Source organism: Apium graveolens, chromosome 3 (genome assembly GCF_009905375.1).
Source record: "Apium graveolens cultivar Ventura chromosome 3, ASM990537v1, whole genome shotgun sequence".
Taxonomy (NCBI): Eukaryota; Viridiplantae; Streptophyta; class Magnoliopsida; order Apiales; family Apiaceae; genus Apium; species Apium graveolens.
Genome location: NC_133649.1, coordinates 8,554,201 through 8,626,289, shown reverse-complemented (window position 1 = coordinate 8,626,289; position 72,089 = coordinate 8,554,201). Strand labels below are relative to the sequence as shown.

General features: G+C 34.5%; 5 protein-coding genes across 9 annotated transcripts; 1 reads left to right on the top strand and 4 right to left on the bottom strand.

Moving 5' to 3' along the window:
* Window positions 1-27,319: 27,319 nt before the first annotated feature.
* LOC141711599 (uncharacterized) lies at window positions 27,320-32,222 on the top strand. The gene is made up of 7 exons (XM_074514172.1): window positions 27,320-27,794; window positions 28,540-28,617; window positions 29,471-29,505; window positions 29,590-29,645; window positions 30,121-30,219; window positions 31,299-31,385; window positions 31,847-32,222. The coding sequence occupies exons 1-6, from the start codon at window positions 27,393-27,395 to the stop codon at window positions 31,352-31,354; spliced, it is 726 nt and encodes a 241-aa protein (XP_074370273.1). The 5' UTR covers window positions 27,320-27,392; the 3' UTR covers window positions 31,355-31,385; window positions 31,847-32,222.
* A 3,458-nt stretch (window positions 32,223-35,680) lies between these two features.
* Window positions 35,681-36,979, bottom strand: LOC141711598 (uncharacterized). The gene is made up of 2 exons (XM_074514171.1): window positions 36,817-36,979; window positions 35,681-36,155 (listed from the first exon to the last, which is right to left on the bottom strand). The coding sequence occupies exons 1-2, from the start codon at window positions 36,902-36,904 to the stop codon at window positions 35,872-35,874; spliced, it is 372 nt and encodes a 123-aa protein (XP_074370272.1). The 5' UTR covers window positions 36,905-36,979; the 3' UTR covers window positions 35,681-35,871.
* A 183-nt stretch (window positions 36,980-37,162) lies between these two features.
* LOC141711596 (protein FAR1-RELATED SEQUENCE 8-like) lies at window positions 37,163-42,031 on the bottom strand. 2 transcript variants are annotated; one of them, XM_074514167.1, is made up of 3 exons: window positions 41,896-42,031; window positions 39,074-41,340; window positions 37,163-37,899 (listed from the first exon to the last, which is right to left on the bottom strand). In XM_074514167.1, exon 2 carries the CDS (start codon window positions 41,338-41,340, stop codon window positions 39,082-39,084), a length of 2,259 nt encoding a protein of 752 aa, XP_074370268.1. In that variant the 5' UTR covers window positions 41,896-42,031; the 3' UTR covers window positions 37,163-37,899; window positions 39,074-39,081. The 2 variants fall into 2 exon arrangements, with proteins under 2 accessions (XP_074370268.1, XP_074370267.1); XM_074514166.1 differs by lacking the exon at window positions 37,163-37,899 and having other exon boundaries at window positions 38,887-41,340.
* Window positions 42,032-43,275: 1,244 nt separating this feature from the next.
* On the bottom strand, window positions 43,276-50,580 carry LOC141711597 (DNA repair protein XRCC2 homolog). Of its 3 annotated transcripts, none has more exons than XM_074514168.1 (10): window positions 50,306-50,578; window positions 49,496-49,643; window positions 48,695-48,861; window positions 47,079-47,149; window positions 45,996-46,058; window positions 44,884-45,021; window positions 44,620-44,722; window positions 43,887-43,923; window positions 43,687-43,772; window positions 43,276-43,606 (listed from the first exon to the last, which is right to left on the bottom strand). In XM_074514168.1, exons 1-10 carry the CDS (start codon window positions 50,480-50,482, stop codon window positions 43,562-43,564), a joined length of 1,035 nt encoding a protein of 344 aa, XP_074370269.1. In that variant the 5' UTR covers window positions 50,483-50,578; the 3' UTR covers window positions 43,276-43,561. The 3 variants fall into 3 exon arrangements, 2 of the variants coding, with proteins under 2 accessions (XP_074370269.1, XP_074370271.1); XR_012571414.1 differs by lacking the exon at window positions 43,276-43,606 and adding an exon at window positions 44,020-44,126 and having other exon boundaries at window positions 50,306-50,580; XM_074514170.1 differs by lacking the exon at window positions 45,996-46,058 and having other exon boundaries at window positions 50,306-50,579.
* A 726-nt stretch (window positions 50,581-51,306) lies between these two features.
* On the bottom strand, window positions 51,307-55,776 carry LOC141711594 (beta-1,3-galactosyltransferase 7-like). 2 transcript variants are annotated; one of them, XM_074514164.1, is made up of 11 exons: window positions 55,347-55,776; window positions 54,818-54,914; window positions 54,652-54,698; window positions 54,216-54,403; window positions 54,048-54,111; window positions 53,334-53,406; window positions 53,139-53,259; window positions 52,554-52,641; window positions 52,347-52,472; window positions 51,917-52,026; window positions 51,307-51,837 (listed from the first exon to the last, which is right to left on the bottom strand). In XM_074514164.1, exons 1-11 carry the CDS (start codon window positions 55,493-55,495, stop codon window positions 51,689-51,691), a joined length of 1,212 nt encoding a protein of 403 aa, XP_074370265.1. In that variant the 5' UTR covers window positions 55,496-55,776; the 3' UTR covers window positions 51,307-51,688. The 2 variants fall into 2 exon arrangements, with proteins under 2 accessions (XP_074370265.1, XP_074370266.1); XM_074514165.1 differs by lacking the exon at window positions 54,652-54,698.
* Window positions 55,777-72,089: the final 16,313 nt, after the last annotated feature.

Below are 72,089 nucleotides of genomic sequence, written 5' to 3'. Positions count from 1 at the left end.
AGTGTAAGTGAGTCACGACTGTTTATCAGAATTTATGCTATTATCAGAGTATTTCTCCAGTAATCATAGAGTGTGAAAAGTCACCAAGAAAATATTTTGCTTTTCTAATGCATATTTACTTAATACCAGCAATGCACTTGGGTCGTCCCTTTCACATTTTTACTCTAGATCTCAAAGGAGTACCTGATATTATTCTTTGATTATTGTTCTTCTTCTTTTGATAAGTGAGGTTTATCAGCACTTAGTACATTCAGCAGTTTTACTAGAATCAGAACTTAAACAGATGAGTAGCATTATTCTAATTTGTGACTTAGTAATAAGATATACAAAGTAAACTTAACTAAGCTCAGTTATCAGAATTTGCTTGTGTCATAAGATTTCCACAGAAATAATTACTTCTTTCATGGGATCATTTGTTTATTGAAGACTAGTAGGTCAGTATCTAGCACAGTTATCCTCATAGGATTGAATAGTTACTGAAACAGACATATCACTTATCAGAGTTTAGAAACATATATCAGACAACAGTCAGTACTTAAAGACATTTATCAATTAATGCACAGAATATACAAAGAGATTAATTCTGTAAATACTGATCATAAAGTCTGATAACATAGAACAAGTTTAAGCAGATTTAGAGAAAGAACCTGAAATCATTCCAAGTTCATTTACCAATTTTGAAAAGGTAGCTTCACACAGTGGTTTTGTGAAGATATCTGCTACTTGTTGATCTGTGGGAACAAAATGCAATTCCACTGTACCTTCATCCACATGTTCCCTGATGAAATGGTACCTGATGCTGATGTGCTTTGTCATAGAGTGTTGAACTGGATTACCTGTCATAGCAATAGCACTTTGATTATCACAGTAAATAGGGATTTTGAAATACGTTAACCCATAATCTAGTAACTGATTCTTCATCCAGAGAATCTGTGCACAGCAGCTTCCTGCAGCAATATACTCTGCTTCTGCAGTTGATGTGGAAATTGACTTTTGTTTCTTGCTATACCAAGAAACCAACCTGCCTCCAAGAAATTGGCAGCTACCACTTGTGCTTTTCCTGTCAATTTTGCAACCTGCAAAATCTGCATCTGAGTAACCTATTAATTTAAAATCTGATTCTCTAGGATACCATAATCCTAGATCAGCTGTTCCTTTAAGATACTTAAAGATTCTTTTTACAGCTGTTAAGTGAGGTTCTCTTGGATCTGCTTGAAATCTTGCACAAAGACAGGTAGCAAACATGATATCTGGTCTACTAGCAGTTAGATAGAGAAGTGAGCCAATCATACCTCTGTAATCAGTAATATCTACTGAATTACCAGTATCCTTATCCAGTTTTGTTGCAGTGGCCATGGGAGTGGATGCACTTGAACAGTCTTGCATTCCAAATTTTTTCAGCAAGTTTCTGGTGTACTTAGATTGACAAATAAAAGTTCCTTCTTCACTCTGCTTGACTTGAAGGCCCAGAAAATAACTAAGTTCTCCCATCATACTCATCTGATATCTTGACTGCATTAGGTTGGCAAACTTTTTGCAAAGTTTGTCATTTGGAGACCCAAAAATAATATCATCAACATAAATCTGGATCAAAAGTAAGTCCTTGCCATGGTTGAGATAGAACAATGTTTTGTCAATAGTTCCTCTGTTGAATCCACTTTCCAGAAGAAACTGAGCTAAAGTCTCATACCATGCTCTAGGAGCTTGCTTAAGTCCATAAAGTGCTTTATCAAGCCTGTAGACATAATCTGGATGTTTGGAATCTACAAAGCCTGGAGGTTGTTCAACATATACTTCCTCTTCCAATTCTCCATTGAGAAAAGCACTTTTCACATCCATTTGAAAGACAGTAAACTTTTTGTGAGCAGCATAAGCCATGAATATCCTTATGGCTTCTAACCTAGCAACTGGAGCAAATGTTTCATCATAGTCAATTCCCTCCTGTTGAGAATATCCTTTTGCAACCAGCCTTGCCTTGTTCCTTATAATTATGCCATCACTGTCAGTTTTGTTTCTGAATACCCACTTTGTACCAACAACCGATCTATTCTTGGGTCTTGGCACTAAGGTCCAGACTTTGTTTCTTTCAAATTCATTCAACTCTTCCTGCATTGCTTGCACCCAATCAGCATCTTGAAGAGCTTCTTCCACTTTCTTTGGCTCAGACTGAGAGAGAAAAGAATTGTAAAGACATTCATTCGAAGTACCTGTTCTAGTTCTGACACCTGCCTCAGGATTTCCAATTATTAAATCAGGTGTATGTGATTTTGTCCACTTCCTTGCAGATGGAAGATTTTCTCTAGAACTGGATGCTTCCCCATGATTCATGCTGTCTTCGGTTTCATTTTCTGATGCTCCCCCTGAAACTATGCTCTCTGAGTTGGATCCTTCAGTATTTAGATTTTCAGCACTGTCAGTACTTGGCTTATCAGAACTTGACGAATCAGAATTTGAAGAGCCAGATGTATGTTCTGATGCTTCTTGAGATGTGATAATATCTTGAGTATGCTCCCCCTGCATTGGTGCATCTTCCTTTGACGTAGTCACCACAGTTTCAATAACATCAGAGTTTAATCCATCAGAATTTACAGTATCAGGACTTAGACTGTCAGGACTTGAGGTATCAGAATATGAATCTTCATTTTCAAATCTCAGCTTATCATGATCAATGCAATCTTCAAGTCCAGTGATCTTCTTGTCATCAAAAGAGACATTGATAGATTCCATGACCACTTTTGTTCTCAAATTATAGACTCTGAAGGCTTTTGTAGAAAGTGGATATCCTACAAAGATTCCCTCATCAGCTTTTAGATCAAACTTGGATAGCTGTTCAGGATGAGTCTTGAGAACAAAACACTTACATCCAAATACATGAAAGTATTTGAGATTTGGCTTTTTGTTCTTCACCATCTCATATGGTGTTTTTCCATGCTTGTTAATGAGTGTTGCATTTTGAGTAAAACAAGCAGTCTGCACAGCTTCAGCCCAGAAATAGGTTGGAAGCTTTGCTTCTTCAAGCATTGTTCGTGCAGCTTCAATTAGAGTTCTATTCTTCCTTTCAACAACTCCATTTTGCTGTGGAGTTCCATGAGCAGAAAATTCCTGCTTTATTCCATGATTTTTGCAGAACTCTTCCATTATCAAATTCTTGAATTCAGTGCCATTATCACTCCTCAAAATTTTCACAGAATCTTTGATCAATTTATCCAGATGTTTGACATGATCAATCAGGATAGATGCAGTTTCACTTTTTGTGTGCAAGAAATACACCCATGTGTATCTGGTGAACTCATCTACTATGACCAACGCATATTTCTTCTTTGCAATAGACATGACATTCACTGGACCAAATAGATCAACATGAAGTAGATAATAAGGCTCAAGAATTGATGATTCAGTCTTGCTCTTGAACGAAGATTTTCTTTGTTTAGCCTTCTGACATGAGTCACAAAGACCATCAGGAACAAACACTGATTTTGGCAGTCCTCTCACAAGATCTTTCTTGATCAGTTCATTTATCTTGTTGAAGTTTAAATGAGAGAGTTTCTTGTGCCAATTCCAGCTTTCTTCAGTTGAGGCTCTACTCACTAAACAGATTGCAGAACCATCAGAACTTGTTGAAAGCTTAGCTTCATAAATGTTACCACGCCTGAATCCCTTCAGAACAATTTTTCCTTTAGATTTACTAACTATTTCACAATGTTCTGCAAAGAAATCAACATGATAACCTCTGTCACAGATTTGACTTATACTCAGTAAGTTGTGTTTAAGTCCTGAGACCAGAGCTACATCTTTAATAATGACATTCCCAAGATTGATATTGCCATATCCCAAAGTTTTTCCAATGTTGCCATCTCCATAAGAAACACTTGGGCCAGCTTTCTCCACAAAGTCTGATAGCAGGGCCTTATTTCCAGTCATATGTCCTGAACATCCACTGTCCAGAACTAAAATATTTTTCCTGTTGCCCTGCAATCAAAAAGACCACTAATTATTAGTTTTAAGGACCCAGACTTGCTTGGATCCTTTGGCCTTTTTAGGTTTGTTAACATTTGCAGCGGATTTAACATCAGATTTTATGTTAACAGTTTTCTTATCAGAACTTATACTAGAAGGAACAACAGAAACTTTCTTTAAAGAAGGTTTTATTTGATAATAATCATAGTACAAACTATGATATTCCTTACAAGTATAAATGGAATGCCATAAACTACCACAATGAAAACAAGGATTTTGTGGTTTGTATCTAACAGACTGACTCTTAACTCCTGACTTTGTAGATAAGGAGTTAATATTCTTATTCTTCCTGTAAAAAGAAGCCAGATGGTTAAAACTTCCACAGTTATGACATGCTTTCCTAGGAGCATCAGGAACAGATTTATAGTTATTGCTTTTATTCACACCTTCCTTTCCATTCCTGTTTTTCCTAGGTGATTTTACCTTGTTTGTATTCTTAACATCTTTCAGCTTATGCTTAAGCTGCTTCTTTGTCATTAAGCCTATGTTAACTTCAGCTGTCTTTTCCTGTTTTAGTTTGTTAGAAGCTAATTCCTTTTTAACTTCTGATTTCTCATTTTCGGATTTTTCAGTTACAAACTTAACAGGTTTTAACTTCGGCTTTTGCTTATCAACAGGCTTAATTTCTACAGTTCCTTTTTTATTTTCTCCATAGCCTAAGCCCTCTTTCCAGTTTCCACTGCTTAGCAAATTTTGAGTTGTTTTGCCAGAGTTAGTCCAAGTTCTGATAATCTCTCTCTCCTTTTCTAACTCAGTTTTTAGAGATTCATTCATTTTTAGCACTTCATCCCTAACATAAAAAGCATCATCTCTATCCTGCTGAGTTTGATGAAACATGACTAACTCTTTTTCTAAGAAATCATTTCTTTTCCTAAAAGCAAGATTTTCAGAAGTTAATCTTTCACATGTTAAAGTTTGATCTCTATAACTAACAAACATGGTTTTAAGATATCTTCTCAACTCATTAATATCATCAGTATGAAAGGCATAAGTAGTCTGAGGTACCTTTGTTTCAGCAGCTTCAGAACTGCTCTCAGAACTTGATTTATCAGCATTTGCCATCAATGCATAGTTCTCCTCACTTTCAGAGTCTGAGGTGTCTGTCCAGCTTTTCTGCTTTGTGACAAGAGCTTTGCCTTTGTCATTCTTGGTCTTCTTGCAATCAGGAGATATGTGGCCTTTCTCACCACAATTATAACATTTAACATTAGCGTAATCTCCTCTGTCAGACTTTCCTCCTCTTCCTTCAGATCTTCTGAAATTCTTCTTATCAGAACTTATGCCTTTCCTGGAAAACTTCTTTCCCTTCCTGAACTTCCTGTATGCAATCTTTGTGATTCCTTTCACCATAAGAGCACACAGCTTCATCATCTCCTCATCAGCATCAGTTTCAGGCAAGCTTTCAGAATCTGAGTCATCATCACTCTCAGAACTTGATGACTCAGTATCAGATTTTATGATAAGAGCTTTACCCTTATCTTTCTTTGAGGAAGGTGGTTTGGGGGATTCCTCTTCAACCTTGAGAGCAACTGTCCTTGACTTTCCTCCTTTCCTCTTGCTTCTTTGTTCCATCTCAAGTTCATGAGTCTTGAGCATTCCATAGATTTCATCAAGAGTTGTTTCATCAAGATTGTAGTTGTCTCTTATTGTTGTTGCCTTCAAATCCCAACATTCAGGAAGAGCTAACAGGAATTTGAGGTTTGTATCTTCAAGATCATACTCCTTATTTACTAATGACAAGTCATTCAAGAGTTTGACAAATCTATCATATACATCAGTCAATGACTCATTAGTCCTAGAGTCAAAGTGTTCATACTCTTGAGTGAGTATTGTCTTCCTGTTCTTCTTAACTGTTTCAGTTCCTTGACACCTTGTCTCCAGTACATCCCATATCTCCTTAGCAGTCTTGCAGTTGATTACCCTGTTTGACATTACATTATCAATGGCACTATGCAATAAGTGACGTACCTTGGCATCCTTAGCAATAGATGCTATATCTTCAGCAGTGTAATCATTCTTTTCCTTTGGTATGGTCATTGCTGCTTCACCTGCAACTACAACAGCGAGCTTGGTAGGTTTGTGAGGCCCTTCCTTGATTCTATCAAGGTATTCTGGATCTGTTGCTTCCAGAAACATGGTCATCCTTACCTTCCATATGGGATATTCAGATGGTCTCAATATGGGAACTCTGATAGTCTCATATCGACTCTGAGTTGATGTCTTTGATGATTCCTCAGTTTTGGTAGGCTTAGTTGGAGTTTCTGTGTCAGACATGATTGTGTTTGGATCTTTAACTGTATGTGTGTTAACAGATAGCTCTGATACCACTTGTTAGGTCACACTTTCACTGTAGAGGGGGTGAATACAGTGTTTATTACAATCAAATCAAATTTCAAGAACTTATGTAACAGAAAACAAACTTTATTTAAACAATAAACTCTGTTACAATCTGGAACTGTTATCTCTCAGTGATGAACAAAATATCACGAGAGCTGCTAGGGTTATAATAAATAATATTCTCGATAATGATAACGCTTATAGTGTAAACCCTATGTCTGTGTTTATATACTACACAGTTACAAGATAATCGCTAATTGATATGGAATATAATTCTGCTTCCTAAAATATATCAATCAGATATCTTCTATTCCAAGTATTCCATTCTTCACGGAATTCCTTCTTCATGCATATCTCTTCTTATGTTTATCTTGATCTTCTTAACTTTAATCAGCTACTGTCCTTATCTGATCGTCCTTCAGCACTTAAGTTCTGATATCTATCTCCTGATAACATAAGTACTGATATCCCTTAAGTTCTGACTTCCAGTATAAGTACTGATCAGTTAAGTACTGATTTGTTCTGTTCAAATAAGATCTGAAATCTAAACATAAAACATATTAGCCATGACATTATCAAATATATCTAACAAAACAACAGATGGTGATATGGTCATTCCAACTCATTATGCTCCAAAAGACCCTTTTGAGTACTCTGATCCTGAAAAAGAGAAAGTTTCCCTGGATAGTGGCTTGCAACTGATATCGATAGAGTCACTTGACAATATAATGTACAACAACATTGTCAACTGTGACACTGCTAAGCAAATCTGGGAAAAGATTGAAATACTCTGTGAGGGGTCTGAGGAAGTTAGATCTAATCAAAGAATGATACTGATTTCACAATATGAGGGTTTCATGGCCAAGCCAAAAGAAAGTATAACTGATGTGTTTGAAAGGTTCAATATGCTGATAAATGATTTGCAGCTCCATGACAAATACTATGAAGCTGAAGAAGTGAACTTGAAGTTCTTGCTTACTTTCCCTGATCATCCCTGATCATTTGGAACAGAAAATCTCAGCAGTCAGGGAAGGAAGAGACTTGAGCAGAATAACTCTGGAAGTCTTGTATAGAATCTTGAAAACGTATGAACTAGAAATGATTCAAAGGAAATCATTAAGGTCTGGTCAAGGGCATGTTGTAGATGGTTCAAGTGCCCTAATTGTTAATGAAAGCCAGACCTCTAATGATGAGCCAAGATCCTAGACTCCAGCTACCTCAACAAGTGAGCAAAGAATAAATGATTCACAAGAACAGGTCATTCTGGAATTGGAAGAAGATGAGTTCTACACCTTGGATAAACTTGATGAGCTTGATCATTCAATGGCCTATCTGGCAAGAAAGTTCTCTAACGTTAGAGTAAAGAAGCCAAGATTCTTCAAGGGTAAATGACAGTCTTTCAACAAAGACAACAACTGGAAAGGAAAAGGGAATTACACATCTGATAGCAAAAATGGTTACAAAACTGGATCTGTTGATAGATCAAAGATAAAGTGCTTCAACTGTGATGAACTAGGCCATTTTGCTATAGAATGCAGGAAACCCAAGAAATCAAAGAAATACAAAGCTTATCTTGAACTGGAAGGAAAGTATGAAGCTCTTCTGAAGAAAAAGCAAAGCAAAGCTTATATTGCAGAGGGAAAAAGTTGGGATGATTCTGATAATGATGAAGATGAGGAAGTTGGAAATTATGCTTTAATGGCCTTGGAGCAAAGAGAATCATCCTCATCAAAATCACAGGTACCAACTCTCACTACCATTGATTTAAATGTGAGTCAATATAAGGAAACTATAGAGATTGACAAAGATAAATGAGAAGCTTGAAAGTGAGAAACAAGAAACTCAATTGTTGTTGGTAGAGCTTGAAACTGTAAGACAAAAAAATGCATATCTTAAGAACAAGCTCAAGTGTGCAAGTAAAATAGAAGCAGTGCTAAGGGAGAAGCTGGAAAAGAATGAAGTTAAATTGAAATCCTTCAAGAATGCAGCTGAGTTAATTGGACAGTACCATGAGAAAAAACAAGCCATGTGTAAACATTGCTATTGGTCTTGACTATGATGCCTTGAACAACAAAAAGAAAGACATAGGTGACAAAGGAAAAGCAACAGAAAGTGAAAATGTTCCATCAATGCTGAAAAAGGTTGTCTCACCTATGTTCAAGGCATGTGAAGTAAATTTCAGTGAGGAAGAGTTGATTATCAAGCAAGAAATTGTTGATGAAGATAAAAAGAAGAAAAATGCAGAAGCAACTTCATCTTCCAAAGCTGAAGAGAAGCTCATGGATAATTAAAGCTCCAAGACACCTGTCAAAGAAACCAAGACTGAAGATCCAGAGAAAAAGAAAAATAGAAATGGGAAAATTTGGATAAACAAAAGCAATAATTTTGCTTATGTGGCAGATGCTCCAAGAAAGAAGTATAAAAAATGTGGCTCTGTAAATCATCTAATTCACCTTCGTAAAAAGGTTGTTAGCAAGCCAGCTGGAGGAGCATGCAAATACAATGAAGCAGATGCAAATGATCCCTACTCATTTTGTTACAAGTTTGACTGTATCCCTTGTAACTTGAAAGTGATGAAGAGTTGCCACAAATTGAGAGTAGACCTTAAAGAAACACAAATTGGGTCTACATCAGATAGGGAAAATGCACAACAGTCATTGAATTCTATTTTATCTGAAACAACTCATTCTACTTCTGCTAAATCAGTTAACAAGAAGAAAGTACCCAACACTGCTTGGGTTGCTAAACACACTTAAAACTCATTGTGTGCAGGGCAAAGTGAAGGAAGTCATATGGATCATTGACAATGGGTGTTCCAGATATATGACAGGTGATAGGGCCCTGCTATCACAGTTTGAGGAGAAGGCTGGCCCTTTGGTGACCTTTGGAGACAACAGCAAAAGATTCACAATAGGCAAGATTGTTTCTGAAAATATTGTCATTGATGATGTAACACTGGTAGCTGGTCTTGAAGTGAATCTTCTCAGTGTTAGCCAATTTACAGACAAAGGTTTTGAAGTCTTACTCAACAAAGAAGAATGCACTTTTATTAGCAAGAAAACTGATGAAGTTGCTCTGAAAGAAGCAAGGAAAGGAAGCTTGTTTCTTGCAGACTTGGACTCAACAAATAAGGATGGAATTTGTTGCTTCTACACCAAGGCATCAGAAGAACAAAGCAAGTTATGGCATAAGAAATTGTCTCACTTGAATTTCAAGGCAATTAACACCTTGGTCAAACAGGAGTTAATAAGAGACATGCCTAAACTGGAGTTTTCTCAAGTTGAAGTTTGTGAAGCTTGTCAGAAAGGAAAAATGAAAAGATCAAGTCACAAGTCAAAAACTGTGAATTCTATAAATGCATCTTTACAACTTATTCACATGGACTTGTTTGGACCAGTAAATGTCTTATCAATTTCAAGGAACAAATATGCACTTGTGATGGTGGATGATTTCTCAAGATACACTTGGTAGAGTTCATGAACTCTAAAGATCAAACTCCACACATCATAATTGAGCACATCAAGAAGATAGAAAAATAGGTTGAAGATCGAAATTGTGTGAAAATATTGAGAAGTGATAATGGAACAGAATTCAGGAATGCAACATTGAGTGAATTCTGCAAAAAAAGGGATTGTTCAAGAATTCTCAGCAGCTAGAACACCTCAACAAAATGGAATAGTTGAAAGGAAGAATAGAATATTAGTTGAAGCTGCTAGGACAATGCTGCAAGATGCCAAGTTGCCAACAAGTTTCTGGGAAGAAGCTGTTAACACTGTATATTACACTCAGAACATATATCTCATTAACAAGGCACATGGCAAATCACCTTACTCAATCATATCTAAGAGAAATCCTATTGTAAAGCATCTTCATATATTTGGAAGTAAGTGTTATATTTTGAAAGACAACTCTGAATATGTGGGAAAATTTGACTCAAAAATTTTTGAACCAATTTTTCTGGGATATTCATTGGAGAGAACTGCCTACAAGGTCTATATGATAGATCAAAAGAAGATTATGGAGAGCACATATATGACTTCTGATGATGACAAGTGTCCAGGCTTGGAATGCCTTGATGAAAATGAAGTTGAAGCCCTTGCATTTGAAAACCTCAACGTTGATAGTGATTCTGATGGTGAAGATGAAGTCAATGCACAACAGATGTTGAATGAAGAGATTACTGAACAGGAAAATCATGGAAATGGAAGCTCATCTCAAGCACCTGAATTTGATAGCATAAACTCAGGGGGAGAAAGAGAAGAAGGATCTAGCAGTCATACAAATAATGAAGATAATGATGAAGGCACAAGTCAACAAACTCATACAAGAAAGTGGGATAGGAGTCACACTAGAAAAGCAATTATTGGTGATCCTACTGCTAGTGGGAGGACTAGGAGTGCAACCGCTAATGAGTATCTACATGCATGCTTTCTGTCTCAAATAGAACCCAAGAAAACTGAAGAAGCTCTGATGGATCCTGATTGAATATCTGCTATGCGAGAGGAGCTTAATCAGTTTGAAAGGAACAAAGTTTGGGAGTTAGTTCCTGCACCAAAGAATAAGAATTATTGGAACAAAATGGGTGTTCAGGAACAAGCTGGATGAAAATGGTATAGTTACCAGAAATAAAGTAAGGTTGGTTGCAAAAGGCTACTCACAAGAAGAAGGAATTGATTATGATAAAACTTTTGCTCCAGTTGCAAGACTTGAAGTAATAAAGATTTTTCTAGCATTTACTGCACATTCAAATTTTAAAGTATATCCAATGGATGTCAAGAATGCCTTCCTGAATGGTGAGTTAGAAGAAGAAGTTTATGTGCAACAGCCACATGGCTTTGAAGATCCAGAATTTCCAATTTTTGTGTATAAATTACTCGAAGCTCTATATGGACTAAAGCAGGCACCTAGAGCTTGGTATGATACATTGTCAGAATTCCTACTGAAACATGGTTTTACTAGAGGTACTATAGACAAGACTCTCTTCTACAAGAAACATGGGGAAGATATGATCCTAGTTTAGATCTATGTGGATGATATCATCTTTGGTTGTATAAATGAAAAGTTTTGCCAAAGATTTTCTAAGCTTATGCAAAGTGAATATGAAATGAGTATGATGGGGGAATTAAGTTACTTTATTGTACTAAGTCAAAGAAGTGATGGGATCTTCATTAGCCAAACTATGTATGTCACGGACTTATTGAAAAATTTTGGTATAGTTGATTGTTCACCTGCTTCTACACCTATGTCTACAGCAACAAAGTTGGATGAAGATAGAAAAGGCAAGAGTGTAGATATTTCAAGCTATAGAGGAATGATTGGATCATTGCTTTACTTAACTACAAGTAGACCAGACATCATGTTTGCAACATATCTATGTGCAAGATTTCAAGCTAATCCAAAAGAATCACATTTGATGGATGTGAAGAGGATTTTCAGATATTTGAAGGGGACTCCAAACTTGGGATTATGGTATCCTAAGCGAACTGGTTTTGAAGCTGTTGGCTACACAGATGCAGATTTTGCTGGATGCAGGGTTGATAGGAAGAGTACTAGTAAAAGCTGTCCATTTCTTGGACAAAGACTTGTATCCTGGTATAGCAAGAAACAACAATCTGTATCCACTTCTACAGCAGAGGCTGAATATGTAGCTACTGGAAGTTATTGTGCTCAAGTGCTTTGAATTAGAAATCAGCTTATGGATTATGGCCTAGTGTTACACAAAATTCCTATTAGGTGTGACAATACTAGTGCTATATCTATAGTGGCTAATCCAGTTAATCATTCTAGAACAAAGCACATTGATGTAAGGTACTATTTTATTGTAGAACATGCTACAAATGGTACCATTGAGCTCATTTTTGTTCCAACAGAAAAATAATTAGCTGACATTTTTACTAAAGCTTTGGATGAAGCAACTTTCACTAAACTTGTAGATGAAATTGGAATCTTAATTCTTCATCCTAAGGCAAGAACTCAGCTAATGTTTTGCAGCAGATTAATTTAGCAAATCAAAATTAATTTGATTTAATTGGAAATTAACTGAAATATAAATTATAAATATTTCAGAAATCTCTGCATATTTATTTTTCAGAATAAAATCCTTAACTTGGAATTTTTCAAATTCTAAGTAAACTGCTCAGTTGTTAATTTACATTCTTAATATGTGAAATTAACACAAGGCAGAATTAAAATGTTCAAAAGTATGTAGAGAACTGAGTTCTCGATAAGTTTAACTGACTTATCGACAAGTCATTTTAAGACTTCTCGAGTGAGTTCTCGATAAGATTTATTAGACTTATCGATAAGTCCTTATAGAGTTATCTAGTAGTGTTAATTCACAGAGTTCTCTACAAGTATAATTCTTAGAATTCTCAATAACTCAGAATTAAGATAATTTAACTTAATAAATTATTTTGGTAAAATACTTTTGGAAAATTTATTCTAATTTTATTTTGGATTTATTCAAATAAGAGTTGGAACTAATTTAGACCATTTTTGGACAAACTGGGTATTTATTTGACATCTCGATAAGTCAATTTTTAGTTCTCTATAAGAGTAATTTAAAATGACTTCTCGATATGCTTTTATTTTCTTAAAATGACTTCTCGATAGACTAATTATAAACGTCTATTTTTGAGTTCTCGACAAGTCATTTGCTTTTACTATAAATACCCAGACATCTCGATACATATACATACTTACAACTTTCGAGATCTCAAGTGACCTAGCCCTTTAAGTAAAAATCGATTTCTCTCTCGTTTTCACTCATTTCTCAAAAAAACATCTACCCATTCACTCTCATCAATCAAAAATGGCACTAAATGTTGTAAGAGCCTCTATTCCAAAGAAAGGAACAAACTATCTTGATTTTACTGATGCTAACCAAGCTCCTGACAGTTTCAAGGGGTTTATTAAACTTTTGGCTGAACCTTATCTTGCAGGAGCTTTGACTGTAAATCATGTTATGTATCTGGATGTTCTGCATGAATTCTGGACTAAAGCAGTAGTGAGGACTGATATGGATGACAACTCTCTTTCTCTATGGTGGTGACATGCACAATTGGAGGCCAGCTAATAGAGTTCAATGAACAAGATGTGAATAGAGCTTTGGGGCTGCCAACTGAAAATTTGGTGGATGTACCAACTCCTGATGAACTGGCTGAGTTTATGGACTTCATCAACTATGGTGGAAGAATCAACATGTCAAGCTTGAACAGAACAAATCTAAGGAAAGAGTGGTCCTTTATCTTTGATTCTGTGATGAGGGCCTTTACATGTAAGAAGACAGGGCATGACAACATTTCAAGTGTGGTGTACTCAATTGCCCACAACAGACACTTGAATGTTGGTCTATTGATCCTGGAAGAACTTGCAACCAGGCTAACAATGCCCCTGTCAGCTAGAGGTAAGGAAATTTTCTTTCCTAGATTTATTATGTTCATTTTAAATCATAAAGTAGTAGACATACATTTATTAAGTGGTATAGATAGCACAAAAATAGGCAATTATGAGAAAGTGTCCAAAATAATATTTGGTTCACTTACTACAAAGAATAATGTAAATGTAAGTCTGAAAATCACTCCATTCATGTTGGAGAGGTTTAGGACTTACCCTTACCCAATGCCTGACATGAGGTCAAATGTATAATCTAGCACAACTATGATCCCTGAACCTGTAGAAGTACAAACACGGGAACACCCACAAGGATCTTCCCAAGATGATACCATTCTTTCAAAACCTGTAGAAGCTAGGAAACCAACCACCTCATCTTCTCAAAAGGACGAGGTGAGTAAAAAGAAGAGAAAGGAGATCACCCTAACTGTTATAACTGAGAGTGGTGAGAATCAACATAAAACTGAGTCACCCTTGGTCAAGAGATCAAAGAGGAGTAAGAAATATGAGCTGACCACTCAAGCCACCTCGGTATCCTCCCAACAAGATACAGTTGTAAAAATGGGGACTAAACAGACTCTAGATACATCCTCTCAACATGTTGTGTCTATTGAAAAGAGCATTCACCCCAATGTACCTTGTACAAAGTCTGCACAGCCTGCACCTGAAGCAATTCAAATGTATGGTAGGAGAAATAAGAATGGCACACACTATGAGGGAACATCTTTGAAGCTCCCTCATTCATTCAGGGGGAGCCGCCAACACTCACATCTGAACAACAATCTCTCATATCTCAAATTTCTTCTCTACCAACAGCACTTGAATTCAATTCTCAAATGCAAGCTCACTCAAGTGACTTGGTTCAAGAAACCTTGCTCACTACCCAGATACTTTATTCAAATGGTGAGAGGCTACTAGATGGGGTAGACCTTGATGACACCATCAAAACCATGGGGGATTCATTAGTTTTTACTGAAGACCCCATGGAGATACTAAATACACCTTCATGTGCAAATCAGTCTTCACAGACTGTAAGGTTTGGGGGTAGTACTCCTAAGGGGGAGCTATCTAAACCCTCTTCAATTCAATTGGAGGTTCCTCATGTAGGAACAACTCCCCTCAAAACCCTAGCAAAAATTACTTTGGCAGTTGATGCTAGTAGTACAATTGCCAATGGTCCTGCTATGGGGGAGGTAAGTATAGCACATTCAGGTGACAGTGTGATGCAAGACACACAAGGGTTTGAGGATGGTGTACATGATAGTAACCCAGTCAAATTCCCTCCAATCCAATTGGAGGTTCCCACTACAAGTGGAGGACAAAACACTGTCATAAACACAAAGTAGTCTGTGAGTAGAACTGTGACTTCAGTCACAGGTGGTTCTGAATCTCAACCATCCACCTCTCAATCTCAACAACCACACATTGTCTCTAAATGGCTCCAAGAAGCTGCACCTTAATCAAATCTTGAAGAGTTCAGGGTAGACCAGCTTGCAGGCCTAGCACAAATCTCTCAAAAATTGCTGACTTCTGACATGTCTAACCAGGACTATCAAGCAATCATGCTCTCCTATCAATCAGATATCCAAGAACAACAAACCAAAATTATAAATGAAGCTGAACAGGATGGCAACTGTGATGTTTGGCTGAGCAAGGACTATAATCTGGAAATGGAGGATGTTTTAGCTAAGTTCAGGAAGATTATTTGACAATTTTGGGCAGTAATTCTAAGGCACTGACACCTAGTGAAGTCTATGATGCAGTCAATGAAGTTTCAAAGGTTCAACTCAAAGATTTCCATCTCCTTGGAAAAGCACTAGAACTAAGATTGACTGGTCATGAAGATAGGATTAGGAAGCTAGTGAAGGATAAAATGGATGAGATTATACCATCTCAAGTAAAAATCACTTCCAAGTTCAAGTATTTTGTTGATCAAATGTCCAGAATGGATATTGATACCATTGAAAGGGAAGTCAAAAATCTTAAATAATCCTTCTTCTCTCTTCATACAGTGCTCCAACAGCAAATTACTCATTCCAATGACACAAAGGTCAAGTTGGAGCAACTTCATCAAAGCAGATATGAGCATTCAGCCTTGCTCATGGATGGTATCAAACAGGCTGTGGAAGCAACCTTTGGTTCCTCAACATCTACTAGCTCTTATCAGCCTAGATCCACTTCCACAAATCTGCAAATCCAATCTCTTCAAACTCAAGTCTCAGAATTGTAGACCTCAAATGCTTCTCTCAGTGCACAAGTACAAGCCTTGACTTCTCTTGTCAAGAGTCAACAAACTGACATCCAGACCCTGGTGGACTCTCATAAGCACCTTCAAATGCAGAATTATTTTGCTTTGGGGGCCATCATGGGAAAACTCAACATACCACTACCTTCCCTACCTGAACAAGTAAGGCCATAAATTCCAACTCTCCTCCTCATGCCTGTCACCAAGACTAAGGGGGAGATTGAGGCTAGAATTCAATAATCTAAATCTAAGGCTAAAGAGACTGTTCTAATTGGTCAAAGCTCAAGTGCTCAAATTGATGTTGGCAAGGAAAGACTTCAAAAGACTGCAGAAGGACCAAATCAAGATCAGGAATTCAATGACCTTCTTGCATATAAATAACTATGTGACTTGCAAGAAAGCTTTGGCCAAGAACATCAACTTCTTGAGGGTAGTGGTAGTGAAGATTGATAACTTTCTGGAGAAAAGAATTGTCATGAACATCAATGATGGTGGTATAGACAGGTGCATTCAGGTGACTCTCACAAATCTCCAAACTCTAAGAGCATCTGAACTTGATGTGATGATTGACAGAGTAAATCCAGTCATTCAAGAAGATACTCAACTTCTCGAAGAGCTTTAAAAGGCACATATAGAAGCTTTTCCAGAAGCCTATCTATATCCAAACATCCAAACCAAGGAGTAGTTTACATATGCCCAATGACCAAACAAGCCATACATCTTCTTGTTTCCAAACATTGTGTCAGATCAAACATGAGGTTGATCATGACATTGCAGTCTGACTTGAAGCACAAAAAGAACAAGAAGCATGAAGATGTGGAGATGATAAACATTTTGGAGAGATATGTTGTGAACCCTGACACCATGCTGCCAAATACATAGTATAATCTAAGAAAAGATAAGGATGATGATGAGTAGAAGAAAGATGATCAAAATCCTTCTGGCTCAAATCCAAGTCAATTTACTAAGTCATCTGGCAGCAAGGGTGGAGAGAAGAAGAAGGAGGATGATAAAAAAGATGAGGAGAAGAAGAGAAAAAGTGAGAGGAGGAGTAAAAAGATTCATGATGGCTCAGAACCACAGCAAACCCTAAAAATCCAAACATCTTTAACTCAACCTCTAGCCAAAACTTCTGTATCAACAAATCACTCTCAACCTCTAAGCCAAAATTTATGTACAAACAAATAGCTAACTCTTCCCTTAAAATTCCAATCACCACAAGCCAAACAAGTCTCAAGAAAATCACAACCTTACCTTTAGGCAAGCCTTCACTAAAATTCAATCTCAAATCTGTTGGGAGAAAGCCTAAGAAAGCTAAGCTTACAAAGAAAGGAGAAGTCACTGAAAGGGCCATCTGGAACTGTTTCAAGCAATCTGACTTTCTACCTTTGAATTGGTGCATCTTAGATGAAGATCATTTTCAACAACTTGCTGAGGAAATAGTCAGAGTCTGGGTTGTATCTCTTAGGGAAGTTAGAATTTTCTATGAAGATGGGTCCTTCACCTTCCTTGGCAGTGATTTAATGGATTCTCTTTCTCTCACAGAAATTAAGAGAATAATAAGTTTGCTAAAGGACACGGATACTGCTACAAGGGCATGGAGATCAGTTATAGCTGAATGGTTGATTACTAGGGAAAAACAAGAAAAAAAATAAGGTTGAATCTGAAGAAATAGTGAGCAAGTATGATGAGGAAATTGAGATGTTCATAAAAGGATCAGAAGAGCTCAAGGCCAAAGGAATGAGTAGAATCTCTAAGGATGGAAAATTTCTAAACATCAAAGCTGGTGGATTCTCAATATTTAGGATTGATTTACTAGACAGTGGTTATCCAAAGGTAGCAAGACAAAAACTTGTAGAAGCTCTAAGTGGAACACCTATAATAGAAGAACTTGAGATTCTTGATCACTTAAAGGATGTTCTTAGAGAAGAAGCATAAACAAAAACTGTATTTACCTGATTGTAATCAAGCCTTATGTATTAATTTTATTTTCCATTTTCTTTAACTTGGGGTTAGTCTTGTTAACAGGCATGAATTTGTGTTAAACAATCTTCTCACAAATTGGGGGAGATTGTTGTGTAAGACATGCCTGTACTTTAACAAGACTAAGTCAAATTGACAACCCTAAGTAAGTTGTATTGTAATCTTAGTTTGCATTTGTACTTGTAACATTTAAAGTCTGTAAAAATGTAAAAGAACAGAATGGAGTCTTTTTATTTAAACAGTATCAAGCCTAAGGATTCTATCTGGAAGAAGATCAAGAAGATCATGCCTCAGAAGAATTATGAAGAAGCTTGGAGTTGAATAAACCTGTTTGGATAAAAATATTCTAAGTCAAAGATCTCTACAAGTCACGAATTTAGTGTTATAGAGAAGTCACTCGAGAACTCCAAATGACTTATCGAGAAGTCAGAAAAGCTTATAGAGAACTCACAGAGAGATATCGACAAACCAAATTGAAGACATGAAGATTGGAGATATCGACAAGTCATTTATCCACTAGAGAACTCAGAGTTATCGATAAGTCAATATTCATTAGAGAACTCTGAGTTATCGATAAGTCAAATTCCACTAGAGAACTCAGAGATATCAATAAGCCAAAATTCACTAGAGAAATTTGAGTTATCGACAAGTAAAATTTGACTAGAGAACTCTGAGTTATCGATAAGTCAATAAGCCACTAGAGAACTCAGAGATATCGATAAGTCAAAGTGAAGATATGAAGACTAGAGATCTCGACAAGCCAAATTCTCTTATAGAGAACTCAGAGACCTCTACAAGTCAAATTAACTATAGAGTACTAGGGATCTCGAGAAACCAATATACTTATCGAGATGTCAAGTTCTCTATAGACCAAATGGAGATCTGGAGGTAAAATCTCAAAGTACAAAGTTGCAGTCTAGTTGAATATCCAATATTTACAATCAACAAACCATCCAAACAGCTGGATTGACAAGTCTACAAAAAGCAGCTTGAAGGATGTGCAAGATCAATGGTGAAGATTAACTGACAAAGGAATATCAAAGTAAACACATGATGCTAAGATATGCCAATCCAGAATTAGAAGATACACTTTTCTTAAAATAGAAATGACAAGTGGCAGTTTACTAAAGTTAATAGCATGTCTTATTGTACACTGTGTAAACCAGCAGTTAACTAAATTATAAATTTAACACTGGTCCTTTAGTTAGTTGTAACAATTGAGATAGAAAATCTTATAACACTCTCAAGAAAAAGCTAAGCTCTTTATCAACAAAGAGCCTAAAATTTTTGTAGCAAAACATTCTTAATTTTAATATAAAATTAAGTGAGTTTTGAAAAGATCTGTGTTCTTTATTATTGCATGTTTAACTTCTGCAGTAACACATTTCACTACAAGATTTAATTTACTTTGTTCAACCATAAAAAGCTCAAGAAAAGCATAAAACAGTAAAAACATATTCACCCCTCCCCCTTGTGTGTTATTCATTTCCTAACATGCGGCTTGAGTTGTTATTTTGCAAATGAATGCAGAAAGCCTGATTCTGTAGAAAGAAGTTTGAGCCTGTGGATTACAAGAAGAAATATTTTGAGTTGCTCAAACAAAAGGAAAGGGTTTTTCTAACTCAGGTGAATGATTGGGCTGCCGATGGATTAGATGAGGATGAGAATACAAGCTATGTCAATCTAGCACTTATGGCCAAATCGGATGAAACAGAGGCCAGTTTATCCAGTAATCAGGTAATCACCACTAATCTAGCACATTTATCTAAAGCTGAGTGTAATGATGCTATAAATGACATGTCTACTGAATTATATCATCTGTGTGTTACACTCAAATCACTCACTAAAGAAAACACTAAGATTAAAGAGAACAATTTATTTTTGAGTAAAAGAAACAATGTGCTAGTGTTGAGTTTGAGAAACTTAAAATAGAATGCAAGATTGCAAAAGATGAACAAACTGGATCCTTAAAGAAAGAGGAGATTTTAAGAAAGCAGCTTGAACGTGAACAGGAAATAATTAAGGCATGGAAATCATCTAGAGATGTCCATGCTCAAATTACTAAAGTTCAAGGTATAGAGTCTTTTTGTGATGAAGCCCGGAAAAAGAGCAAAGAGAAACTAAATCCTAACTTGGAAAAAGGACTTTCAATGGATGTGGATTCGACGGATAATGAAGATTATCCGTCGAATGATCAAAAGAATTATCCGTCGAAAGACAAAGACCCACATCCGTGAGTGAAAGAAAGCCAGTTAGCAAAGCCAAGCTAGCTAAGTTAAATGAGAAATATGGATCATTTCCAAGAACTTTGTTACAGGAGAAACAAGTCAAGGGAAACAAGAGAGTAAATGTTGGACATCTGTCAATCAAGCAATTGAATGACAGATTGGAGAAGATTGAGGTTAAAACAGAATCTAAAAGGAAAAACAATAGGAATGGGAAAGTAGAAATTAACAAACATAACAACTACACACCTGATAAATATGCACCTAGAAAAATTTGTGTGAAGTGTGGTAGTGTTAATAATTTGTATGTTAATTGCAAACTTGCTATGCCTGCACCCATGTTTGCACCTTCATCATTTCCCAACTTGTCCACAATGCATGTAAATGCTATGCCTGCACATATTTAAATGCACAATTTGATAATATGTCATTTGCACAAAATCCTTACTATGCTGCATTTAGTATACCTCAAATGTCATTTAGCATGCCTTACTGGAATAACATGTTTGCATAGAATATGCCTTTCCATGTTAACCATCATGTGCATGATAATTCTGTTATGATAATTGGTTTTCAAAGCTCTACTCAAATGATCAAGGTTGAATCTCAATCACCTAAGTCAAATGAGGAAAAGCCTAAGAAACCTAAGAAAAAGGCTAACAAAGTAGGACCCAAGGAAACTTTGTAATATCTGGGATATATCGTGTAATTATTTTGTCAATAAATACTCCCTCAGTCCCTTTCAATTGTTTACATTTCTGAGTAAGTGTCCGACACGCATTTTAAGGTGCATAAAAAGTATAGTTATGTAACTTATTTTTACAATTTTCTTTTTCTGAATGAAAGTTGAATGTTTTAATTTTTATTTAGAAAAACAAAATTGTAAAAAAAATTACAGAACTATACTTTATATGCACCTTAAAATGCGTGTCCGACACTCTCTAAAAAATGTAAACAATTGAAAGGGACGGAGGGAGTATATATTTTGTGTTTATTATATGAATTTTGGTGAATTATCTGTCAAGTGATATTTGTGTTTGGATGTTTAAATATGATAAAATTTGAGTATTTTAATTTTTATATGTTCAAAATAAAGTATAGATAATTGTGATATTTTTCTATTAATTTTTATATTGTTATATGATTTTATAAATGATTTCTGAATTTAATAAATTATTTTTCTGAGTATTAATAAATTATTTTGTATGATCGGGAATCGACCAACTTCAATCATTTTTACGTTTTTACAACCCGGAAGTCTCGGGAAAACTCCTTTCTAACCTAATTGCAATATTCCGAGCATTTTCCATATTTTGACTTTTTCGATCCGAAGTACGGTTTTCCCTGTGCGGGTCCCGGTGCAAAATTTTTGATATAATATTCGTTTCGGTGAATCGATAAAACTCGTATTTTCGAGAAACGGAATATTTTGATTAAACTATTATATTATCTTCTCGTAATTCGTGTAACTAAAGCGCCGAGACCAAGTCTGTATTTACAAAAAGCCTGATTTTGATAATTATCCTAAAATCGGTACCGAATTGGATCTGTTTTATCAATTAAGTGTTATATTTTATATCCGATATGATCCAACGGGGTACCAATATTTTGTAAATATAAATAGCCCTTACCGTATTTTATTTTGTACAGATAATCATTTGCAAACAGTAAAATATATAAATTTTCAGAGAAAAACCCTAAATTCATAGTGGTCTTGAGAATCAAACCGAGATTTGAAGGTGTTATCGATATCCAATTTTGGAGTTCAAGTAACCAAAACGAAGGTATCGAAGAGTACTATCAAGTTCTGTAACCTGCAACATCAACTGGTAATTTTCTATAATTTTATTTAATTTCGAATTATTTTGGATTAAATTATGAATTTTTGATTTTGATGTTGTTTGTATGATTTAATGATTGCATGTTGTAGATAATTTGATTCTGATCATTTTGGTATATCATATGTTGAATTTGGAGTTCAATAACATATAGAAAAAGGTGTTTGATTTTCGAATTATTGAAATTAGGGCTTATATAGTATGAATGTTTTAATAGATTTTTAGGTGTTTTTGTGTTGGGGGTTATTAGGTTGAAATTGATTACATCAGATTATAGATCGTTGAAAAACAAATCGATTGGTATATATGTGATTAACAGAGGATTCCTGGAACGATATGGTCGGAAAAAGGTAGGACGGCGGCGTCAGATGTTTTGATCGAGTTTTCCAGGAGATTCAGTGATTGTTTGCTTGATTTGGCTACAGATAATTGTTCCTGGAAGCTTAGGGACCGTACCCTGTTAATTTGACTATGTTTTGGACTGTTTTTCAGTCAACGGAAAAGCTCGGGGTCGCCGTTAATGGCGACCGTCGGCAAGAGGGTGAACGGGGAAGAAGACAAATTGCCGTTTGACCCCCTATTTTCACAAAACTTGCATTCCAGTCCCTGTTATTTTAAAATATTACTAACATAGGAATTTTGTTTTACATATTTTCAAAGAGTTAATTTCACTTTACATCCCTTTGGTTTCAGCATAATGCGGATTTGGTCTATAACTTTAATTATATACAATATGCATCCCTTAGGTTTTAATACCCTTATAATGACCACCCTTCGGCCGATTTTTGTTAATTTTGACCGTTAAATGACGGTTGACTAGGGGTAAAATGGAGATATTAAGTATAAAATATTTAAAAAATATATTAAAAATTCGAAAAAACTACAAAATAATATGTAAAAAATATAGTTAATTTTTTATAGTGAAAGTATCTATATAAAAAATTTATAATGTGCGTAATAATTATAAATATATCAAAAAATATTATTTAACTTGGATATTTTAAAGATGAAATAGTTAAATTAAATAACTAAAAAAATATTATTATTATTTGAAAAAAGGCTTAAATCGATTTAACACTTGATTCAAATTTTTTATAAAAAAACATTATATTTGTACTATTTTTTCAATATTTTAAATTTATTAATGCTTTATTTAAATATTTTATATGTGTTATCTCCATTTTACCCCTAGTCAACAAAAACTTAACGGTCAAAATTGACAGAAAATTGGTTAAAGGGTGGTTATTGTAAGAGTATTAAAACCTAAGGGATGCATATTGCATATAATTAAAGTTATGGATCAAATTCGCATTAAGCTGAAACCGAAGGGATGCAAAGTGAAATTAACTCAGTTTCAAAAATAGTATATTTCTTTTTATATTATTTTCAGAAATTGTTTTTAATTATCTAAAATTTCCAAAAATTCATTATTTTTAATTGTAAAAATCATTTTATATTCGAAAATAAATCTAAATTATTTAGTTAATTAATTTTAATTGATAATTGATTATTTAATTAGTCAATTAATTCAAATATTAATTGATTAATTAATTTAATTAGTTATTAATTAATTTTAATTGATTTATTAATTAGATTTAATCATTTCTTTTGATTTAAAAATTCTGAAAAATAGTTCCGAGCTTTAAAATATTAATTTTAAATTGTTTTCAAGGCTCGATAATTATTATAAAATGATTTTAAAATCAGATTCGTATATTCGAACCCTGTTAATTACTTATGAATGATTCATCGACCCGTTTAAATTCCGAAAAATATTTAAAAATTCGTATTAAATACTAGGAAAATCGTTTTAACCTCAAATCTTCTTTGAAAAATTATTTTTATCCAATATCTTACGTGCTATGTGCTATATGTGATCTGATTGATGTACGATATGCTTATGTGTGTATTGTTTAATTGTTTTTGTCGTAACTTTCAATCTGTAAGTCAGATTTGGGTGAAACGAAGGATATATAGAAGCATATAATGAATAGAATAAAGTGAGAAAAAGTATTGATAGATACTTGTGATGTCTGAGCAGAGGAAGCGAAGCGTAGAAAGGGGAAGCAGATAGTCAATGATTAGGAGTTGGTGAACGAGAGCAAGTGAAGCATTAGCAAGTCGAGATAAGGCAAGTGTTCTAAACCTTCTCAAGATATGTTGCAAGTAATCGAATAGTTCTGTTTTATATTGTAAGTGCTTTGAAGTATTTAACCTTAAACCCTGATTCCAGTTATTTATTTTAAGTCGTAAGCCTTATTCTTTGTAAATCATTGATTGTTGAATAACCAGCTACGAACCGCAGATATACGATACTACTCCATAAATACATACAAACTATATACCGATCCCTGATCCGAAATTGTTTAACATACAAACCTTTATACCTTATATATCAGATGACTAATCCTTATAACCATTAAACCTTGATTCTTCTTTTATCTGATTCTTTTACCGGTTAATAGCCAATCTTTGTACGTACCCTTGTGATGATAACAAATCATCTTACGCTTGAAGACAAATGTTGTTTATGATTCAGTTTATTGATTTATATTATTTATTCTGTTATTATTATGGAATTGGATTGTTTTATAAATGTGGACCAAATTTGTGGTCAGATCAGATTCGTGGTCGTATTAGGCTAATGTGTGCCTTGGATCCGGTATATAGAGCAGAGTTATGTACCTTGCTCGGGGTTAGTGTGTGACTGTTCAACAACCTAACATTGGTTTCTAAAATAAAAATTGAATATCCAATTCAAATCATTACTTATAAAGAAACTTGATATCCTAAATCACTTTATTTGATCATTGTTTAATCTCAGTATTGTCATTGTGACTTGCTGAGCTAGTTAGCTCATTTGTGAGATTCTATTTATGTTCTTTTCCAGTTAAGAAGGAACCTGTTGGTAGCGAGGATCCCCAATCAAGTGTGGGAGCTAGGATTCCAGGTTGAGACGGAATAAGCTAGCTGAAGACTTTTGTAATAGTTTAAGTTTGAAAGTTTGTAAGAATATTTGTTATTCAGATGTAAGTTACTCTAGATGGGTTTTGTACGTTTGTAGTATACGTGTGATTGTGGTTTGTGTGCATACTTTAACCTGTTACGATCCGTGGTATATGGTAAGTAGGGTCACAACATATTATTATCATTATTTTCATAAACGGCTTTATAAATGGTGTGTGTGTGTTGTGAACCCCAAACTTCTGACCCGGGTTTGGAGGGCGTCACGGGTTTGATATCAGAGCTACAGGTTATAAGTCAATAACACAAGCGGGGAATGGGTAAAGGGTTAGGATTAGAAGTAAGAAGTAGAAAGATAGAACGTCGAGAGATTGAGTGCGACTATATAGTAGGTGTTAGTATGATTCATTTTATGATTCAAGATTCTTATTTTGCGATGTGATTTTCAGATAGCAGCGATGGAAGATTCTATCATTCCAGTACCATCTGATCATTCTGAGCCTTCAGTTGGAGGACCGTCATTTGATCCACGCCCTGCTCTTTCATCGGTGTTAGCTATATTACCTCCTGCTGTGACGGTTGTACCAGTGTGAGCTATTCCACCCCTAGTATGAGGCCACCTATTCGAGGACCCCCACCTGCTGGTTCTGACTCTACTAGGCATTCAGTCGCGGGTTCATCTTTTCAGTTTACTCTTCACCTTGTTCCATACCATCAGTTTGAGACTTGCCTTATGGAGCAGCAGCATCTACGGGGACAGATCCAGGAGTTACTGCATATCATGTGTACCAGAGATATCGGGAGAGGAAAGTTGGTTATGGAACAAGAAGCTGTCTCACCTTAACTTCAAGTCTATGAATGAACTAGTCAGGAAAGATTTGGTAAGAGGCATTCCTCAATTGGAATTCTCAAAGGATAGACTATGTGATGCCTGTCAGAATGGAAAACAAATCAAAACATCATTCAAAAAGAAGCTTGAATCTACAATTGAAGAACCTCGACAACTACTGCATATGGATTTGTTTGGACCAGTCAATGTGTTGTCAATATCAAAGAAAAGATAATGTCCGGTGATTGTTAATGATTTCTCAAAGTTCACTTGTACATATTTTCTTAAATCTAAAGATGAAACTAGTGAAATTATTATCAATCACATAAGACAAGTCAATAATCATCGTGATCTCAAAGTTAGAAGAATCAGGGGTGACAATAAAACTGAGTTCAAGAATTCGGTCACATAAAAATTTATTACATTATATATAAAAATAAAAAACAGTAGGCACGCATATTAGTTTAGTATATTTTTTTGGTTTAAAATTTTCGGACAAAATAATAATAATCATGAACACGAATAAAACTGTATTTTGTTTTTTTTTTAAATTCACGAGGTGTATCCAATTCAAATTTTAAAAGATCGTTAATAATTCATGTATTTTAATTAATTTTAACTGATATAACATTTCACGTACAATTTATTTAGAAATGATGTAATTCATGGAGAATTTGTAGAATTTAGAAGGAATTTTTTAAAAAAACTAACAAAAACTCTTAAAATTTGGTGAGATTTATAGTGTAAAATACTACAAAATTCAAGAAACATTAAAAATCAATCAAATATTAATAAATTTTTCATAAAAATTAAAATTCAAATCAAAACTTTACTTATTAATATTTATATTATCTAAAATAATTTATTTTATATATATGATACTCAGAATACATTGCAGAACATCATTTATTTTATTTAATTAAAAAAACAATTATTTATAATAAATTATTTTTTTTACATTCCCAACATTTAAATAATTTTACAATAATTTTTATTTTATGAATACATTTCAATTAAAATTTTATATTTTTAGTTTAGAAAATATAAATAAAATTTTTATCTTTTTTTATTGGAGGTGATGACCGAAATTAAGCATTTTTTAAAATTGATGACCTAATTATCAAATTTAAAATATGTGATTGAAAATATTAACAAGATAATTTCTCCGGCTCGACTATTTGAAATCTGCTATTTCAGACAGGATCTTATCTATTTTTTTTAAGCTGAAATACGCTTTTTCAGATCGGGTATATGCCTAAATACATGGTATTTTAACCAATTTTTTTTGTTGAATTCTTTGTAAATACAAATTTACATAAAAATAATTTTTTTGAGATAAAAATTAAATTGATAAAAATGATCAATATATTAAAATTATTTATACTTATCCTTTTTGTTGACAGGTGTATTCTTATCCATTAGTCTAAAAAAAGTGTTTTGTTTTTATCATATTTTTATATTGGATGCTCGGAAGGGCTACATACAAAAAGCACTCAATTTAAATGGATAAATAAACTAAACCCAATACTCCAGTCTTGAATTCTTAAAAATCAAATTTTCCCATGGCACTTCTCTATAGAATACCCTTAAGTCTCTTATCTTTAAACACCCTTCATGATTATTCCACCACAAAACCCACTTGTTATTCATTAAAATTAACACAACCCATCAATTATTACTTCAATTCCAGGCCAAAGATCAAATCTTTAATTCAAAATAAGCTTAAAAATGGAGTCTTTGAAGGTGAAAAATTGAGTTTCTTGGGAGATAAAGGTGGGATTTTTAAGGATGAAGCTAAGAAAAGAGTGGTGTTAGTGAGATCAAATGGAGGGCCAGGATTTAATGGTGGTGGGTTTAAAGTTGATAATAGGATTTTGGGTAATATAGCTTTAGCTGTTGGCTTGACTTATCTTTCTGTTACTGGTCAGCTTGGTTGGATTTTGGATACAATTCTCTCTCTTTCGGTAATTTTATGTTTATTTGTTGTGTTTTTGTTTAAATTAGTATGATTTTAATTACTTGTTTTATGATTTTGATTATGAGGATTGCGGTTTTTTGTTTTTGGCATTTAGTAAATGGAAATGTGAATTGTTTTAGTTTGCATAACTGAATTAGTTGTATAGTGTGGATTACTGCAAGGACTATTACTTTTTTCGATTTTAGAATAGATATGTTACATATTAATATTAGTTTTAGAATGAAAGTGATATTAAGTTTCTAGAGTGCCAATTAAAGCTACCGAGATGAGTTTTTTTGTCCATAATATTTCTTGACGGCATGAACTTAGATCCTCTTCATGATTGGAATTTCGTTTTGTGTATATTGTGTTAGTTGCTTACTAGGTGGTTTGCATTTAACATATTTCTCTGATTTTAACATGAGCCTCCTACTTCCAAAGTATTTAAGGTCGGACCAAAAATGAACTCATTTTCTGAAGTTTAATCACTCGTCATTTAGTCGTCATTAAATCCTCATTAACCAAAACTGCACTGTGCAGAACTTATTGCATTTGTATAAAATGGTAATTCATGTAGTGAACTTTCACTTCATTGCTTCGTTATGTATAAGAAAGAGACACCGTAATATAGAAATGTTCCAACAGTATGTGCTCTCTTCCCAAATACTGAATTATGGAAGCATCTTTTTCCTTTTATAGTGATATTTGCATACAAAATATTTTTACCTGTATCTTATGCTTCCTACAATCAGCTTCTTGTAGTGATTGTACCCGTTGTTGGAATTGGAGTTTTTATCTGGTGGGCTGGAAGGGATGTAATCCAAGACACTGTAAGATTACTCTTCTGTTGATTCTATATTAAGCTTGCCCTTGGACTGTAAGATAACTGTTCTGTTGATCCTATATTATGCTTTCCCCGAAAAGCTCAATTTGAAGGGCAAATTTGTTACCCAGAAAAACAATCATTTATATAATTGCCCGAAATTAAATATGTCATTTGGTATGATTATGTGGTATAGGTTTCTTTGAAAAGTTCATCTTATTCCCTGAAAACTATATTTGATGGATGCTAAACGTAGATAAGTAGCCACATTTTCCCTAAAAATAGCAGTAATATCATTTACGAAAGTTTGATCTCATTATTTATTATTTTTTAAAAGATTAATTTAGCAGGAAATCTAGCATAACGATCATGACTTTTTGGGTGAATCTAGGACTCACACAAAGCGAGGATATTAATATAATTTATATATTATGGAATCTCATGTAATTATTAATGACCGTACCAATCTAAAATAAAGTAAGCTATATTATAAATGAGGAAAGCATGGTTTAAACATAATCAAGAATTTAGATACGTTAAAATATCAGAGTATGTTCAAATTTATGTCTTTTTCTCGTTTCTACTCTCCTAGTTTAGTTAAAAGCATTTTCTATATCTTTGCACTTCAACTTTTGAGTTGCATAGATGCGCTTGCTCATAAATGTTAGATCTTTTTACATATTTATACAGGTTCTCTTACATTTTTAATGTTCAATTTACGGAAAACAGACGAAAATTAATGAACAAAACCTAATTTCCCTTTTTTTTTAAAAAAATAAAAATTTAATATTATGTTAGGAAATTCTTTAAGAAGTTTGCTTTATCTGCCTTTCTTAACTAGTTCTCCATCTTTTATGCAGTGCCCAAACTGTAAAAGTGAATTCCAAACTTTCAAGTAAGAACAAGTAGCAAACTTGGTACATTACATATAATTTTCTGGAGGAGTTATTGAGACAGCGAGTTTTTTATTTTGCTGCAGGTCTATGTTAGGTGATGATGCACAGCTCTGCCCCTACTGTGGTCAACCTTTCTCAGGTAATAAGCAACACGGATATTAATTTTTTGGATGTTTCTACTCGGTGACAACATGTTTGATATCCCTTTATTATCCTAACTGTCATAATCTCCAGATCAGATGCAGCACATTCACATCTGTTCTTGGAGTTAAATTTCACGTGCAGTGAGTTAATAAATTTAGAAGTCATAACAAACAAAACCCTAATTTCATCTTCACTTATATCCTTATACCATTACATAAATCTTCAGCATGTTTTATAGTATTTCCATTTAACTTTTGTTGGTGAAGGGGATTATTTATGACCTTCTCACACTATAAAATATAAACTAATGTCAATTTAGACCCACCCCAAGTGGCAGATGGCAAATGAGGTGCTCACTGCACCAATGGTGCTGCCACTTGAGATTTTATAACTGTCTTATCTTGGTAGCAATTTTTACTTTTTTTTAACTTAAACTTAACTAAATCAATTTGGATCTTTTTCTTCTCCAGTGGTCGGTAACAAGTATGTACAGGATCCTGTTAACTTTTCAAGCCAGTCTACACCATTTGATCAACCATTTAGTGACTTCTCCCCTCGTTCGAAAAAAGGTGCTTCCTCAAAGCTTCTTACTTTACTGTAGCATCATCTTAGAATTCGTTCCTTACAAAGTTACAACTGAAATAAATTAATTTTTTTGGAGTTAAAGAGGTCATCATGCATGACTAAATGTATTAAATTTGTGCCTGTTCTTCTAAGTGAAAGTTCATGCAACAACTTGTAGGTCGTAGTTTTATACAAGATTGTGTCCAAGCTACTATGGACATACAACTTTCTTATAATATGGTCAACTTAATGATCAATATCCTCTGGGAATATGATTTCTGTATAATATCCTTGTTAGTAGTCCTTGATCAGTTTCAGATTAAAGTAATTTAAGCTTCAAATGGTTACGTGACATATGCCTCGGTAGGCAAAAAGCACTAGTCTATTGTGCTAAATAGTAAATTATTTCTTGATTGTAACAGAAGGCATGGGTCATTGGGGCTTGGGTTAGGATTTGTTGGCAAATTGAAAGAAAAAGGTGCCCAGAAAGGAAAATATCTCATGTTTTCTAAAAATCTTTGATTTTCTTGAAAGTTATTTCTACCATTATCTGATTATACATTATTTTGTTTTATTCATTGAAAGTAAAAAGGATATCCATTTACCAAGTTGCAACATTCAATAATTGACTAGTCCAGTGAATACAAGAAAAAGAGGGAGGTTATTGTAGAAAAAATATCCTCAAAAGTGTTTTTAAAAAAGTTCACATTCGAGACAGCCAAAGTTGTAGTAAAAAATCCAAATTAAACAGCATGGTACCCTTAACGTTTGTTTAACATTTAGGCTGACAAAAGTGAATATGTAAGAAAGAAACAAGAGTATAAGGTTACCATGTTTAAAAAAAGAGTACAAGAGTACCATTGATAGAAGTCAAAAATGTAATGGTACCATTGGTAAAAGCCAATTCTACAGTAGTACCATCGAGAATATCCCTATAAAAAAAATAGAAATTGATTTTCTCAATCGTACTTGAGACACAATTTTGAAAATTTTATAAAAGGAATCCTTAAATGTAATGTTATGAATTTCGTATAGGGTTCTGGTTAAGAATTTTAAACTGTAATCTGTCCTTTATTTGTCACAGGAAATGGTTCTAAAGCAATCGTTGATATTGAAGCAGAAGTAGTAGATGCAGACTGAGTAAACTTCCAGCAATGACAATATGGATATGGTAAACCCTTTTGTACCTAGATGATCAGATAAACCATGATGATTTTATGCACACATATGCATCAGGCACATAGTGTGGTTGTTTTTATCTCTTTCTAAAGTCTAAATAAGCCATCACAACTGAAATGCAATGCAACGCGGGTATTATAAACCTTGAACCTAGTCACAAAACATTTTTTCCCCGTGGAGAGGTGATGCATTATTTGGATTGCCTCCATTCCCATAATCATACTAGTGTTACAACAATTCAGGGGACTTGTCTGAGGAATGAATATCCATGCAACAATATGACATGATTATATTGAGGCACATATATGGAGTTAAAAAATTGAAACAGATCGTTTAATGTGCTTTGCTCACCCATTACTATATCAATAATTACCTGCCATTTTACACTGATGACTTGAACTTGGTATTCTTGGCGTGTAATCCGTGTATAAACAAAGTGCTACAAAACTGCAGGCATTTCCAGTCTGCTCTCGAATATTGTGTTCTATAAAACACATCACTTGATTTGCGAAGATATATGTCGATTTTGATCTTTGAAATCAATAGAAAGCACAAGATTGCCCCTCTGAACATGCTTGCAATACCGGAGACATTAGTGAGGACGTGGACTGTTCAAAGTGTCCGTCACTGTACATAGCTAAATTGTTTGAAGATAAATATGCATTGTAAGTTGTAACAGATGTGTCATTAACATCATATGTACATGATTTGACAGAGGAGGTCTTAGACAAAGAGGGTTTGTTTTACCTGATTGTATGAAATAAGTTGAAAAACATATTTTTCTTTGTTATTCATTAATTATCAATTTATAAGTTTAATTAAATTGTCATCTCTCTTGACAAAAGGAAACAATATACATTGATTGAGTCAATAGAAGTCTGATTATGATCCGTTTGGCCAAACTTTTAATAAATACTCTCTTCATTCCGATTTATCTGTCTTGTTTGACTTTATATAGTCAAATTGACATAAATTTGACGGTAAATAAAAATTTATTCATTCATTATTTTGAAAAACTGAAACATGTATATTAAAATAGATTATATACATTTTCTAATGGTATAATTTTTATAAAAAATTTCGATTTTGATTATATATTATATGAAATGTTTAGTCAAAATTAGGATTGAGTATTCGGTCGGTTCTCGATTGAACTGAAAATCGAAATTATGTTTTTTCTTAACCGAACCGAAATAACAATTTGGATCGGTCCAAAACCGAACCGAATTATTTTAGTTAGTTTAGTTTCGATAAACCGAAATTTTAAAAAACCTGTCATATCATGATTAACAAACACGATTTACATACTTTAAAATTCTTAACATCTAACACACAAAAGGCACAAAATTGAGCAGATCAAAACTTTGGGCCCATTTGTAATTTCTTAAAAATTGTAACTGATGACTTAAAGTTGAAAAACGTCGTATCAGTGATATGATCATCATAATTTATAAGTTATTTAAATGTTTGGATATTTTTACGTATAATCTACTTATAAGTTGATAATGTGTGGTAAATAATAACTTATAAGTTATAATTTTTTCCGAAAAAAATAAAATGTAAATTAAAAATTATATGAATGAATAATTTCAATAAATAAATATAAAGTAAAAAAATTAAAAATAAGAATAATGAGCTCAGAATAAAACTATATAATAATATCAAGGATAATATACATTGTTCAGCTCGATGAAATAAAATTATATTATTGATTCGAGTTAAAACAACAAAACTAAATATAATTAAATTGAATTAATTTTGGTCGATATAATGGTGTCGGGTCAAAATAAAACTATACCATTAAAACGGCCTAAAATAAAAAATTTAAAATTTAATTATAATAAGTATAATATATGAATATAAATTAAAAAGATAAAATTTTAAAACATATAAGTGCCTTTCTGGACCCCAAACAGGCACTTAAATTGCAGCTTGCAATTATGGGAATCTTGAGATAACAGGAAAATAAATAGTAATATTAATCATTAGAGAACAGATCTTCCAAGAAGACAAGTGTGATGATTATCAGAACATTTTCAAGACCGGAAAAATGCTAGCAATTACATAGTTTCACGTCATCTTCTTCAAATCTGCACAAACACACACAACAACATTCCTCCATTGACAACGGGTCTTTGATATTGGAGCTGGAAGAATCGAACCGATGTTGATTGAAACTGAATCTACGCGCGGCAACGGGTCTCTGTGATGTGCTACATATGTTCCCTCATTAGGGTACCTGTCACGAGACTCCGCGAAGGCATGCCTATAGGCATGTTTTTTGTTAAAAGGCATGCCCAAATGGCATGTCATTTATCAATTAAATATAATAAAATTTAAAACATATTTATTATAAACTTGAATGTAAAATTAAAATTAGTTGATAGTAACAACCGAATACCATCATAATACTCATTTACATTAGTAACTTCTTATGCTAAACCCATGACTAGGAAGTGTTATAGGTGTAATCTTCCTGGTCATAGGTCGAATAAATGTCCTCAAAGAGGCAGTAAATATGATTGCACGAGAAGCATAGGAAGATGAAAAAGGGTATCACTATGGTCAGATGGTGAAGATGGTGAATTTGAGGATTATGTGTAAAATGAAACAACTTTCTTTGTTCGAAGGATGATGTTTGCCCAAAAATATGAAGGGAAATCTCAACGACACCAGTTATTTCTTACCATGTGCACTATTAATGGACATATTTTTGCAGTTGTGATTGATAGTGGCAGCATGGAGAATATTATAGGTATAGACACAGTCAAAAGGTTGAGAAGCATCCAAACCCTTACACCCTGGGTTGGATAAAAACACTATCATAATACTCATTTACATTTCCGGATATTTCTAATATTAAAAAATATATTAAAAAATAAAAAAAATAGTAAAAAGGCATGTCAAATCATGCAAAGGCATGCCTGGCTAAATGACGTCATGGCATGCCCGTGCCGCTGTGACATGCACCATATCCCTCATCCCTTTTAGTCGAGTCGAGTGTGTATTAGTGTGTTTTCAATTAATATTTACTAATTATCTCTAATTATTGACATTATATTATATATAAAATATAATTATATATATATATATATATTTCGGTTAATTCGGTTGAAATCGAACCAACATTTTGGAAAATCGAACCGAAGCTTTATTTTGGTTAAAATCGAAAAACCGAAATTTGAAATAAATTTAAACCAAACTAAACCGAATTTTACCGGTTCAGTTCGGTTTTATTCAACCCTATTCAAAGTTGTGTTAATTTGACCGCAAAAAATCAAATTCGATAGAAAAATTGGGGCGGAGGGAGTACTTACAATCTAAAGTTGTTCAAATGGATTAGTGAAAAATGAAAAATTTTAAGTTAATTTTTTTTAATTAAGTTTTCATTATGAGTAACGTATGAATTATGAAAATAAAAATGAATTGATAATATTGTCCATGATGATATTTAAATAAAATTAACGAAACAGGTAAATGTTAATAAAAATACCACTGCTAGCAACTCCTAATTTTAAGTTATTTTCTGAAGTATTACATTATCAAACAACCTTTTAACTTAAAATAAAAATGATGCCAATTAAAGTTTAAATACAGCTGAACTACATGCTCCAAGTTTAAAAAGGTAAACATAGCTGGGCCTGTGAAACGGGCCGGGCCGGGCCTGATCAGGATTTGCAAATTAGATTAGAATTTGGATTTACATACACAGCTTGAACGCCTATAAATAAACATGCGATGGGAGGATTCATGCATTGTTGTTGCCTTTGATCAAACTAAAGGGCTAAGAAACATGTCTTGGGTTGATCATGAAACTTTAGTGACCAATTACCCTAAGAAACAAGATGCGGCGATGTACATTGTTCTTTGCAAACTCCCTGTTCAGACTGTTCTTCAATGCATGAGTATTTGCAAAACATGGCATTATAGTATCATTGAAACTCCATCCTTCATAGTAGACCATGTCAACTGTCAAAGCGGCAGCTCCACGTCGGTGCCAAGCACCGGTGCCCGGACCTAGTGCAACCTTCCGGTCCATCCTTTAGAAGCGGAGAACGAACTACGACTCTCGATCCCTACTGGCCAAATCTCACCGAGGAAGAAGAGGAAGACTACTTGATGCAGCAGAAATTATTATGCTTATTTTTATATTACCTTATTGTTTGGAAAAGAATTTGCTTGTAATTAACATTGAATTTTTATTAATATATGAATATTATTAATCGAAGATGTTTCCAGACATTAGCTAGTAATTGAAATTTGCTAATGCACGAGTTTTCACTCCCCTGTCTGTAAATTTTTCTCACTTAGAAAGCCAAATTCTTTGCATATATATATGTTTTCATAAGAAAATTTACAACATTCTTAACTTGTATAATTGAATTACAGGAAAACCAGAAACAGTATCCCGGACATACAAATACATTACTGTCAGAAATACTTTTCACAAGTTCGACTGTCCCGGATTATGATCTTCCTTATAGTCGGGAACGGATAAAAACCTTTTTCCTATCGGCCTTCTGTGGAGTCAACTCATCAGATGGCTCAGCCAGCGACTCCTTCAAATTGTCCAATGGTTGCACACAATGAGATAACGATTGTAGTTGAGTTGCCCTATTCCACTCTGCTTCCACTGTCTCAATTTTGGCTAGCATTTCCTCCGTCATTATAGCAAGACCACGAGGCTTCTGTTTGTAATCCAGTTGTAAAGGTCCTGCCTTCAACGCCTCCTCTTTCACACCCTTATATACTTGAATCCCACCTGCAGACTCGAAGCCAGAAATGTTAGAAAATAGTAACATAAATTCCTATCTTATAACTTCTGGCCTGTGTTTATTTGCAAAGATAGTAACCCCTTTACTACATATGATTTGTACTCATTTTACTGATCCTTGAATTAACGTCATGAATAAGTTTTGGTCAGTTCGCGGGTTCATTTTGGGGATTATTCAATCTACCCTCTTACTAGCTATATTCTCACAAGAAAATGAACTACAAATATTGATTGTAATTTATCCACATGATAACTTAAAAGCGAAAGATTAATAACAAATTTAGAGTAAGTAAGCTAATAGTCGAGAGATCATCAAAATTTAGGAATGAAAAAAGCCGTTCTATAAATTTAAAGTTTCTTGGCTAACTTCGATTATCATCCGACAGCAGTCAGCCTATAACCCTCAGACTAATAAATTGATTATAAATTAGCTTGTTGCCAGCAACACATTAGTATCAAAAAAAAATGAAACAAGGAGAATACTCTAGTGTTATATGTATGTGGTTCAAGGTGTCCAATTTAATTCATGTTTGTGTGGTCATGATTACAATTTACACACACACAACAGAGAGGGGGGAGAGAGAGACCAGAGACAGAGACCAGAGAGAGAGCGAGAGAGAGAGAGAGAGAGAGAGAGAGAGAGAGAGACCGGAGAGAGGTTTGGGAGTGTAATCCACAACGGAGCTAACTGCTATAACTCGGCCGGCGACCCATCGGAAGTGATCCAAAATGCCCATAGCCCCCTTTTGCGAAACTCAATGGCCTAGCTATCCTTGGCTTTTATTGTTAGTTGAGACTTTGAGAGTTTAGACAATAATAGTCTCTGTGACAAAAATAGACATTAAAAGAATAAAAGATTAAATAAAATTAAAACATTTTCTTGTATTTAATTTTTTAGGTAAGTTGGTCTCTTTGTTTCAAATGAATTAGCTTAATTTATTTTATACAATAATCACCCCAATTTTGTTATGCTGGAAAGTTGGTACGACTTCCAGTTGAATCAGACATAAGAAACCAATTAAATTTGTTACTATAAATAAATCAAGATTAATAGAATAATGCTATTGCTTCTTAAGAATCCAATCTTTATCTAGAGATTTTTTTGACAGTATATGTACATATATTCCACAACCTTCTGCCCCGGAGAAAAACTCATAGAGATTCTCCAGTCTTAACTGCAGACATTAAAGAACTGGACAGACTTCTTTGAAATCCTCATGCTTGAACTTCCGCAACCTTCTGCCCCGGAGCTCGGCGTTTCATCTGAACTAGAACCACTCATCTCAGATAGGAATCAGCAAACAAAAGAAAGCGGCGGTTGAAAAGAAATGTCTTTGAGCAATCAGAGAAGCATTCTGATAAACAGATTTATCGTGACTGGCATTCGGGAGAGCTTGCTTTGTCCCAGAAGCCAATTTCTGGCCATGCCAAACATTCAGAAGCCGTTTGAAATCAAGACGGATGACCGACTTCTGTCTATGTTCGACCAGTCGGTCTCACTGTCAGGCAGACTGGTTGGCAGGGTCAGGGCCTAATTCGCTGAACCAGCACTACTGTACTACTATGATTCCTTGCAATACTAAGAAAAACTCTTTATGCTAAAACTTCCACAATCTTCAGTACTATATATCATCACCCAGCGCTATTATGATTCGTTGAGATACTAAGAACAAAGCAGCAGCACATATCTTAGTTCTTGCCCATGCACCTCACGTACAGTAAGAATGACATGCTATATATCAGAAAAAGCAAACAGTAAATAACTTTTATATATTAGTTGCCAGACCATTGTTAGCTTACGTCTCGGACGGTAATCTATCAGTGATATCAAGTGATGGCAACAACCATTCAAAAGAAAAGATCGGAGGATTTTTAATTTCGCCATCTAAAGAAAACAATGCTAAAACAGTGTGCATCCACTTGCTGCATAAGAAATAAACCAGCCTATACTATCAAAAATCTTTAATTAAATGCCAAAGACCAGCGCATTTATATGTACTACTTGACTACTTCCCCTATGTTTAATACTAATACAAGCTCTGAAATGTTTAATACTAATATAAATATTTTCACATGAACTTCGTCCATTGTTTTATCTTCGGTGACTTTCTATACGTTTCTGCACCAGTTAATTTTCTCTATGAGGACGCACCTAACTTTATATATAGACTCGCTTTTATCCTAGGTGTGAAACTGCTAGCTTTGTTGTCAGACTGATATCCAGCAGCCAAGAGTCAGAAATTGTTAAAATAGAGATTCAATCCTACAGTGAGGATAAAAAAATAATCTGCAATCTTGAGATTGACTAGTAGTTTCTATAAAATAGCACATAAAATAACACCAAGTCACCAACATAGCAATCTTAATTCATGTACAGGATGAAAGGGATAACTATAAGGTAGATGTTGACTGCACCTTTTTTTGTGTTAACTAGTCGTGCTAACATCTTGTTCTGAAGTTATAACTTATAAGCCTTTGCTCAACAACAAAGGAGAATAAACAAAAAGAAATTTGCAATAACAAAATAGAATGGGGAACTTTAAATGACATATAATTTACATAATATCACCATTCAAATTACTAAAAGGATTGGTTTTTTCTTACAAGATTAGTTGCTATTTCTGAAAGATTTCCGTATTTAAAATTAAGAGGACCTCTAATCTTTAATAGTCTATTGCAGATAACACTTCAGCTACATTCTCATAAGTAAAAATTCAAATGAAAATGATGAAGAGCATGATGTACCTTTTCTTTCCAGTTCCCACAAGGGACAAAATATTCTCTTATATTTACAAGATCAAAACCCTAGCAGCAGTAATCCCACTATACAAAATTATTGCACTAAAGCTTGTACAGTTACAAAGAAAATTAAAGAATGCAAGGTTTACAAGGAATATCACACTAACTTGGTAAATTAGCAGGCTTCTTTTGCAACAAGTTGAACTTTATTCAGTGACTCTTTTAATGCTTGCCAAGCAACCATATATTGATCTTCAGATGGTATCCCCTTTTCAACAACTTGTGTAACACGTCTATGCAAGTGATCAAACCACTGAACCGGATCACTGATATTTATATAATGTGACCCCAGATCTGGTTCATAAAAGCGTTGAACATCTTTCCTCCATCGTTGCAGAACATACTGGCCTGGAACCTCTTGTATGTTATTGTAATTAAGAACAGACAATGCATGTCGGCACAAAAACCCGTTGAATTTAAAGCAACTGCAGATGCAGCGAACTTCTTGCCCAATCTTATCGTACATCACTTCAAAGTTTTTTACATCACTTGTAATTCCATCAGCATCTCGTTCTTTTACCATGAACGTGATAAATGGGCCATTGGCATTGATTTTTGTTAGACTGATGCAACCAGACATCATTTCCACTTCATCTTGTAACTTTAAGCATATTTCTTTTGTATATATCTCAGAGAGCTGCAATTCATAACTACTTTTTGTTTTCAACAATGGGGTGAACAGTTTGGACTCGTAATCAGCAAGAGCTTCCTTTTCGAAACTTTTCTGTACAACCGAGTCATATATATCAAAAAATTCCTTTAAAGATGTTTTTTTATGCACATTATCATCGGAAAAAAAACTTAAGGATTTGCCAGGCTGTGAAATTGACATTCCAGCAAATACAGTATCTTTGAAGTAAACTGGGGCCCATCTCTCTCTGTCCTCATATAAAAGGCGCAAGTATTCAATATCTCTAATTCCAGAAGATTTAATCATATCATCCCAGGCCATTTCAAATTCATCAACTTTTATTGAGTTGTATACTGCTCTATGCAAAACTGTTTGAAATATTACAGATTCGCCCAGTGCTCCCACATTCTGAAGAACACTTTGGATGATAACAGGCAAAGAGAGACGATGACGAGCCCTTGGGAAAACTTCAGCTGTTGCACTTTGCAAGGCCCTGCACTGGTATGTAATAATAGTCTGTGGAGGACGTCCCAACATACATGTCAGCCAAGCTCTAAACAACCATATATATGTCTCCAGAGACTCATCGGCAAGCAAACCACAACCAAGCAAAATAGAGTGCCCATGGTGATTAACTCCAAGAAATGCCACAAGAGGGATCTCATACTTGTTCGACAGACATGTTGTATCAACTGCAACTACATCATTAAAGTACGTGTAAGCAGCCCTGGATCTAGGCTCAATCCAAAACACATTTCTCAAAAAACCTTCATCGTTAAAATCCATAACATAAAAAAAGTTGGGGTTTATTAATTGCGCCCGAGTGAAATAGTTGTAGAATACTTGTGCATCAGCATTCCCAAGCTTTAAACGTGTAACTTGACTGACATGCTCACCTAATTCTCTTTCATTTAAGCTTGTATAACCCTCTGTTGCAGGTGTTCGATACAATTTGATCGTACGAACCTCCACGTCAATGGGCTGCTTCAACTTCCTTTTTGTTCCAGCGTCTATCTTCTTGTGTGACTTTGAGTTTTGCGCTCTCTCGGGATCAAATAAGTGGTTGTGCTGAAGCTTAACTTGATCCACCCTCCATTTATTGCACTCCACCAATCTTAGTCTTACCATCGCTAAACAACCGGTTCTTGTTTCTTTCCTTCTACTACTTGCTTCGTTCAAAGCTTTAAAGCCTTCACAATTGCAACAGAGCACTGCACCACGTTTCTCCTTGCTGTTACGTTTTGTCCAAGAAGATTTAACCCTAATGGCAAAACCCAAATCCTTTGCGTAACAATTATAATAATTATAAGCATCATCATACGATTTAAACTCCATCCCTACAACTGGGGGTGGGTAGCGCCCTCTTTGATTTCCATCATTTTGATCATCAACCATCGGTCTATCACTGTCTACGCCAGTCACATGACCATTGCTTGTAATCTCAATCATTTGATCGTTGTCATTCCCTCCATCATTGCTATCAAACTCAAACACGTGCTCATTTTCCTCAAGGTCTCTGCCGTCAAAATCAAGTGGTTGCCGATTGTTAATATCAAAACCATCATCTTCAACTCCAAGTACTCGTTGACTCTCATTCTCAAGCTCCTGACAGTCCATCCTAAGCATTCCGCTATCATTTTCAAGGTCAACATTTCCAATCCCAAAAACTTGCTCAATGTCAACTACAGGATCACTATCCTTGTCCCCAATCAGTTCCTCAGTATTTCCCCGGCCTTCTTCCATCTATCATAAAACCAATCCCTACACAATTAACTACTTCTCCATCCTATCACAACTACACTAAAACGCAAACAACAAGAGAAACTAGCAGCCACACTCTATTCCTAATGTTGCGGAAATTATAAGTCTGTTAAACTGTTTTCCTACTAATAAATCACAAGTAAACTAATAGCAAGCACACTCTATTAGTAAAGTTGCGGAAATTTATAAGTCTGTTAAACTGTTTGTTTTGGTGAACTAAACCAGGGAATCATTTTAATTATACCAGCAATCACGTTCTATTCGCAGTGTTCCAAAAATCGGTCTAGACAGTTAAGGTTCCTTTAACGAATCGATTCGAGCTAATCAGATGCATTTTAATATTAAATTTAATCGAAGCAAACTGTTGTCATATCAATTTCCCGGTTTATTGCAAAAATCACACGGGCTTATCATGAACTTAAACATTTATTAACAAGTATAAATAGCACATATCAACATCACAGTGTATCTTCATATCTAAGGTAAAAAAAACAGAAATAATAATATTTTTGATACACAAAAGAAAGGGAGGCTTACGGGTCGGAGCAAGAGGAAACGCTTGTCGGTGCCGCTGTGTCAAAGTCTGTCAAATTAGCATTACCCTAACCTAACGCCCGCTTTCTTTTATTTATTTATTTATTTATTTATTACAGTTTTATTTTTGTTATTAAAGTCTATGTAATCAAAATAGATTATTGTTCAATTTATATTTGGTTGGTTGAGTATTTTTGGTATTATTAAATTTATAATTAAAATATAGGAGTTTGGATATTTTTAAAATTGTAGAGAATAAATTAACTAATCTTAAGATGGTTTAAATGAATGTATATTTAATATTAGTAATAGAAGGTATGATATTATATGGAAATATAATTTTTTATACAAACATACATTATATCTCTATTATATAATAGTGTAAATTAAAACTGGAATAAGGGTGGACTCAAATTAAAAGTAAACTAATAAATTGAATTAAAGAAAGCTAGTATCATATTCTTATTGTATTTGTTTCTTCAATTAATTTAAATACAACATGAAAATAAGGTACTGTCCAAATATTTTAATTTCTCGCGTCTTGTTTCTGAACTATTCTTCTTCTTTTTCCTTTTTTTATCTCTGATATTTACTAATAATAATAATAATTTAATCAACAATATGCTCCATTCCATCAATATAATTTTCTGAAATTTTTATTTACATGAGGATTTTTTTGATTAAAATGTAATGTTATGTTGGAGTACTTTGTACAAAGATACCATTCAATTTCTATTCAATTTAAGCTGATAGAAAGAAAATAACAAGATTTTTTATACTTAGTTATAACTTAAAATGAATAAATGAAAGAAAATAACAAGATTTTTTATAACTAGTTATGACTTAAAATGAATAAATGAGTTTTAAATTATAAGTAGATGAACACTTATAAGTTATATAAGTGTTTGGTTAATTTTACTTATAAGTCAGGTTTTTTTTATTAAAATGAACTAAAATAAACAATTTTTAAATAAAATTATCTTAATTCATGAATTTTAAATTAAATTAATATTTAAAAACATATTTTTTTTAAAGTAAAGTTAATAAAAAGGAGAAAAATCAAAATAAGTTGAAAAAAAATCTAACATTCAGCTTATCAACTTATAAGTTGAGACAAACACTCGTTACGAACTTATAAGTGGGAAACAAACAGGCCCTTAATCACATCCGCTTGCACTAGAAGACATGAGCTTAACCAACCTTTGTTGACTAAGATACCCACTAAGATTTATAGATATAAACTTTTACTCTAAATACAAAACCCAATACCTGTCAAAAAAGTACAAAACCAATTACGTAGTTCTATGCTGAGCCCAAGCACAAGAAGGAAGAGAGACTGGCCCAAGCCCAACAAAGAAATAGGCCCATGCCCAAAAAAACAAATATAAAAAAGGAATAACCTTTCAGGAGAAGAGGTTGGTCAATTAGAATAAAACTAAATGGTTTTGTCTATACACTTATCTTCTACAGCATTTATGATCCAGAATATGTACATGTAGTCATGTATTGCACATTTTAAGCTAACCAGACTTGAGATTTTCCGGCTAACTACAGTCTACAATAAATGCTGAACAACTTTTTTGAGCTCTTTATGCTTCAACTTCAGCAAACTTATGTACTACACCAGCATAGTCCTTCTGATACTAAGAAACAAGCAGCAGCACATATCTTAATTCTTGCCAATGCACCTTGAGGGCACAGTAAGAGTGCCATGCTGATGGTAAAAAAAAAAGGTAAACAATCAGGAAATGTCATTAACATTGTTACAAATAAGTTGCGAGAACAGTCACTTACATCTCCAGCAGTAAATCTTTCAATTGTATTTAACAAGGGCAACAACCATTCAGATGAAAATATTGGAGGATTCTGAATTTCATCATCTGAAGGAAACAATACTAAACATTAACACTACATCCATCCATTTGCTGAATAAGAAATAAGGAGATAAACTAGGCTATATTTTCTGAAGAATTTAATGTATATGGCATCCAAACCTGAAGGTCTGATGAGTACTCTGTGAGTAACAAAATTCTGTAGAAAATATATAGATTTACATAAGATATCTTCCGGCAAGAATAGAGCGATAATCAAACTCAAAACCAAAACAAAAGTATGCGAAAGAGTTACACCGTCTGCCACGAACCCTAGGAGTAAATCAGAACTGCAAAACCAGAATTTGAACTTCCCCGTATTTAACTAATCTACTTGTCTGGGTTCAGAAATGATTGACTATCCTGTTATCAAATACAATATCAAGCTTAATGTGGCCAAGTCACTGACCTCTGTGATGACAAAATTTACCAGAGAACATAAAACGTATCACCCCTATCTTCAACCATGTTCAATGTGGATATCATAAGTTACTGTACATGACCCTCTTTCAACCCAAATATTAAAAAATTTACTAAAGCAAAATAATTTGTAGTTTTGGTCAAAACTTAGCAAACTTACTATAATTTGACCATTAAAACGCCATTAGATTTGTTATCTCAAGAAATATGGAAAGTTACACACTCAAACAAACACGTGTGTGTGTGTATTACCAAACAAGAAAAATAACCATTAGAATATATTTCCATATTTTATACCAGTGGGTATAAATATATAAAACATAATATAACAGATAATGCAAACATAATATAACAGATAATGCATGCACATATCACTTGAAATTAATATAATTAATTTCTTATTCTAGAGTTACAAGTTGTGTCAGTAGAGAGCTACCTGCCAAACGAACGGCATATATTCACGGTACGGAATATTTTGAGGTTTGCTTCTTGTAGCCCTCGAACATGAGGTGTCTTCTGAGAACACTTTACTTGGAGCACTATGAGAAAGAAATATTATATATTTGGTAAAAAATAATTTCAAAATAAAAAAGCTTTAAAATTATAACATGAATTCTGGATAGGCAACTATATATTCATATTCTGTTTAACTGTCTCATAAATACAGCAGATACAATCATCTGAAAGTTCAGTATCTAACCTCTTTATTTCATGTGTGAGAAATCTGTCCTGTAAATTTACTGTTTTAGTAGTCAAAATAAGCACGCGATGCAACTTCAGAAGCTTCCGTATTTCCTCCACTACAATTTCTGACACAGCTTGAAGAGAGAGACCTTTCCTACAAATAAGATAACCATAGAAATGTGAACATGCTGATTTTCATGCTAAGATAAGTAACTGAATGAGTGGCTCCTCCTAATTAATCTTCTTCCCACTGTCTTTGAAAACATGGTCAAAGTCTACGAATCAGCACTGATATGTATCACTGTTGAAAAAATAACAAAAAATATAATCTTGTTTATGTGAAATACACCAGTGAACTATAAAAGAAGAGTACCCAATAACCAGAAAGCTGGTAAGATCTAATAGACTAAAATTATAAGAAGCGAGTTGCAAGCTTACTTTATTTTAATTTATAGACTAAAATTACAAGTAGAGAAAGTGCCAAGAAAAAGACTCCTAACAAAGTGCAAGGACCATGGTTGAATATTTTAAACCTGCAACATCGTAATTAGTAAAGTAGACGGATAATAGTGGCATTATGTTCGACAGGAATATGGACCAATAAATTCAGGGAACATTGTTTGGTAAACAAACAAAACTGTCCATATTTTTTTTTAGAAGAATCGAGTAAAGTTCTTAGTTTTAATGTTAAAAGGGGTTAGATGACGGAACTCGTCCATTTATGATGTTATGCATGCTGTCCCAAAGCGGTTTTACGGTTTCCATAATTTTAGAATACAAGGGTTTAGTTCTAACTTTTCCTAAAGCAGACTGAGTCATGTTTCTGCCAAAAACTGATTCCTAGAAGATGTATATCAGAATAAAGAAACAAAACAACTTGCCAAGCCAACCAAGTATCTTTTTTTCTACTTTCTTTTAATGCAGTGAAAGTCCTGGAATTTAGCAAACTATTAGAGTCTCAAGAGACCAGCAACTATATGATCTATATCAGGAAGCTAGTACCTTGCACAATGCAGAGGTCAGATTAAAACAAGGCCAGCTAGAACGATAAAAACAGACGGGAGATGCAGTTAACAAAATTATTAGCTTCCGGTGCAGAATATAAGAAATGCATCACATCATCTGTACCTATTCACATCCCCTAATGACAAGGATGACAGAGCACGATCCGTCCAGTAGAAAGCTCCAATACTGGTGGAATAAAAACAATGCAATATTACAGTGACTTATTTTGACTACTCTGTACTTGTCACTGCTAGGTCTGAAGAAGCATTAGTGCAGAAAAGAAAATATATTCCGACAAATACTTCCAGTAATAATGCAAATAAAGTGAAACTGTCACAATAATTTATCTCAACTATTAAAATTAAAGTTGACATTAGAAAAGGCATTTATAGCAAAGAGAATATCTGTTACACCCGAACTATCGAGCAACACAAACTAAGGTCATCTTTCATGTCTTAGAAAGTGATCACTAACTCGATCCCAATGAACAAAAGGAGCAGTACTGATACTGACTGTGTCGTTAACTGTGGAAACTCCAAATGAATCTAGTATGGGCTGCCACGACAATATTTGTATATTTGTTGTTCTTATGTTATGACATTAATGAGAGCTTCCTCCTTGTAACCATTGAATCTCATGCGACTCTCTTGCCTAGATTTGTTTGAGGACTCAATTAACTGAAAGGCCAAAAGTTTGCACTAACAACCCAAAATTACAGTTTTGGATGTTATCTATAAATTGCACATTGCTTCTGTGAACAAGAGTCAAAAAATACATAGAAGAAGACATCAATTGAAATTTTAACAGCAGACATCCCACTGGATTGTGGATACAACAACATAACAAGGAACTTTGTATTCAATGAAAATTATTGTAGTCTGTAAACTTAAGAAGTTACAAGTTATTATGCACGAATAAACAAAATGTTCCACATTATCATGCAAATGACTCAGTAACAAAAATGCCTTATGTTCGAAAGTTGATGCACCGCAAGGAACTACAGTGTAACTTCTCTTACCGACTGTTTTACATTGTTCGTTAATGATACAATATCGGAATCAATTACATAAAGCAAGTAAATCGATTAGGCCGTTACATTGATAGATTGATTTCTCAATCATGATGATAGCTGAGGTCATTACATTTATAGATTGATTTCTCGATGAACATGAGGAATGCAAGACTAGTACATAATAAAATACAAACCTGTCAATCATAAGCACGTGAACCCCAATGCCATGATTTTCTTTTCGCTCCTGTATTTGCATATGCATTGTCTGAAATCCATAGCATTTAAAACAATTTTAATACAGGGTAACACTTTTTCTTCTCTCCCATCGTCAAAATTGTATTATTGCAAATAAGAAATTTCGTCTATTTTGAGATTCTCATATGGTCCAGAATTACTAGTTGTCCTTATTTTGCATGTTAATGATTTCCTATCACTGGTAATAAGTAATAACCTAATATAAGAAATGCAATATGAAATATAGAAGGAAAAAAATTGTTTAACATATCTGGTGAAATCCGTCCTCTAAATACTGCAATAAGTTTTGTTATTCAATTCCTGCTACTGTTTTAATTATTCTAAAATACTACATCCACGATTCCACAGCATCCCCGGACATATATTTCGATCGCGTTCTTGTAAAATCTCCTTGTGGGACACACTTTCCGACATAGTCACGCATGTGCACTTATATTAGTTTTTCTTGCTGAAATTTCTTTAATCACTCTTAATCTGTAGCAGACTATGACCATAGCATTTAGAATTAAAGAACGTGCAGGAAAACACTCTTACTCTACCATTTTTTGTTGCTCTAATATTTAACATTTAAGTTCTTTATCTTACCACATTTTCTAGTCAAATTGTTTCGGTATATGTTACATTGATTTTTATCCCAAAACAGAATTTTCTCGCCAACTAAAACCACTTTCTTCCAGGCCGCCAATTCACATGTGACTTGGTAAATCTAAGAGCATCTCCAGCATCTTTTTAGTTCATTCCCTAAATTTAATATAAAATATTGGATCTTAATAACTTAAGACATCAATAGCTATTCTCAACTCCAACAATATTCCCTATATTCATTCCTTATACAATATTTAATCATTAAAAAGTAACATTATTACATAAAGTAAAGAAAGAAAAAGTGTTTCTTTCAAATATATATTATAAAATAAAAGTTAGAAGAGGAGAGAGGTTAGCTAAAGATAAGGAATAGGAAGAAGATCTTAGTGGATCTTAGTGGATCTTAGTGATTTAAGGAATCACTAGGATACTGTTGTAGTAGTTTTTTTCTCCATGTTTCTTATATTTGACTTTAAGACTCCAAATAGCTAAGCTGTTGGAGTTGCTCTAATGAAGTAAAAAAACATCTCAGACTGTTAATGTAAAAAAATAATAATATACTACGGGGGAGAAAAAGGAACTCTTCATAATAAGCGCAGGTGTTCTAAAAATCGGCCGACTCGGCTCCGACTCATTTCCGAGCTGATTTTCCATTACTCGGGTAATAACCCAGTGTTTAGCTTAACTAGGGTCAAACTTGGCATAACTCGGGTCAAACTCGGATTTGGCATTCAAAATTCCAAAAAAAATAAAAAAGTATAAAAAAATAGAACTAACATAATAACTTAATTATATTTAAGAACCTTTCAAAATTCACTCTTTTATCTCAATATATAGTCCAAATTGACTATTTTCATGATTTTGAGTCAGAAACTCATCTAACTCTCAGGTTTAAGCATGATCTATGAACTAATTAATAATTTTCTTTTTGTTATTTAGAACACTGATAATAACAGACCAAGGATCCAACCTTAAGAGTCGCAAGAAACTGGAGACTATTATAACAACGAACATAGAAGAACCTTCTTAAGCACATGGAAGTTAAGCTCTTCACATTACCACCAAGTGAATCCTTTTTCAATATATATTTAGCTGAGTCTGCTTCATTTTTGCCCATCTCTTCATTGAATTTGAGTCCTAAACAATATCCAAGAGCACTACAACTCATTCAGCAAATTGACATAAAGTTTGTAAGAGAACTATAATTTAAAGCTATTAATTTAATTTGTGCCTATCACGCATAACTAGTGCAGAAATGGAATGAAGGCCTGTACAGGAGAGGACCGAGAGGTAGATGACAATAGTTCTCAAGCGACACGCAATAAGTTCGAGAGAAGCTAGGAAATTAGAATCACATCTACTTCAGTAAATAGAAACTATCCTCTCTATTTATTACTGCTCTGGGGTCCATTCTCTACATCACTAAAACTGATCTTGAATATTACTGAATACGCATCATGTCAGAAATAAATTTTATATGATTCATTGAATTTTTGGTTCTCTCTTATTCATTCCTTTGTAGTAGACGAGCTTTTTCTTGTTATTATATCAACACGTAAAAACTTTTATGCAGCCTATAGTCATAATGTGAGCTCAAATTACAGATCTGGGCAAGTGTCAACAGAATGGTGGTGCCTTGTGATAATTAAAACTAAACACCCAAAAGAAATAGCAGACGGAACGTTTCATAAAGCATGAAGCCAATCTCGAAAATAAGTAACCACAACATAGTGAGGCATAAAAGCAACTACAAAAGGGGTTGAAAGCATACCTTGAGCTATTCTAATCTGATGCTCCAGTAACCGTGAAAAGTGTAAAATGTCAAAACGACAATCCAAATCAATAAACATCACTACGTGATCTAGACCTCCATAACAAACACCATTCCACTCTTTGGGAAGAATACATCGTATTGCAGCCTAAGTAAAAAAACAACTTACAATCCTCACTTTTCTAAGCAATTACATAATCAAAGTAAATATCATATATTATGTCTTAACAATACTGTCAAACCTAAAACACTATCACTCTACGATACAATTAACTAAACATTCTGCATTCCGTTAGTAGCTCAACAAAAATCATACAGATCCCTTCCCCCTTTATAATGTTAAATATACTATTACATGATTCGACAGTTGTATTAGCACCAAATTACGATTTTATTCTGTTAGAAGCTCAACAACAAATCATACATATTCCTTCCCTTTTTAAAATGTTGAATATACTAATACAAGCTTCCACAGTTGTGTTGGAACCAAATTACAATTCAATTTTAGTAGCTCCACAACGAGTTATTCAAGTGCCTAGTCGAAATTTAACAAAATTATACAAAATCGAAATGATTAAAATCGACAAGTAATAAATTCGATATTATATGCATAAACTGAGAGAGAGAGAGAGAAAGAGGGAGAGAGAGGGAGGGAGGGAGAGAGGGAGGGAGAGCGAGCGAGAGAGGGAGGGAGAGGGAGAGAGAGAGAGAGAGGGAGAGAGAGAGAGAGAGAGGGAGAGGGAGAGAGAGAGAGAGAGAGAGAGAGAGAGAGAGAGAGAGAGAGAGAGAGAGAGAGAGAGAGATTAATACCTGCATAAGAATGTGAGTTTTGGCGGAAGGAGTGGGGCCCACAACCTCAACGACATTACCGGGGCGAAAAGGAAAGGTGTGTAAAGGAGGTGGTAAAACAAAGTGTATTAGAACCCTAGATAACATTTCTTTTGCGCTTTCATCTGCTTTTATCCATTCCCTAGCTCTTGATTCCATCTCTAAAAACACACACACACACACAAATTTTGTTTATGGATGAGCCCTAGTTTTGGGAGTGTGTTTAAGTGTTTGTTTCGGCGCTATTAAGTTTAAATTTCAAACTCAATTCGATGAAATACAATCTTGACTTTAATAAAAAAATTGAAATTTTAAATCTTTCTAATTGAAAATAAGAAGAAAGATGAAAATTTTGTATTATAAAATAAAAGAAATGTACTTATATGTCTTACATTTTTATGTTAATATACCATTTTTGAGTTGTTCTTTTCAACTTAATTATTTTTTTGATGACACCACATAATACATATGTTATATCCACGTCACTATTTGTGAATAAGTCTTTTTTATTTTCCCTTAAACTAAGTGTCCCTCCGTCTGATTCTTATTTGTATTTGTGTTGGATACGTTTACCAATGCACACTTTTGATTGTTAATATTTTTAATTTCGTATTAATATTAAATATAAAAATTTCATTATATTAAAATACTCATAAATATGAATTCAATCGTTTACCAAGAATAGTATCAGAATTCAAAATAGGAAATGTATAATGGGACGGAGGGAGTACTTATTTTGAAACTGAGCAAGTATGTTATTTGGTCAATCATTGGAGGATCACGGTTGGAGGATGGTTTTTGCTAAGCGATTTAATCCTAGTTTCTCTATAAAATGCGAATAATAGGGAATTAAATCGATGAATAGCAAACAAACATTTAATCACTGCATAAAACACAACAATATGATGACAGGTGCTATATTTTAGTGTAAAGAGTAGCAGACAGTTGTCAGTCAGTTTGTAATTTGTGCCTGAGAAGAATCATGAAGAGTTCTTAATATACTTGCTACCATACATAATCAATCTGAATTCAGATGCAAATGTACATTCTCACACAGACAGTTATGCACCAAATGTAAAACTGAAACACTTCAAATCTATGATTATCACCAAAGATACAAACTATGTGTCATATATTGATATTCATCCGAAAGACTATCTTTTTCTATCTAAGCTTGTACGGAAACATTGCAGCGACTAACCAACTACAAGTAGAGAATGACTTCATCTGCACTTCTGCACATTTAGGTGAATAAACATATATGTGCATTCTTGCAGAGTACCGTTGACAAGCTAATAGCTTCTCCAAACTCACTTCAGTATTTGATTAAAATTTTCAGATAACAGCCGAGATAGCCTATTAGCGTCATAACAAAACCCCCCAGATTGCTGAAGCATCCTCACTACACTTAGCATGCACTTCCTTGATTCTATCCACTGATTTGCAAATTCCACTGCAGGACCAGTCAAATGAAGCTACACAAACACTGCCTGCTTGTGCTTTCCATTCACATTCTGGAAAATTCGCCACTGAATTGGTAACTTTTTCTTTTAATATTAATTTGTGATATAAAATCCACTAAAAATGTCATACCTGGGGGAGTTCCACAACACATGGAGTGTTCATTAATGTGCTCCACCTCGAGACCAATAAACCAAGCACCAAGTGAGACATCTTCATTAGCATATTTATGCAGTATGGCCCTGAAATCAGTCGTCGCCAATTTTTTATCGATAAAAGAAATATATTGCTTCATGAAATACTTAGCAGAAAGGACTTTGAAGGTTGCTAATGACAATGAAATAACTTCTTCGTATTCAATTACTTTCTAGCATTAATCTGTAAATACATCTCAAGAAAACATACAAACAGTGCAATTAATTAACATACTAACAACTCCTCAACCCTATTTGCTTGGTGAATCCTTGAAAGCAAGTGGCAATAATAGACTAATAGTAGTAGTATGCCAAGTTTTACTCAAAAATGTTGATTTACAGTAAAATACAAGTAATCAATTTCTTACTGGTTATCAGAGACGTATTTTGCTAGATTCTTTGAGACTGCATAGATTTGCCCAGTTGCATGCCGAAAGTATTTGTTACCCTCCTCTCCAAATTTCCAGAACTCAGGCTCATGGTACTTAACATTCCTACAGAGAACACGAGCTTGTTGATTACAACAGCAGAAGCTACAAAGATTATAAAAAGATCTAAATTCTTTTAAAGCTTACTTTCGGGATAAAACCGGTCCAGATTTCATACATCCTATATATACCCTAGGTTTTAAACGATGGCGGGCAAGAGTTGCAGCTAGCATACCTGCATCGCAGTATTAATTAAATAAATAAAGCAATACGCACCTTATCCATGGATATCAAATTATCAATAATAAATTAAAAATCAATATGCTAGTCAGAATATGAACTAATGCCAGTATTTTCCTTTTTTTTAACTGAACATGACTGGACAACTGGTATCAAAACTTGCAATATATTCAATTTATACCCAATGACACTTGACCAACAGAAACTCCACCTTTCACCCTCAAAGTAAATACTCCTGATAATACTCAATAACAATACAACTTTACTTGATTAAACTTAATAAAACAATTACAACTTTATTTGATTAAACTTGATAAAACGATGGATACCCATTACAAATTCTATGCAGCATCAATGAGTGTCATCATACTTGATTTTGAAGATAATTTAAATATCTTTAATTTTTCAAACTTGATCATGCATTTGACAGAGGGAGTTTAAGGTTTAGGGATGATGAGCAGAGACGGCAGTGACATAGGTTTAGAGACATACCCAAATTTACGTGAACATCATCATCAATCTTGACATAAAAATCTGCATCCCACTTAGCGTATGCTGTTGACAAAAATGTTTTTGTCTTTGCAGATAATTCATGATAACCTTCCACATGATCCTATTTATGATAACTTGTCAGCGCTTGAACATATAATACTAGTGCTTAATCATAAAAACTGTGTCAAAACTCACCAGCCTTAGAAAGTCCTTGTGCTGAGCATCTTCCGAATCAATTGCACGATCTAAAATGCTATTTGATGTCGCGCTGCATTAATAAGTGGAAAAATTAATTATTAATTATTTAGCCTGCGTACAACTAAAGGTCCAATTCAGGTAACAACTTTGAAGAAGAAAGAGTAGATATTTCAAGTAATGTTCTAATTGTTTTAATCCTGATTCTAATGACATTTCTTTTCTTATGTAGAACAGTTTCAATTTATCAAAACTAAAGGTCCAGCTTTCGGTTTTAGTCACATTTCTTTGCTGTCATACTGATATCCAGCAGCCAAGACTGGGAAGTTATTGAAAAACAGAGATGTAGAGTTTTACGATCAGCAAAAGTCCTAAGCCAGAGCAATTTATTAGAGATAAATATGATCCGAAGACTTGTAATTGACTAGTAGTTTCTGGATATAAGGTTTATGTTGAACGCCACTTTCTGTGTTAACTAGTTACGCTGAGATCTTGTTCTAAAGTTTCAAGACTTGCTCAATTAATACCAGCAAAAACAGATAGAAAGAAAACCTTGAAATAGCAGAATAGAGTGTGGATCTTTGTTTATATACATTACATAGTCTTTATTTAATTTCATTTTGAGTGAAAGGCTTATTCAAATTATAAATTGAGTGCTGCATTATAAGATGATGTAGTGATTGTTCTTTGAATTAACGATACAAGGGCAGATACCTGTGGCCAATCATAAAACGAACAACAATCCCCTTTTCCTTCTCAAGTTTTAATAGCTTCTCACCTAGTAAAAACACAAGTTATTATAGAACAGTCCTAAACAATTAAATGTATACCTATATAGCCTATAGGTACACAAGTATAATACAAGTAGAAAAGAAAAAATACCTTGAGGCATCCAGGTCTGTCTAACAGAATCACGCCTCTTTCTACTGCTGAAGGCAGTATTTATCCCGATAACCATAAATGCTTTTTGCTTTGTGGTATTGGTAACCTTATCAGACAGCTCTCCGCTGCTCATTCTTTCAACAGAAGGAAGCTCCATTCGTAACTCACCAATTGAATTGTCCAGTGATCTAAAAGGCCACCAACAATTTACATACTGTTTTACGTAGAATTAAAACTAGTCATTTAAATTTTGATATATATATATATATATATTTATTTATTGGTTCCTGTCATTTCAGCTATCTAGGTCTCCCTTGCATAAACGATTTTAAAAAATTGAAATTAGATATGGTTAATAAATGAATTTTGTGACTACTTTTAGTCCAGAAGAGAACTTGATGAAACATAATGAATAAATAATAGCCAACAAACTCACTGTATTACTTCATGGGTTTTCTGAAACTGTCCTAATATCTCGTTGTTCTGAAACAATACCGACCACAATGAGATGGATGTCGCAGATTAAGAGGGTGAAGAAAATTATGAACTTGTACAGACGACCTAAAGACTATAGTACATAAAAGGGATAGGAGAAAGAGGACCTTCTGTGTTGTGCAATCATGAGAAAGAAGCTGCAAATCTTGATCACGCTGCAGCGGCCACATAATTTGGTCATTGGATTCAGGAAGAAGCCATACTCTGCACAACATCAAAAGTTACAGCTAACACCAGCAATCAGACCGAACCACTTAAGATCCCATTCATCACACGGGATACTGTAAATTTAAACCAAAAGGTCACCGGTCTAAAACCAAAGATAAGTAAATTTAAGTCAGCTTTCGAGTCCAGGACCAGTTTAGTTCTGCTATTTACTATGATGTCTCAAAATGAAAGGGGAGAAATCATGCATCAATTGAACAAAAAATCACTCCCTAGGAACCAGAGAAAAGGTCTGCTGTCTAGAAATATTAATCATTTCTAATCACATATTAAGCAACAAATATTCTTTGCTGATAAAGAGTTGGGTATTTTAAACAAATTAACTGATTAAAAGACTCTAGAACTTAATAAATTAATCGAATTATGTATCTTTGTACATGCATGTAAAATAAATATAAAAGTAGAAGGTACCTGTTGGAGACGAGCATGCCAAGGGCAAAAGTGAAGATACAAGACAGTACAATCCATTTAGGTGACACTTTTCCAGTACTGTTCCGGCTTTTCAACATGGAGTGTGACAAAGAAGAAGATGATGATGATGACGACATCCGTTTAAACATAAAATTTCACAAGACTTGATATGAAATGATAACACACACATAAACAAGAAGACAGAGTTCTTGTATCTTGTTTCTTCACATACACACACAATAGAAGTATATTGTGTGTGTTTGAAGAGGATGCGTGTGTTGGAAGAAGGTAAGAAGAAGAAGTGAGAAACGGGGGATACAGAGTATGTACTAACGTAAGACTCGAAGCTGGATATTTGGACAACGGAGACTACGAGGTTGCTGCGAAAATATAGAAAACCTTGTTTGGCTTTGAGTACTTTTGCTAATTATTCCACGTATTGTTTGGTTTTGAGTCTTGGACCTTTAAACTGCACGGTCAACTACGAACCATCTAACTTTGTCAAACATCCCCCGTTTTCTCCCCAACATATTATTCCATTAACCAAACTATTCCCTGTGGTAAATCTTTTCCAAGACTAATATTCTGTTTGCGCCTCAGGCTCCACCGAGTCTTCCATTTTAAGCACCAATCTCGGTTTCTAAAAAGTTCAATAAGTTCAATTTCTAATCGATTTCACTAATACATTAACAAAATATCAAAATATTATTGGTTTCATTTGAAGTTGGCTCGATAAATATATATAAATATTTTTACATGAAATTATATTTATAATATATAAAAATTAAAAGTAATAAATACTCGATTAAATTCACAAATTTTATGAGTCTGCTTACTTGAAGCTCAAATTTAGCTCGGTAAAAAATTTGAATAACTCGAGTTTGAGTCGGTTACCAAGCAAATTCATATATTTTATGAGTCGAGTTCAAATGACTCACGAACAATTTAACCGTTTAGACAATTTCTTTCTAAAAGTAAAACATTTCATTAATCATAAGACATGCGATATCTAAAATAATAATCATAATTGAACGAGTACATAATAAAGAACAAATTTTCATATTGCCAAAAGATGTAACTTTTTTGAAGACAAAATCTAACGATTTGGTATAATCATAAGGATTATATATACCTGATTATATATGTTGACGGAGGAATTTGGTAACAACAAAAATTAGGTTTCTCGCCTGAATTAAGATCTATGACGGTGGTTTTTTGCCGGGAAATCAAGCGTTGTGTGGTGGTTTGTGGTTGTTTAGGCTGAAATTGATCAGAGTAAGTGGTGGTTCTCTTATCAGCTCTCAGCTTCTTACCCTCTCAATGTGCCTACGTACCCTTTATATAGGGATCAAGCCTGACGTAGTTCTTGTGGAACAAGAAATCTAATGGGCTTAAACTTCTTATTCCTAGGCCCGGTAGAAGCCCATCCAAAGTCCGTCTTGCGCTGGCTTTAGAAATGTCCAACTATGAGGCCCAACCGCGAAAGCCCAAGGCTCGTCCGTAATCGCAGGACTTCACGGATAGTGCATCTCCCTGCGCAAGGATAACACTCCGCTACAGCTATCTCCCTTGATTTACGGACGCGGGTATAGCCACGGTTCACCCCAAGTGCCGGACACATCTCTGTCCCCCGAATGAGGATAACCCACCAGATAAAAGGACAGGTGATCCCAAACTCTTGGGTGCAAAGTGCAGGATGACTCCAAAATTCTCCAACAAGCACTACAAGAAAAAGGTTAATAGACATCACACATTAGACATCGTCCAGTCATGCCACTGATGTCTGATGTTAAATAGATATCATCCCGCGTAAATGTGATGTCTTTCTATTTTTATGACATCATTTATTTTAAAACTGATGTCTTAAGTTCTATAAAAAAAATTGAATGCGCGGCAATCCCAAATTTTTTCCCCCTTAGCCAAAATATTCCCTCTTTACCCAAATTTTACTCCCTCCCATAATCATTTTGTTCCCCCTCTTTCATCTATCAATCACAAAAATTAAAAGAAAAACTAAACCCCCCTCTCTCTGAATAATTCTCTCTCGATCCCTATCACCATCGACTCTCTCACTCTCAAAATCTCCCCCTCTGTAATCCCTCTCATCGTCAAGGAGCCCCTCTTACCATCGTCTCAGCATCATCTCTGTGCTCAACTCATCTCATATCAATTCTATTTACTCTCATCATCTTACTTCAGTTATCTTTCCCCGCTTATCTCTCCTCGACATTCATTTTAGAAACTGAAATTGGCCTTCAGCTCTCTCTACTCTCATATTCTCAACCTCAAAACCCAAGCTTGAAAACCCTAGTTTTTCAAATTGGGTTTTTTTAATTGAAACCCTTGTTTTTAAAATTGGGGTTTTTATAAAATTGAAACCGTTATTTGTTATAAGGAGCACTGTATGATTTTTAAATTACTAACTATTTTGAATTTATTTTTGTACAGGACAATTGTTGTTTGATTTTGGTTGTGTTACTGGCATGTTATATTTGTGCAAGAGTATGTATTATGCAAAGGCATGCGTTATTTTCTTCTTATATTATTCTTAAAATTAAAGAGCTCTACTTTTCTTAATTGCGATATTTTAGCTTTGTTTATCTTTCTCTCTATTTAGCTTGTAGTTCTTTTTCTCTACAATATATTAAAGTTGCAGATGGAACAACAGTCTCCTTATAGTATAGCAAACAAATAGTACAGGTTTGTTACTTATTCATGTGCGACATCTATTTGTTTGAAACTTTAGGTGATGTGATTTTATGTGTTCTACTTATTGGATGTAATAGTCTCTGATAGAGATAGTGAGACACTTGATTATGATTAAATTACATGTTAAACTCCCACCATATAATAACAGGAAAGTAGCTGTAATTACTAATGTTACACATGAATGTATAAGATATGCTCATATACATCTAGTCTTTTTATATAATAAAGTTCAAATTCATGATAACTTATTCAGTTACATATTGAAAGGAGAGATGTATCAAGTGCCTCTGGTAAGGATTAAATTTTATTTGTAAAAACAGAGCAGAGAGTTGCTGGAAATCATATATGTAACACCTAAGGTCATCCATGATAGCCTCAACCCTATAGCTCTGTAATAACCCTACTGAGGTTGAGCAGTTCAGCCAGTGTGGTTGCTCATAATCATGCCAATATATATTAGGTTAATTTAGACTGTTTGCATAATAACCAAAAAAATCAGAAGTATTTAACTGTAAGCTAGAGCTAGTTAATTATAACTTACGAGGCAAACACCATTCCTGGTCTTTTGCTTAGTTTCTATATGTCTCTAGGCTGCTACTAGATTTTAATAAAGCTTCCGGATACTCAAGAGTCTAATATATTGAAAAATTCGTTCTAGCACAAGAAGTTAGTATTGATATATGTTTATTCAAGTGATGTTAACCATCAATTAAAGTTTAAAAGTTCTTAGAAGAAGTATAAATCTTTGTTTTGAAATATTTGAAATATATGAAATCTGGTAGGACTCAAACAAAAAATTACCTGGGAAGAGCTTGCCAATGAAGAATAAATTTTTGGAAATCTAGAGGATCAAGATAGCAGTTTGCTTTAATGCCTTCACAAATTTTCGTCTCCCCTATTTGGTTTTAGAAGGAATGTCTTAAAGACATATCCCAGCACAATTAGGTTTTTTTGTAGCATTTTGCTTTTGAGTTTTTGTGAAGGCCTCAAGGCTTATCTATGGTTAGCCGAATGCATAACACCCCCAATTTTCTTGTATGCCTAATATATAGATTACTACTGTATGTTCTACGTACGTACATGCCATCTCTAAGAGGCGCCAAGGAAGGGAAGCTCAAAATATTGTAAAAGCAAGTTCTTTGCTGTTTTCGTATATCTCTATTAGTTATATGCAACCAATTAAATTAAATGATGAGTCCGGAAAAATTTTGGTTCATGCAGGTATATCTTGCAAATTTGCACGTGAAGAAAGTTGGCACAAACATACTTATCACTACATATGAGCCCCTTTTAATAAAGTAAGTCTGAACAACTTTTTCTGGCTATATAAATCACCGTTCCAAGGTTTTGTTTTCCTTTAGCTGAGATGCATGTCTGAGTTAAGTACGGTACAATATCACATACCAGACATGGACATTTAGTCTGGCAAAGTTAATAGAATTTTAAAAGGAGAGCAGTAGTAGCAGTAATTTACAATAATGTTAAATATTTAATCAATTAATCTAGTGTCATGATAGTTTTAGAAAATGTTGAGTAGAAGGTAATACATATATGATAAAAAGAATATCGTAATTTGTATTTATCATGCTTTTTACTTGGCTGATTGTATATATAGACCAATAATTTTAGAATATTAGTTGATTTTGGTTTTTATATTATCATTGGTCTACGTGCAAAGTCTGCACATCAACTTATCAACACAAAAGTCTACACATAATCACATGTGTATATGCCTTATAATTTTTTTTGTCAGGGTTTATACCCTATAATCTGAATTTAAAGTACTAAACGTTTAGACGAGATATATTAAATAATTGATAACTGGATATGAAGGTCCTCAGTTAATTAATTCTAGAGAATTTATGTAATTTTAATTGATTTGTTATTGTAGTTTAGGAGCACGTAGGCTTTATAAATTTATTATGATGTATAATGGTCAAGTAAATAGATGCATTATATTTTGATATTGATTATGCATTGCTTGACTGGAATATGCTGGTTGTATCATAGTTTGTTAAGAAGGAAAAGAGGCTACACCTATTTTTTACACTTTATCGTTATTGCAGCCATTTTGTGAGAGTGCCAACGCAGTCAGATCTGGTTTAGCTGTACCTGCAGCACAATCTGAATTTATGCCAATGGATGATGTTTTTAAAGCAACAGTCTTAAGCTTCAGAGTCCTCAACTAGAGTCTTTTCGGTAGTCATGCTTAAGAATCCATAGTATGGCTGATGAAGCACACCTTAACATTGTCTTGCTTTCTTCTCCAAGCGGAATCATCAGTGTCTTTAGCGTTACTAGGAAAAAAATCTGATAACCAATATTAAAATTTTGCCTAAAAATGGGATTTTAAGGAAAATATAGGTTGGTTGAACAATTTTTTTGGTTATTATGCAAACAGTTGAGATTGTAGTTTCACCCCTACTGTTTTAACATCACTATGTGCTATTTTCTTATTAATTTAGAGTTCATTTGCACGTTTGATCTAACTGTAATTAGATGTTAATGGTAAATCATATGTTTTTGAGGGTTGACATGGGCGGAATTAGGGTAATATACCTGACAAGTGTGTTTGTAGTAGGCGAAATCCAGACAAATGAGTAGTACTAACTACAAAAACGCAAAACATACAAAATTACATACATTTATGTGTAATAACTTGATTTGGTTTAACACAATGCAGGTGGCGGCAAAGATGTGGAGATTCTTCTGTATACCGTGGTAATAAAAACTGACTTGATACCTTTTGGAATTGGAATAGTAGGTGTAGTGTCTATTTCACACACCTCACACCTTATTTCTATTCACGTTTCTGTGTGTTTGTAAATTTAAATTATATTTTACAAAAAACAGCCAATATTTTTTAACTATTTTGAATAAGCATCAACAGCTTTTTAGTCCTTTTTATGTGCAATCGGTATATATATTAAATTATATTTTTTGATTAGCTGTAGTGTTGTCTAGAGGAGCTGCAAATGGCACTAAGTTCAAAATGGATACATCGAACACGACAGTGAGTCTAGTTCTTACAGATATCTTGTCATATTTGTTTCTTTCTTTTATAGGTGTTTGTGGGAAGACTTAATTCTGAAATAACTGATGAAGAACTTAGGCATACATTTTTCGAGTATGGTGAGGTTCTTTGGGGCCAGTTGGGAAAGGGTGTGGTTTTGTTCAAATTTCTAACACGTATCCATCTACGAGTTAGGTTACTTACTATGTGCCTTTATTTATGGGCGGTGATGACACAGAGGTTACTTACTATGTGCCTTTATTTATGGGCGGTGATGACACATAAACTGTTGATAGACGGAATGTGTTGCGGAAGCAGATTAAGGCCAATGTAATTATTGTTGCAGCAAGTGGTAAATATTTAGAAGGTATATTCATTTGCACTACTTGTGTTAATTAAAATCCAGCTTACTATTAAATATAAAAGTCAATCAGCTAAGATATATGTTATTAGATAAATTTATGTGTTTACTAATTACTACTCAGTATGTTATATAATGAACGCTAAACATATATAAAATTAAAATCGCTACTTGGCTATATTGTTTGGAATTTTGACTTTTGTTGCATTAGTATTTCTACCTATGTGATCAGAGTGTTGATAGTGCTATAAAAAATATGTTTGACCATTATATTTTTACATATAAGTACGGGATGAGATTGCATATTAAAAGACATAATAGAAACAACTAAGAGTGTAAAACTCTACCCTTTGATTTCTCACCGTTCTGCTTATTTTGTACCCAGGTCCTCAATATTCCAACTAAAATCTTCCAGTCACTTGATTTAGCATGGACATTGCTAAGAATCTTTCCCCGTGAGCTTCTCCATCGTATATCAGCAAAGACATTTGATCAGTTCTACAGTCGAGATGCAGCCAACTGATGTTGGAAACGAAATCTTTAGTACTTAATTGCATGTTCACTCGTGGGGCTTGAGTTTTGTGTTCAAGGTGCAAGTACAGTAATGATGAAGGTACATGTCTGCATTTCCATTATTGTCTTTCAGATTTGGCAATGTTTAAAGTGAGTTCAAGAGATCCTACCAGCCATTGTACGGTTACAACGCTTGTTTACTTATTTATTTCTTTTAGTGTGAAAGCTGATTTTTTGGGGTATCCATTTGAGTAATAAAATTTTCAATGTAAAATGCAGTTTATTTTGATGATGATAATGGACCAGATTATGTATTTAAGCATGTATTCAAATCATATTATTTCTTTAGTTTACCTGAGTGCAAGTTCCGTATATTTGATATATGTTAGTTACAAAAGCAATTGTACATCACTTTTAAAGAAGAAAAATTGATGTCAAAAAATTTAATGTACATCGCTTTTTGATAAAAAACTGATGTCAAAGATTGAAATGTTCAAGTCTAAATTGAACATAAACATCACTTTGTTTGGGATAAAACTGATATTTATGTGACAATATAGACATCACTTTTAAAGAAGAAAAACTGATATCAAAAAATTTAATGTACATCGCTTTTAGATAAACAACTGATGTCAAAGACTGACATGTTCACGTCTAAATTGAACATAGACATCACTTTGTTTGGGATAAAACTAATGTCTATATGCCAATATAGACATCACCTTTCACTAAAGAAATCGATGTTTAATATCTGATTTTACATCACCCAAATGAAAATATTCGATGTTAATGTGGAAAAAAACATAGCTCATTATATGTTTAATCTGTTGTAATAGGTGTAATTTATATATTAAATTATTTATTTCTAACATTTTTTGTAAAAAAATAATGCATGGACATCATCTTTTTTGCCAGAAACGATGTCTAAGCCAGTAAAGACATCGGGTTATGGCCGATATCTAGAATAGACATCACCGACATCAACATCGGTTGCTAAACAACATAGACATCGGCCAAAAACCGATGTCTATGGACTTTTTTCTTGTAGTGAAGGACACCCGTTGAATACAAGAACAGAGTTCCCAAAGCACACAACAATATTAACCCCGCATCCCTAACGAGGACACCCGTTGAATACAGGAGGAGGCCTTCAATCATCAGGCATACCCCTGGAGGCCTTCAAGTTTTTCACAGACATCCCCCTCCTTGACCGTCTCAAGGAGGGAATTCTTCAAAGAGTACCTGCAACAAATACGTTAGTAAAAATAATCCCCACTGCTCCTCTCCATGCAAGCTTTGTCCTGAAGTCACCATTGAGAGTATATAGACCAAACACAGGACGCGCCCTAACCTCCATAAAACCTGCATTGATTCCTCAACGACTGCTTCTTACAGCATGCCACGGCGACAAGACGCGTCCTAAGCAGTACGAGCGCGTCCTGCAGCTTCCATTGCCAAAAATCCACATTCACCAAATACCTTCACCACTGTGGACGTGCCCACAACGCTTGGGCGCGTTCTACCCTAATCATGCACTCCCAAGCTTCCCCATTATCAGACCATCCTCCATAAAACATCTCCTCAAATTTGGGCGCGTCCTCTGTGCCTGGACGCGTCATCACCTCCTACAATGCAATACCGAGTTTGACCGTACTTGATTCGCATTTGACCCGGGTCAATCCAATGCCAAATTTTGGGTATAAACTACCCCCCAAATTTTATTTGCAGTTGAAAACAAAATTGGAATTTCACTTACAACCATAAGCAAAATTTGGATTACCCTATTACAATACATTAGGACGCGTCCTAACACTTAGACACGCCCAAGGTTTTTATTCACAACTAACTGTTACGTGACAGCTGGTGCACACGTCATCCACCTACTTTTCTATAAATACCTTAGTCACATCACTTTATTGTCACTTTCCTCTTTTCTCTCTCTCCAAAAACTGCCATTACCGTCGCTACAAGAAGTTAAGTCCAAGAATCTGACGGTTCCACTGGCCATTACTCGATTTATCTAGCTTAATCCAACCCCCAACTTATGAGGTACGTGAATCTTCTTTTATTTCTTCATTTGATCGAGTAAATCATCTTTAATGAGCAAAAAATGTTCATATTCCTCATGCTCTCATGAACTGTTCTTCACTTTTGTCGTGTATGTATGTGTGTATATATAACAAATTTCCATATTCTGCTCTTTTGATTCTTTAGTCACATGTTTTTAGAATTTTATTATATTTTCCCTAAATTGCTAATAGTCGGTTAGAATTCCCACGTATTTCGCTAATTTAGGACCCGTCATCCTCAAAGGGCGCGTCTCATATTTCTTCGTTTAAGACGTCTTTAAGTTGTTTTAACCAAAGGTCATATAGAGGCATTGCCTTACTAGGACGCGTCACCGTAGTACGTCTCTTGCGATAGAATCCTAGGACGCGTCCTTATATGTTTCCAAGATCTTCCCTTTTTTCTCTTCTATCCTTCTTCTTTTCTTTTCTTTTTTATATATGGACGCATCCTCAAGTTTGTCTTCCTTCTTTTACAGCTGGAGGACGCGTCTTCTTCGTCACCTTTCCATCCATTCAAAGTTCTCAACAAACGCCTTGGGATTTACTTCCCACACTTGATCTCTTTCAAACCCGAATTCCTTGAATTTCACATGACAAGTTCCTTCCTTGAAGCAGAAAGACGCGTCTTTGAATCTCTCAAATCAAAGATTTCTATAATGTCTGATTCCAGTTCCGATTCTATCGATCACGTCCCCATAAGCTCTAGAATGAAAAAGAAAGGATTCAAACGAAAAAGAACTCCAATTCTCAATGCTAGGGCTGCTATCGAAGATTGGACGGATGATGAGATTGTACCCTGTTAGATATATTTGATAATGTCATGGCTAATATGATTTATGTTTAGTTTTCAGATCTTACTTAAACGGGATAAATCAGTACTTACTGGAAGTCAGGACTTAAGGATATCAGTACTTATATTATCAGGAGATAATCATCAGAAGATGGATATCGGAACTTAAGTACTGAAGGACGTTCAGATAATGACAGCAGCTGATTAAAGGAAAGAAGATCGAGACAAACATAAGAAGAGATATGCATGAAGAAGGAATTCTATGAAGAATAGAATACTTGGAAGAAAAGATATTTGATTGATATATTTTAGGAAGCAGAATTATATTCCATATCAATTAGCGATTATCTTGTAACTGTGTAGTATATAAACACAGACATAGGGTTTACACTATAAGTGTTATCATATTCGAGAAGATTATTCATTGTAACCCTAGCAGCTCTCGTGATATTTGTTCATCACTGAGAGGTAACAGTTCCATACTGTAACAGAGTTTATTATTTCAATAAAGTTTGTTTTCTGTTACTTGACTTATTAAAGTTCGATTTGATTTTACTATACACTGTATTCACCCCCTCTACAGTGTGTGTGTGACCTAACAAGTGGTATCAGAGCCTATCTGTTAACGCACAAACAGTTTAAGATCCAAACACAATCATGTCTGAAACAGAAACTCCAACTAAGCCCACCAAAACTGAAGAACCTCCTAAGACACAAATTCAAAGCCGATATGAGACCATCAGAGTTCCCATATTGAGACCATCTGAATATCCTATATGGAAGGTGAGAATGACCATGTTTCTGGAAGCAACAGATCCAGAATATCTTGATAGAATCAAGGAAGGGCCTCACAAACCAACCAAGCTCGCGGTTGCAGTTGCAGGTGAAGCAGCAAAGACTGTACCAAAGGAGAAGAGTGATTACACTGCTGAAGATATCGCATCAATTGCTAAGGATGCTAAGGTACGACACTTACTGCATAGTGCCATTGATAATGTAATGTCAAACAGGGTAATAAACTGCAAGACTACAAAGGAGATATGGGATGCCCTGGAAATAAGGTGTCAGGGAACTGATACGATTAAAAAGAACAGGAAGACAATACTCACTCAAGAGTATGAACACTTTGACTCAAAGGCTAATGAGTCATTGACTGATTTATATGATAGATTTGTCAAACTCTTGAATGATCTGTCACTGGTTGATAAGGAGTATGATCTTGAAGATTCAAACCTTAAATTCCTGTTAGCTCTTCCTGAATGCTGGGATTTGAAGGCAACAACAATAAGAGACAACTACAATCTTGATGAAACAACTCTTGATGAAATTTATGGAATGCTCAAGACTCATGAACTTGAGATGGAACAAAGAAGCAAGAGGAAAGGTGGTAAGTCAAGGACAGTTGCTCTTAAGGCTGAAGAAGAATCCCCCAAGGCAGCTAACTCAAGGAAAGACAAGGGTAAAGCTCTCTTCACAAAGTCTGATACTGAGTCATCAAGTTCTGAAAGTGATGATGACTCAGAATCTGAAAGCTTGCCTGAGACGGATGCTGATGAGGAGATGATGAAGCTGTGTGCTCTTATGGTGAAAGGGATCACAAGATTGCATACAAGAAGTTCAGGAAGGGAAAGAAGTTTTCCAGAAAAGGCACAAGTTCTGATAAGAAGAATTTCAGAAAATCTGAGAGCAGAGGAGGAAAGTCTGACAGAGGAGATTATACAAATGTCAAATGCTACAACTGTGGTGAGAAAGGCCACATATCTCCTGATTGCAAGAAAGTGAAGAGTGACAAAGGCAAGGCTCTTGTCACAAAGAAGAAAAGCTGGACATACACCTCAGATTCTGAAAGTGAGGAGAATTATGCCTTGATGGCAAATGCTGATAAGGCAAGTGCTGAAAGCAGTTCTGAAGCTGCTGAATCAAAGGTACCTCAAACTACTTATGCCTTTCATACTGATGATATAAATGAGTTGAGAAGATATCTTAAAACCATGTTTGTTAGTTATAGAGATCAAACTTTAACATGTGAAAGATTATGCTGCTCACAAAAAGTTTACTGTCTTTCAAATGGATGTGAAAAGTGCTTTTCTCAATGGAGAGTTGGAGGAAGAAGTATATGTTGAACAACCTCCAGGCTTTGTAGATTCCAAATATCCAGATTATGTCTACAGGCTTGATAAAGCACTTTATGGACTTAAGCAAGCTCCAAGAGCATGGTATGAGACTTTAGCTCAGTTTCTTCTGGAAATGGATTTAACAGAGGAACTATAGATAAAACACTGTTCTACCTCAACCATGGAAAGGACTTACTTCTGGTCCAGATATATGTTGATGATATCATTTTTGGTTCTACAAATGACAGACTTTGCAAGAAATTTGCCAAACTGATGCAGTCAAGGTATCAGATAAGTATGATGGGGGAACTTAGCTATTTTCTGGGCCTTCAAGTCAAGCAGAATGAAGAAGGCACTTTTATTTGTCAAACTAAGTACACCAGAAACTTGCTGAAGAAATTTGGAATGCAAGATTGTTCAAGTGCATCCACTCCCATGGCCACTGCAACAAAACTGGACAAGGATACTGGTAAATCATTAGATATTACTGATTACAGAGGTATGATTGGCTCACTACTCTATCTAACTGCTAGTAGACCTGATATCATGTATGCTACCTGTCTTTGTGCAAGATTTCAAGCAGATCCAAGAGAACCTCACTTAACAACTGTGAAAAAATATTCAAGTATCTTAAAGGAACAGCTGATCTGGGATTGTGGTATCCCAGAGAATCAGATTTTAAACTAATAGGTTACTCAGATGCAGATTTTGCAGGTTACAAAATTGACAGGAAAAGCACAAGTGGAAGTTGCCAATTTCTTGGAGGCAGATTGGTTTCTTGGTTTAGCAAGAAACAAAAGTCAATTTCCACATCAACTGCAGAAGCAGAGTACATTGCTGCAGGAAGCTGTTGTGCATAGATTCTTTGGATGAAGAATCAGTTACTGGATTATGGGTTAACATATTTCAAAATCCCTATTTATTGTGATAATCAAAGTGCTATTGCTATGACAGGTAATCCAGTTCAACACTCAATGACAAAGTACATCAGCATCAGGTACCACTTCATAAGGGAAACGTGTGGATGAAGGTACAGTGGAATTGCACTTTGTTCCAACAGATCAACAACTAGCAGATATCTTCACAAAACCACTGTGTGAAGCTACTTTTACAAGATTGGTAAATGAACTTGGAATGGTTTCAGGTTCTTTTTCTAAATCTGCTTAGTTTTGTTCTGATGCATCAGACTTTATGATCAGTATTTACAGAAATTACTCTCATTATGTATTCTGTGCTTAATTGAAAATTGCTTAAGTACTGAATTATGTCTGATGTGACCTTCTAAACTCTGACAGTGATATGTCTGTTTGTGTAACTATTTAATCCTATGCGGATATTTGTGCTAGATGCTGACCTAATAGTCTTCAATACACTAGAAATCCCATGTTAGAAGTAATTATTTATGTGGAAATCCTTTGACACAAGCAAATTCTGATATTGAGCTTAGTTAAGTTTACTTTGTCTATCTTATTACTAAGTCAAAAACTAGAATAATGCTTCTCATCTGTTAAGTTCTGATGCCAGTAAATCTGTTGCATGTACTAAGTGCTGATAAACCTCACTTCTCAAAAGAAAAAGAAAAAGAATCAAGGATTAAAATCAGGTACTCCTTTGAGATCTAGAGTAAAAATGTGGAAGGGATGACCCAAGTGCATTGCTGGTATTAAGTAAATATGCATAAGAAAAGTAAAATATTTTCTTGGTGACTTTTCACACTCTATGATTACTGGAGAAATACTCTGATAATAGCATAAATTCTGATAAGCAGTCGTGACTCACTTACACTGAGAAGCCACTGTACAATGGAATTTAAAAAGATGCCCAAAATTAGTACAAAACAGTTGAGGTGGACTCAAGTATGAACTCATTCAATAGTAGGCTTCAGAATAATGACAGATTTTTAGTAAAGTTTTAGTTATGCCTTATTTCTAAGATGTACTGAAGTGAATCAGACTTTACTCTTTGTCTGATATTTAGCTTAATGCACACACTAAACACTCCATATAAACGATGAAAATTACTGTGGTGATCTATGTTATTTTAGATGAACAGTTTCTGTGTCACATTGCACAAATTCTGAGGACAAGTTCTGATTGAACGTTCTGATGATTAAGTTCTGAAGAATCTATATCAGAATTTGTGTGAGGACTTACAAAGATAGGCATTCATTTTTCGAGTTAAGAAATCATGTTCTGATAACTGTTAAGTTCTGATATAAGTCTAAAATCTGATATTAAACTCTGATCCTTTACTTGACTTATTTGTGGATAAAATCTAAAAATAGTCTCATTTTAAATCAGAATATGTTTGGGTAGAATATTAACAGTCAATCTAATTAGGGTTAGTAAAACATGTACATGCACAGTAATTTTTTACTTGTTACTTGTGCGCATTAAACCCTGACTTACACTTCCAATGATTGTTTTTCGTCTTCCCAGTCTAGGGAGACGAGGTAGAATTAATTCTACTTGTCAGCATTAAATTTCTTTACGTCTCCTGGCATTCTCTTGCCTATATAAACGAACACTTCACATCAGCCTATACATCAATTCTTTCCTCACACACTTACTCTCTTTTCCCTCATATACACAACATCATGGTTAACTACAATATGTTTTTAAACTATGAGACCTTCAACATGAAGTTAAGCTGTGAAGCCTGGCAGCAGGAATGGCACGTCACTGCCATTCCTGATGAGATATGGGACTCAGTTCCCCAGGAGGTACTCACCCACCTCATGTTCTTCTACATGGACTACCATCACCATCTGGAGCGATTGGAGGAGGAAAGGCTGGAAGCTCTCCACCAGCAAGAGCGAATCATCAGACTCACTATTCTGTTCGTCGAGAGTAGGAAGAAGAAATAACTTATTTTCTTCTTCCTATTTTTCTTCATCGTCAGCCTTGCTCTGCTTCTTGAGCTAGGACAAAGGCTGTTGATGTTAGGTTTAGAAGCTTAGGACAATCTTGTAAAGTTCTGATGTAATTTAAATTTCATGAATGTATTCTCTTAATATATTAATGAAATTTCTATTTTTTTTTGCAAGTTCTTGTCTCTGAGATGTTTTGTAATGCATTAATAAATCCTGATAAATATTCATATTCTGATGACCATTTTATTTTTGATTTAAATTAAGTTCTGATCTTAAAATATCCGTACTTGTTTACTTGATTTATTTTGGTCATTCTCACTCAAATTTTTTTTTCAGAATATTAGTGTTGCAGTGAAAAATAATTGAATAAGTGGGAACAGTTTCCATTTTGAATTAAAACTGATTTACCTCGTTTAATGGAATTACTGGGTAAGTGGAACGATTTTTTCTTGAAAAACTGCAAGTGGGTAAGTAATGATTACTGTTTTCCCGTGCCCATTAACTATTCATTATTACTGTATGTCTGACATGTGTCCAACGGTTATATTTTTTCTTCAAGTATAAGTAAGATAGAGAGAAGATTTTCTAATCTTTTATTTATTTTTACACACTATCTCTCTCTTTGCTTTTACTCTCGTTCATCTCCTGACGTTGGTTTTTCATACAGACAATTTATCAAACACCTAACAGGCACTCTTAAATCTCAATTATTCTCATGACACCTAAGGATTTGATCATTGATGGAGCCAAATTTGTTCCAAATAACTATGTTGCAATTCTTGATAATGCTGAAGCTCCGTCTGAGTTATATTTTGTGCAAGATCTTCTTGCACATAGTGAAATTGGGTATGCATTGACCCAGCCTTCAGTGTTTTCAAGCCAACAAGTTCTGATGTTTTGGCGGACTGGGCACTTTGATAATGGTGGTACAAATGGTACTCCCAATATTGTTTTCGAAGTGGATGATTCTACACATGTGGTAACTCCTGGTACAATTTGCAAGGCCCTACATTTACCAGAAGGATGTATTTTTTCAACCCCGGAGGAATCAGCTCTTCAAGAGTTAATGGCCAGTTTGGGGTATGAGCAGAGTTTGGCTAAGCTTGGGCAGTTGAAACGGGCTCATATCAGAAAGGAAAGGAGCTTCTTCTTCGACTGCATCTCTAAAGCTTTTGGGAATAAGTGTTCCAACTTTGATGCCATCCCTATAATGAGTCAGCACATCGGGTATGCTATCATTAATCAAACTCATTTTGATTTTGCAACTGTTGTGATAGGTTTTATTGGGGATAGGATGACAGAGGATAGGAATGTTGTCTACTTTGCTAGATTCTGTCAGCTTATATATACTTTTTATTGTGCTAATGAACCTCAATTAGCCAGTACCTTAACTCCGCCTTTCAAAATTGCAAAACGAGCCTTTAATGACCTGATAAATGCTGACACTAAGAAAAAGGTGGTTAGACCATTACAGATTCCTCAGTCTGTAAAACAGATCTTGGTAAATGCTGATCCTGAAACCTATAGATTTGTTTATTCTGATGTCCAACCTACCACCACATCCCAAACACCACAACAACCATCAGAACATACCACTCATTCATCTATACCTCAACCATCCCTCAGAACATATCTCAAATCATATCTCTCCACTTCACAGATAGCTCAACCCTCATCCTCAGCACCTACTGTGAAGTCTTCATCTTCTAAGCCTAAGAGGACAAAGACTGTTCCTCAAACACCTCAGAAGAGAAGGAGGATTATTTTGAGAGATGAGTCTGATAGTGAGGAACAGGTTTCAACATCAGAACCTATTGTCAAAGAAGCTGAGAAAGTTCCTTCTCAGAAGGATTCTGGAATTGGGGGATCTAAGCTTCTCAAAAGGCTTAGAAGAATGACTTCTATTGAACCTCCCAAGGAATCCCCATTTTCAAAGAGATACAAGAAACAGAGAGCTAAAAGGCCTGTTTCAGATGATGAGGAAGCAACAGCTAAGGAAGGAGATCAGGAATCTCTGATCTCACAAGAACTAGAATCTGCTCCAGCCACTGCTTCTCCATTAACTCCAACTCAGGAAGCTGCTACTGAAATGGGAGAAACACCATCTGTGTCTCCTGTTCACAAGACTGTATCTCCTGTTGATCCAGGCACAAGTGCTGAAATTGATATCTAGCATTTGGTTGTGCCTGAAGTGCTTTACTTAGAAGCTCCAACAACAACTAATCCATCAACAACACCTGTTACTGATGCTGCTCAAACTCCAGAATTATCTACTACCTTCTCTGCATCTAGATGATGATGA

Bases quoted from the DNA above. Each gene is read 5' to 3' on its own strand.
- LOC141711596 (XM_074514167.1), bottom strand. From the start codon at position 41,340: ATGGAAGAAGGCCGGGGAAATACTGAGGAACTGATTGGGGACAAGGAT.
- LOC141711597 (XM_074514168.1), bottom strand. From the start codon at position 50,482: ATGGAATCAAGAGCTAGGGAATGGATAAAAGCAGATGAAAGCGCAAAA. The intron at 45,022-45,995 runs GTACAGATGATG...TCTTATTTGTAG, and splicing joins TCATTAGGGGATGTGAATAG to GAAAGGTCTCTCTCTTCAAG. The intron at 44,723-44,883 runs GTTAGATACTGA...TCTTTCTCATAG, and splicing joins CTCACACATGAAATAAAGAG to TGCTCCAAGTAAAGTGTTCT.
- LOC141711598 (XM_074514171.1), bottom strand. From the start codon at position 36,904: ATGGGCATTTTGGATCACTTCCGATGGGTCGCCGGCCGAGTTATAGCA. The intron at 36,156-36,816 runs GTCTCTCTCTCT...TCGAGTCTGCAG, and splicing joins CACTCCCAAACCTCTCTCCG to GTGGGATTCAAGTATATAAG.
- LOC141711594 (XM_074514164.1), bottom strand. From the start codon at position 55,495: ATGTTTAAACGGATGTCGTCATCATCATCATCTTCTTCTTTGTCACAC. The intron at 53,260-53,333 runs GTGAGTTTTGAC...TATCATAAATAG, and splicing joins ACAAGGACTTTCTAAGGCTG to GATCATGTGGAAGGTTATCA. The intron at 52,027-52,346 runs GTAAGAAATTGA...GACTGATTTCAG, and splicing joins AAATACGTCTCTGATAACCA to GGCCATACTGCATAAATATG.
- LOC141711599 (XM_074514172.1), top strand. From the start codon at position 27,393: ATGGCACTTCTCTATAGAATACCCTTAAGTCTCTTATCTTTAAACACC. The intron at 27,795-28,539 runs GTAATTTTATGT...TCCTACAATCAG, and splicing joins ATACAATTCTCTCTCTTTCG to CTTCTTGTAGTGATTGTACC. The intron at 30,220-31,298 runs GTGCTTCCTCAA...TATTTGTCACAG, and splicing joins CTCCCCTCGTTCGAAAAAAG to GAAATGGTTCTAAAGCAATC.